The sequence below is a fragment of the Ruditapes philippinarum genome, unplaced genomic scaffold, assembly GCF_026571515.1.
Source record: "Ruditapes philippinarum isolate M1 unplaced genomic scaffold, ASM2657151v2 ctg2756_1_1_1_1, whole genome shotgun sequence".
Taxonomy (NCBI): domain Eukaryota; kingdom Metazoa; phylum Mollusca; class Bivalvia; order Venerida; family Veneridae; genus Ruditapes; species Ruditapes philippinarum.
In genome coordinates, this window is record NW_026867008.1 from 18,842 (window position 1) to 90,930 (window position 72,089).

Consider the following 72,089-nt stretch of genomic DNA (forward strand, 5'->3'; position numbering starts at 1 on the left):
AGTTCCTATGTCTTTAAAAAAAACACAAAGGTACTACCATATACATATATTTGGAAAAAAAATTTGGTCACACAAAAGTTCTTTCGGTCAGACAAGAATTGAAAGTTTGTCTGACCGAATGTCAGGCAAATGTTTCAGCAGTTTCGCGAAGCCTGGAAGAAAGAGATAAAATCATGTCGGGCCAGAAACAATAATATCTATTGTCTAGGATTATTTTTTGTGCGTACACTTGGACGCAAGTGGATAACTTATATGCGTACATGTCAAAATTTATGCGTATAGGGACGCAAAATTCTGCGTCCCGTAAAACCCTGATAAATAATTGAGAGTCTTTCTTCTTTTTACAACTGGCTGGAAAAACAATTACCACTGTTACCTAATCCTGAACACTAAGTGACGACTTAGTGACAGCGTGGCCAAGAGGTTAACGCATCAGACTATGAACTAAGGATTGCTGACTGCATTAGTAATTGGTTCCAACCCTGTCAAGGGCAAGCCGTTGTTTCCTTCAGCAAGAAACTTTACGTTCATTGCTTAGTACTGGTTGGTTCCAGGAATAGATTCAAGAGTGTTTCAATAAGCTTATAGCTTCCAACACAAACGTACTTAAATAAATTTGTATGAACTAAGTGACTTACCTGTGAATTTACTATTAACAAGAACAATATGTGCCATCCCAGTTGTCCATTCTTCTAATAAGTCTATTGGAGCTCTGTAAATTCTTTTTAAAATTGTATCTCTCTTGGCAAGTAGCATATCAGGAAAATGACAATAAAACAGAATTTTTCCTTTTGAACACTTCAATATTGGCACACATGCAGATATTTGGTCACAGAAAACTATGTCAAAGCAAATGTCGCTGAAAAACACCAAATAGATTGCTGCATATATCATGCGTATGTATGCACATACAGCATAAAAACGTCCAAAAAAATTTCTTGGTAGCCAGTCACCTGCAACAGTAACTTTGAAACTGCCATCTCTAGTTTCCTGAAAACAATGATTAGGGTCGTGATGAGCTGTCAAAAATTCAACTTCATGACCCCGAGATTTTAAAGCCAATGCTGCATCTACTACGGCCTTTTCTGCTCCGCCAATACCCAAATCTGGGTGAAGAAATACAATTTTTGGCATTTAAGAGACTATTATTTTGCTTTCAACATAAATCAAGACAAAAATCAGAAAATATTGCAAGAAAAAATGTACATTTCGTGTACAGGAAGTCGACACCGTTTCTCGCCTTCAATTAAAAACCTATATTTTTGAACCACAAGTGAAATATGTAACCTAAAGAATTGAAAATATAATCAAGGGTATACATATATAATTTTCAAACACCTCGCGGGTATTCATATTCTTTTTTATAATAAAAAATGGATTTTTAATGCAATTTCATTATTAGTAAATCAAATATTGTTGTTTTTTTTACAGAGTTGCCAAATTAAGCACGAAGAAATTTACATATCTCCAAAATGTGGATGCTTTAAGAGCATTTCCAGTGGTACCAATGCAACAAAAAAAATGTTACACACGGTTACCTCTACCCCTTGAAGAAGTTACCTTCAGCACGGATTTATATTACATAATGTAATATAAATCCGTGCCTTCAGGTTGTACTCCCGTATATTTTAATTAGAGAGGAATTCCTTAAAGAGCCATTATATACTTATGTTCACTTTAAGTGCAAAGGGAATAATTAAGGCAATGGAGATAAGGTAATCATAACTAGATAGATCGATATTTATTCAGGTTAAAACACACATATACCTAATACAAACACTTATGCATTTTTATATATCAGTTATAACACAGTTGTAATAAGATAATTCGGAAGTTTGCCAAACATTAATATCACAGGAGGCTCATTAAATAATAAATATTATTATATGATCTAAATATAGCTGCAATCTCATTGGTCCAAACAGTAGTCAACAGAACTTTTTATAAAATCATATTTACTGGGTGTAGTATCATATTCAATGGCTGAATTGGATTTTCCCAGCCTAAAAATAGATTGAGACTCATATTCAATGACCATACACCGTAGACTGTTAATTACGCGTGTTAATTAAAAAATAATTGTTGCTTTTTTTCTTTATGGCATATTTCTCAATTAAAATATTAATACTTTACTATTATACTTAAGGGTTACAACGCAATAATGAGTATAAACTTGAATTATTTTTGTATGCGCAGCGTTTGCGTAGTCGTTGCACGCCTAACACGTGCGTCTTTCTTCCCGCGCTTCAACGAGGCAAAATTTGTACATGTATAATTATAAGGTTGCACTTTTGTGATTTTTTTAATTTCTTAGCCTATTCATATAATAAAACAATTATTGACTAGTGAACCATTGAATATGATGTGATATTCACCGGCAGAAAGTCATATTGACCTCGGCTATCACCTCGGTCAATATGTCATCTGCCGGTGAATATCACATCATATTCAATGGCTCACTAGTCAATAATTGTATAATAATATTAAAGAACAAACTATAAAAAAAAATATATTTCAGACAAGACCAAATTTATCATTCTTTCCCTTGACTAGTTTCAGTAAAGTATGAGTAATTTATGTTTTATTACAGAATATAATATAAAGTTCTTTGTTTAGACTAGTGTATTAAGTTTAAAGAAAACCATTCAATTACATTTGGAGTTATGCTCTGATTTTTTTAAAGTAACTGATATTAAAGGGGAATAACATTAAAAGTAGACAAGGTAGAGTTATTTTCTTGCATACTGCACTTCTCATCAATGTAAGTGTTTTAAGTTTGAAGAAATATCTCAAGTAGTTTCGAGTTATGCTATGGACGACTTTTTCCAAAAGAAATCTGAAACATGAGAATAATTCTAAAAATAGGCAGGATAGATTACTTCCTCCCAATGGGCTCTTTCAGAGTATGCAGTTTAAAGAAAATCGCTCGAGTACTATTTTGGTGTTATGGGGTTATTCTCTGGACAAATTCACTTCACTTCCTACCAATATGCCATGTCAGCTATTAACCCATTAATGCATGGGCATTTTTTGAAAAATGGCTGTTTTCATTGAAATAATTGATTATATTAAAGTTATTCCCCCTTGACATATTTAAATGAAATGGAAAAATGCAAATGAACAAATGAGATATTAAGAATGGTCTCTGTCCATCCATCCGTCCTAATTTGTCCAGAGTATAACTCTAAAAAGTACTTCAAACTGCATATTGAAAATTTATAAGTTTGAATTGAATCCTTTAAGTTCTTTTGGAATTGTACTCTAGACAAGACCTTTAAACCTTTAAAGCAAATCCTTTTTTAAAATCGAAACTGTTTAAGGGGAATAACTCTAAAATAGACAAGGTAGAGTTTTTGTTCTTGCACATTGAACTTTCCACCAACGTGCTTATACAATTTATTAAGTTTGAAAAAAATCCAAAGTAATTTGGAGTTATTGAGTTTTTCAAGTATACCTGATAAAGGCGAATATAACTCTAAAAGAAGGCAAGGTAGAGTTAATGTACTTGCACACTGAACTTTTCTCCCAATATACTCTGTCAGTGTATGAAGTTTGAAGAAAACAGCTTTTGTATTTTTGGAGTTATTCAAAATTGGGACGGGGGACGCAAGTACTCACAAACCGATGAATATCATTTCTTATAACCTCTTGCATTGATGGATGGATAAAAGTACCATTAAACGGACCATACTATTTGTGTCTGCATTATAATAAACATTTGTACCAAACGTGAAGCAATGGTACAAATGACACCCCAGCCGACTGGTCTTTATCATGAATTGTGTTCTTAGTTTGGTCCAGTTTTTAATGTAATTTGTATTGCTATTATTAAATATCATCCAAAAATGGATTTGTTTATTTGCAAAGCTGTACTTGTTTACATTTTGTAGATGGGCAATATTATTTCAGCTTAATATGACCAATTAAGTTTCATACAACAATGAATATCATATCGGGATCGCCTGTAGTCTGTCTGCAAATTAATCTACCAATGGCAACTTATGTCCGTAAACATTGGAACCATTAGAATTGTACACCTGTCACGTGTATCTGGTCTATTTTGTCCATAAAAACTCACATGGACAAGCATTATACACGATCTTTAGTTTAGATCTGACTGAAGGGTTTTGTCTAAAAAATTATTAACATTCATGTATTCTATCTAATCTATGCACAAAATTTATGCCATATTTTTTACATATATGTACATGTACATCATATTTTATCAATTTATTTGTCAGGAATCGTAGTTTTCATAAGTAATAAGTTATATAAAAAGACATCAGTTTATTGACTGAAAAATAACTTAAATGTGACTATTATAATGGTTATCTAAAAACATCTGTTTCTATGAGCCAAAATGAACTCCATAATCACCTCGGATTTAATACGGATTGAAAGTATTTCTACCGAGTGCACGTTTTAGATGCAAACAAGAACAGACCGAGAGTGTAAATAACGAATGTATGTACACGTATTTGACATCCAAAGGAAAATAAAGTCTGTTTCGGTACAATTATGACTGAAAATACATGTATGTCTGACACATATAGTGAAATTAAAGGAACTCACAAAGGGTCAAAAGCCTAAACACATTAAATATGAATTTCTGAAGTAGAACATCTTAGGCTCTTAACGATCCTGTATGTTGTAATTGGGGTTGTATACCGCACTTAAGTGAAATTATATGTATGTATATAATTATGCTTATAAAACAATTTTCAAACATCGAATAATATGTAAAATATTTACTGCAAATATTTGTACATATAATATGTAATCATCAAAATATATGCATTCATTTCCTATTGAAAAATTTGACTAAGACTTTTATAAAATAGAATTTTTTTACCTCCCTTTATTTACATGAAATGTTAATTCGGTAATATCTATATTATAACGCTTTTTGGAACTTACAGAATTGATCAATCTTAATTTGAGCATCATATTTATGATATAAAACCATAAAAAATGTGTTACAGGATCTTTAAAACAGAAAGATATACAATGGATGATTAAGAAATAAACCCAGAAATAAAATGAAAAACGTTTTCATTCTCCGAGTCTAAAAAATTACTATAAAAACCATATATTACTCGAACAATATTTTCTATATACACATTATTTTCAATTTATCAGTTAATTGATGTTATCGGCTATTTTGCATATTTACTTAAATATAAATATAATTTAAAAAAAACATGTTCTTATTATAATTCAATAGTATGGAAAAGCGGTTAAATTATTACGAACTATCACTGCAGCAATGACCGAAAGAACAATCACGAAGCTGTTACAGACAAAAACTCTCCCGGGAGCGATTACAGAGAAGATATTTATGCAGCACAAGAATTACACATGAACAATTACATAAAAACTATTACTGGAACTGTTTCAGAGAAGAACTATGACAGGAGCAATTGCAATCAAAATCTATCACAATGTTTATAACAGACGATAACTATCACAGAAAGTATTACAGACAATAACTCACAGAGTTATAAAAGACGAGCAATTATAGATTAGAACTATGACATATGACAGTAGAAATAACAGGAAAAGCTACCAGGGATTATAATAGCCAAAACTACCACAGGAGAAATTATACACAAGAACTAACAAAGGGATAATTGTAGTCAAGAACTATCACAGGAGCTGTTACAGACAAGAAATATAGGAGTTATTAGAGACAGAACTATCAGTGGAGTTGTTACAGACAGAACTATCACTGGAGTTGTTACAGACAGAACTATCACATGAGTTATTACAGACAGAACTTCACAGCAGCTATTACAGACAAAACTATCACAATCGTTATTACAGACAGAACTGCCACATGTGTTATTACAGACAGAACTATCAAAGAAGTTATTACAAACAAGAACTATCACAGAAGCTATTACAGACAGAACTATCACAGGAGTTATTACAGACATAACTATCACTGGAGTTGTTACAGACATAACTATCACATGAGTTATTACAGACAGAACTATCACTGGAGTTATTACAGACAGAACTATCACTGGAGTTGTTACAGACAGAACTATCACTGAAGTTGTTACAGACATAACTATCACTGGAGTTATTACAGACAGAACTATCACATGAGTTATTACAGACAGAACTTCACAGCAGCTTTTACAGACAAAACTATCACAATCGTTATTGCAGACAGAACTGCCACATGTGTTATTACAGACAGAACTATCAAAGAAGTGATTACAAACAAGAACTATCACAGAAGCTATTACAGACAGAACTATCACAATCGTTATTACAGACAGAACTGCCACATGTGTTATTACAGACAGAACTATCAAAGAAGTTATTACAAACAAGAACTATCACAGAAGCTATTACAGACAGAACTATCACAATCGTTTTTACAGACAGAACTGCCACATGTGTTATTACAGACAGAAGTATCAAAGAAGTTTTTACAAACAAGAACTATCACAGAAGCTTTTACAGACAGAACTATCACAATCGTTTTTACAGACAGAACTGCCATACGTGTTATTACATACAGAACTATTACATGAGTTATTACAGACATAATTATCATTGGAGTTGTTACAGACAGAACTATCACAGAAGCTATTACAGACAGAACTATCACAATCGTTTTTACAGACAGAACTGCCACATGTGTTATTACAGACAGAACTATCAAAGAAGTTATTACAAACAAGAACTATCACAGAAGCTTTTACAGACAGAACTATCACAATCGTTTTTACAGACAGAACTGCCATACGTGTTATTACAGACAGAACTATTACATGAGTTATTACAGACATAATTATCATTGGAGTTGTTACAGACAGAACTATCACAGGAGTTATTACAGACATAACTATCACTGTAGTTGTTACAGACATAACTATCACTGTAGTTGTTACAGACATAACTATCACATGAGTTATTACAGACAGAACTATCATAAAAGCTATTACAAACATCAACAAAGAAGCTATCAAAGGAGCTATAACAGACAAGAACTATGACTAAGACAATTTCTTTCATAGTTTTTGTTAAAGACAACAAGAATAACAAATCAGCTGTTAATTCAGACCACAACTTTTACAGGAACTATCACATGAGTTATTACAGACAAGAACTATTATAGGAGTTTTTACAGATAGTAACTACAGGAGCTATTACAGTTAAAGTTAAGAAGTATCAACTGAGCAGCTGCAGACAAAAATTATCTAAGGAGCTATTACAGAAAATAATTTAACAGGATGAGCTTTAGGCAAGAACAATTATATAACCAATTACAGGAAAGAAATATAACAGAAATTATTACAAACAAGAACTATCATAGGAATTATTACCTACAAGAATTATCATAGGAATTATGACATACAAGAACTATCATAGGAACTGTAAAAGAACTATCATAGGAATTATTACATACAAAACTATCGCAGGAATTATTACATACAAGAACAATCATAGGAATCATGACATACAACAACTATCATTGGAATTATTGCATACAAGAAATATCATAGGAATTATTAAATACAACAACTATCAAAGGAATTATTACATACAACAACTATCATAGCAATTATTGCATACAAGAACTATCATAGGAATTATTACATACAAGAACAATCATAGGAATTATGACATATAAGAACTATCATGGGAATTATTGCATACAACAACTTTCATAGGAATTATTAAATACAACAACTATCAAAGGAATTATTACATACAACAACTATCATAGCAATTATTGCATACAAGAACTATCATAGGAATTATTACATACAAGAACTATCATGGGAATTATTGCATACAACAACTATCAAAGAAATTATTACATACAAGAACTTTCATAGGAATTATTACATACAAGAACTATCACGGGAATTATTACATACAAACAACTATCATAGGAATTATTGCATACAAGAACTATCATAGGAATTATTACAAAACAAGAACTATCAAAGGAACTATTACATACAAGAACTATCATGGGAATCATTACATACAAGAACTATCATGGGAATTATTACATACAAGAACTATCATGGGAATTATTACATACAAGAACTACCATAGGAATTATTTCATACAAGAACTATCATAGGAATTATTACATACAATAACTATCATAGCAAGAACTATCATGGGAATTATGACATACAAGAACTATCATAGGAATTATTACATACAAGAACTATCATAGAAATTATTACATACAATAATTATCATAGGAACTATTACATACAAAAACTATCATAGGAACTATTACATACAAGAACTATCATAGGAATTATTGCATACAAGAACTATCATAGGAATTATTGCATACAAGAACTATCATAGGAATTATTACATACAAGAACTATCATAGGAATTATTACATACAACAACTATCAAAGGAATTATTGCATACAAGAACTATCATAGGAATTATTACATACAAGAACTATCATGGGAATTATTGCATACAAGAACTATCATAGGAATTATTGCATATAACAACTATCATAGGAATTATTACATACAAGAACTATCATAGGAACTATTACATACAAGAACTATCATAGGAACTATTACATACAAGAACTATCATAGGAACTATTACATACAAGAACTATCATAGGAATTATTGCATACAAGAACTATCATAGGAATTATTGCATACAAGAACTATCATAGGAACTATTACATACAAGAACTATCATAGGAACTATTACATACAAGAACTATCATAGGAATTATTGCATACAAGAACTATCATGGGAATTATTGCATACAAGAACTATCATAGGAACTATTACATACAAGAACTATCATATGAACTATTACATACAAGAACTATCATAGGAACTATTACATACAAAAACTATCATAGGAATTATTGCATACAAGAACTATCATAGGAATTATTGCATACAAGAACTATCATAGGAACTATTACATACAAAAACTATCATAGGAACTATTACATACAAGAACTGTCATAGGAATTATTGCATACAAGAACTATCATAGGAACTATTACATACAAGAACTATCATAGGAACTATAACATACAAGAACTGTCATGGGAATCATTGCATACAAGAACTATCATAGGAATTATTACATACAAGAACTATCATAGGAATTATTACATACAAGAACTATCATAGGAACTATTACATACAAGAACTATCATAGGAACTATAACATACAAGAACTGTCATGGGAATCATTGCATACAAGAACTATCATAGGAACTATTACATACAAGAACTATCATAGGAACTATTACATACAAGAACTGTCATAGGAATTATTACATACAAGAACTATCATAGGAATTATTACATACAAGAACTATCATAGGAACTATTACATACAAGAACTATCATAGGAACTATTACATACAAGAACTATCATAGGAACTATTACATACAAGAACTATCATAGGAACTATTACATACAAGAACTGTCATAGGAATTATTGCATACAAGAACTATCATAGGAATTATTACATACAAGAACTATCATAGGAACTATTACATACAAGAACTGTCATGGGAACTATTGCATACAAGAACTATCATAGGAACTATTACATACAAGAACTATCATAGGAACTATTACATACAAGAACTATCATGGGAACTATTACATACAAGAACTATCATAGGAACTTTTACATACAAGAACTATCATAGGAATTATTGCATACACGAACTATCATAGGAATTATTGCATACAAGAACTATCATAGGAATTATTGCATACACGAAGTATCATAGGAACTATTACATACAAGAACTATCATGGGAACTATTACATACAAGAACTTTCATGGGAATCATTGCATACAAGAACTATCATAGGAACTATTACATACAAGAACTATCATGGGAACTATTACATACAAGAACTATCATAGGAATTATTACAAACAAGAACTATCATAGGAACTATTACATACAAGAACTTTCATGGGAATCATTGCATACAAGAACTATCATAGGAACTATTACATACAAGAACTATCATTAGAAATATTACATACAAGAACTATCATAGGAATTATTACAAACAAGAACTATCATAGGAACTATTACATACAAGAACTATCATAGGAACTATTACATACAAGAACTGTCATAGGAACTATTACATACAAGAACTATCATAGGAACTATTACAAACAAGAACTATCATAGGAACTATTACATACAAGAACTATCATAAGAACTATTACATACAAAATCTATCATAGGAACTATTACATACAAAATCTATCATAGGAATTATTACATACAAGAATTATCATAGGAACTATTACATACAAGAACTATCATAGGAACTATTACATACAAGATATCATAGGAACTATTACATACAAGAACTTTCATGGGAATTATTACATACAAGAACTATCATAGGAACTATTACATACAGAACTATCATAGGATTTATTACATACAAGAACTATCATAGGAACTATTACATACAAAAACTATCATAGGAATTATTACATACAAGAACTTTCATAGAAATTATTACATACAAAAACTATCATAGGAACTATTACAAACAAGAACTATCATAGGAACTATTACATACAAGAACTATCATAGGAACTATTACATACAAGAACTATCATGGGAATTATTACAAACAACAACTATCATAGGAATTATTACATACAAGAACTATCATAGGAATTATTACATACAATAACTATCATAGGAATTATTACATACAATAACTATCATGGGAATAATTACATACAAGAATTACCATAGAAATTATTACATGCAAGAACTATCATAGGAACTATTACATACAAAAACTATCATAGGAATTATTACATACAAGAACTATCATAGGAACTATTACATACAAAAACTATCATAGGAATTATTACATACAAGAACTTTCATAGAAATTATTACATACAAAAACTATCATAGGAACTATTACAAACAAGAACTATCATAGGAACTATTACATACAAGAACTATCATAGGAACTATTACATACAAGAACTATCATAGGAACTATTACATACAAGAACTATCATAGGAACTATTACATACAAGAACTATCATGGGAATTATTGCATACAAAAACTATCATAGGAACTATTACATACAAGAACTGTCATAGTAACTATTTCATACAAGAACTTTCATAGGAATTATAACAGACAATAATCATCACAGGAATTATTGCAGACAAAAACTTTAGCAGGAGTAACTACGGGCAAAAACGATCACAGGGGTGTTATATTGGATATTAGGCCAGAGAAAAGAATTAGATATTGTTTTTAGCACACTGTTATCAAATGTTATACCGATAATGTAAAAATAATTGCTAGTTATATAATATCGGTCAGTCAAAACTGCATGCCTTTTAAGTTTTCATTATTTCGTTAAACATGTAAAATTTCGGAAGTTTATGTATTAAGTACTTACAATATCTCTAGTTGTGTCTATTGACCCTTCACTTCAAATATACTTGTAAAGAAACAGTTGGACGAGCATCCTTACTTCCGGATTTTAATAATGTTTATTATGAACTACGTAAACAAGAACAGTTTCCGGATGTTGACCCTTATGGTATCCACTAAGTATCTATCCGGTTTGCTGAAGAAGCCGGCCAATGTAAAAACTCATCTTCGGAGCAAATAATTTGAAGAAAATAACATTCGAAATTTTAAAGACAGCAAAATGTTCAAATCCATTTTATTTATTTATTTATTTTTTATTTATTTATTTATTTATTTATTTATTTATTTATTTATTTATTTATTTATTGAGTAATATGCATTATATGCAAGTTATGTGTTTGTTTGTTGGTGTAATTGCAAAGATCATTTACTAAATGATTACACACAATCAGTAATATGTGCTTACAACTTAAACAAAGTTTCTTTCTGAAATTAAACTGTTAATACACACTATTTGTAGCATTAAAACATGAGATTCGTTGCTATAAGACTACCTATTTTATTTACTTTTTTCTCGACAGACAAAAAGAACGCCTTCATTCTATACGCGCGTGCGATTGGTTATGAGCGGTAGTCACGTGATTAGATACTGCTGCGGAGTCTGAGCTATCAAAGTTGGTGATTTGTTGTGGAATATACTAAAGATACGGACACATACTTTCTTAATGGTACCTCATCGATAAAAGTAAGTTTTCCTTTCTTAATTTTGCATCTTTAATAAAAGTGTACATTTCAATAACGCCTCGATTTGCAATCCTTTATTTCGGGGACATTTTGAAATATTTAATGAAAGAAAATTATTTAATCAGTCCATTAACTGTTTACATTTTTTTATTATTAAACTAGTAATACCGATTATCAAAAAAAAGTCTTATATATAGTTCTAGATGATAATTTATTAACAATACTAGATATAACTACCTTTGTATAAAACTAGTGATTCTTGTACAAATTCATAAATCAAAGTCATCAGTAAATTGACAATACATGTATATATTTTTTATTTATTTTTATATAAAATAAGAATTTTCTACAAAAAGATTTAACGCATCAAATATTGCATGTGTAAGGTGTAAAATTTGATTGTATGTTGGTTGAAAAGTATGCTTTATACATGTATATTATTATAACCTTAAATATCATTTTTGTGCCTTGTTTAGATAGATTTATTTCAGTATTCAGTAAATAACATGGTAAAAACATATCCAATACATGATAAAACAATAAAAAACAAATATCAATGTAAAGAAATGCACCATATCAAAAACATCATACCAAGGATAACACAAAAAGAGAACTAAATCTCTTATTTCCATTGTGGTCCTTAGATACTGATGGTTTTGACAAAGAGAGGCATGAAAATGACTTATCACAGTTTTAAATTAAAGAAAGACAAAAGTATACATAAAATTTTGTTTAAATTCTATGATTGCAAATTAGTATATTTATAAATTATTCCTGCCATTAATAATATAGAAACTTATTAATTATTAACATATATTTTAGTTTTTCATTTTATTTAATTGTTTTCCACAAATCTACCTGCCTTGAAAAAAGAAGAGGCTTAAATTAAAACAAATGTATAAAACTATGTCCCTTGGAGTAACGTAAATGTTAAGTTTATTAAGTTTAAATATATTATCTTTTAAAACAAAAATTGATATTTTCATAACGCTGTAGTTTGTTTGTTGGCTTTTTTTACATAATAGTTTGCAGTTATTCATTATACAAAGTCGCTTAGAAAAAATGAACAATATCAACTTTTCTTCCAAAAGATAAAGAAAAAAGGCAATATCTATTTAAAGAGGCAGCGTGCATGATTTATAAATAATAGCGGCTTTATTGAAGGAAGTGAAGTGGCAATGTATAGGGTTACATCTGTAAATTATACAGACATTTTGTGATCGCAATCAGATATGGATTAAGGCGTACTTAAATCTCCAACAGTTTCAAGTTGTCGCACTTCATGTTGTCTTTGTTTAGCTGAAATAATTTGGCCAGAATCTTGTACAAAGTAGAATTATGTTTTGTTTTCTTCTCGCATGCTCTTTATCACAGTATCAATTAGTTTTTTACCAATCGAAATGTGTAATAACCCTCCTTGTTTATCTTATAAGTTTGAGTTCAGTTTTTGTTCTAATGATGAAAAATAATCATGCCTTTTAGAGGAAACATAAACAAATGTAAGTGGACAATATTTCTACAAAGTAGAGAATCTATGAAAAGCTTGTAACTCTTGATTCCTTGTAGAATACACACGGACAGTTTTATTTTAATCGCGAACATACCGAATAAAATCTGTTGTTTGAATAAATGTACCAGTACATACGGAATATTTTTTTTTATTTCATCTTCACTTAATGACACCCATACATAATCTTGTTGAACTTGCATTTTGTCATATGATATCCTTCCCTTTTCCCCCAATTCTTTTGTACATTTGATCTATTTATTCTAAAACAACTTGTCATTAAAATTAGCGTAATATTCTGCAAAGTTTCAATTTCATAGGATTGACAATAACATCATATAAATAGCATCATATCAATAACATCATATCAATAACATCATATTAATAATATCATATCAATAATATCATATAAATAGCATCATATCAATAACATCATGTCAATAATATCATATCGATAACATCATATAAATAGCATCATATCAATAACATCATATCAATAATATCATATCAATAATATCATATAAATAGCATCATATCAATAACATCATATCAATAATATCATATCAATAATATCATATCGATAACATCATATAAATAGCATCATATCAATAACATCACATCAATAGCATCATACCAATAATATCATATCAATAATATCATATCAATAATATCTTATCAATAACATCATATCAATAATATCATATAAATAATCTTGTTTTCTTTTGTTTTAACCGTACTTTCAACATGGATTTATAGTTTTAAATCATAATCTTGTTTCACTATCTTTTACCCCGCCCGTCATTTTATATAGTTATATAAGAAAATTTGTCTAGATAAATTTAATCAAAGATGACATAACCTGTTACATAACAATGACATCACAGACGTATCATAATTTTAATTGAAGTTATTTCAACTTAAGACGTAAGTTAGATTACTGCATTTCATGTTTAAGAAACCATTTCAATTTCCAGGGAATAAAGATTCCGTGCATGATAAGTAATTTTCACAAAGGTACGATTGTGAATCAGATCTGATGTATTTTACACGATCTGATTTTTCCTAAACTCACGCGCATTTTAACAACGTCAGTATCTAAGTATACAACTCAATTTTTATTACAAAAATGCGCATGACACATTCAGAAATATGTTTTTAATTCTCAATTATATCCTGGTAGGAACGGATTCATTTATAAACAATAGAACACTGAAGATATTGTTATTATTATTATTTTTATGTGAGAAACAAACATTTACGAATTCTTCTTGTCTTGACCGGATGAGGGTCAAAATGAAGCTATTGAACCAGTATAATTCAAGATATCAACTTTAGAACGGTCATTCGCTAAAAAATTATCTTTGTACACGATTAATTTACACTGTATATAAATAATTGTAACGCGCATTATTGTAGAAAAATGTCTTTCTTAAATAAAAGTGGTAATTCATATTAAAGGGACTCCGCTGAGGTTTTTGACATTATGGGACTGAAAGTATTTTTCCAGATTAATGCACTATATGATGAAGGTTTAGACCTCTAATCATTGTGCAAAATTTCAGACCATTCGCGCACTTCGTTTTTTCCAGAATAATTATTCAAATTGTAAAAAATGACCCAAAATGAAAAGCGTTTAAACGCTTTTAACTCAAATCCGGCTTAGAAAAGCATACAAATACGATTTTCTATTTATTTCAAAGTATATTTCTTAACTATACGAGTATTTGTATATATTTATGTTTAAAGTGCCGCAGCTCATTTATGTAAGAAATTCAAATGTTATGTTTTTAGGCTTTTAAACCTCGGTTTCATAAGTTGGTGTATTTCCTTTAAATCTGACATTATGAACAGTGCTATGAATAATACGACCATTGGTCATTAAACTTTAAATCGTTTGATACTTGCAAACAATTTTAGAAAAAGTATTTTCTATTGGCAATGTGATCATATTATTGTGAGTAATATAAGATCATTTCGTTCATAGAATATTGCGAACTTTAATGCTTAAAACATTTTAATTTCAAACATAACAATGAGTTTACTTTAAAGTTAAAATAATTGATACAGTAAACAATTCGATTAATACGTATTATAAGCTTTGTTGTCATTTTGCTAGTATAAACAATTTGATCACTTTATTATTACTATCGTGATCATTTGAACAATACACAACGTGATTATTTCAATTGTAAGCAACGTGAACATTTGAACAGTAAATAATATGATCATTTGAACAATACACAACGTGATTATTTCAATTGTAAGCAACGTGAACATTTGAACAGTAAATAATATGATCATTTGAACAATACACAACGTGATTATTTCAATTGTAAGCAACGTGAACATTTGAACAGTAAATAATATGATCATTTGAACAATATATAACGTGATTATTTCAATTGTAAGCAACGTGAACATTTGAACAGTAAATAATATGATCATTTGAACAATACACAACGTGATTATTTCAATTGTAAGCAACGTGAACATTTGAACAGTAAATAATATGATCATTTGAACAATACACAACGTGATTATTTCAATTGTAAGCAACGTGAACTTGAACAGTAAATAATATGATCATTTGAACAATATATAACGTGATTATTTCAATTGTAAGCAACTTGAACATTTGAACTGTAAACAGTGTGATCATTTGAAGTTTAAACAATGTGATCATTTAAAATGTAAACAATGTGATTATTTAAAATGTAAACAATGTTATAATTTAAACTGTATTTAAACGGTGAACAATTTGATCATTCAAGCTCATTCTACGGACACGTAATAAAATACTTGTAATATATACCACTGAACCAACAATTGACTGTTTAAGTTGCGGTCACTGCATCAATATTAATATTATTACGTAAATCCACTTGCAAAACAGTTAACTTGTGTTTAAATATAAGGAGATGATACTTGATATGTTCTTGATTTTTATCTTCCATTTATATATTAACAATGAACCTTTTAAGTGTTCTCTGAAAAACATTTTCTCTAAGAATCGTGTTGAATTGATTTTTCTTATATTGATTATGTCGTTAAATTGATTATTACAATAATTTATTGTATGTTCTACGTTGTCAACTGCTGTACAATAGTTTAATAATCATACATTGTTACATTGTATACGTATATCGTTTAAAAATTAACTTAATATAAATATCATTTATGTATGTTTTGCTTGCAGAAATATTTGTACATTTTAACTTATGGCAGTCGTTATTATAAAAAAATCACAAACAGATCTAACAATTTTATATTAGAGTGTTAATGTACATTTTTGGACGTAACATGTTCCTACATTTTATATTGATTTATATTCGGGCCATATACCTTCCTCAGTCTGACCAACCAGTCCGTAAATTTGCATAATGCACTCATAGTCATGTTTTATTTTTTAAATAATGTTAAAACAACAATAAATCATTTCAACATAACAAATACTCTATAGCAAATAAATTCATTTTTAATTAATTATTACAACAAGTATTGGGAATTTAGCCATGGAATAAATGATTATCATGCACAGTTTGCTTTCTCTTCAATTTTTTAATGTAATCACATTGTAAACGAGCATTTTAGAAGACCTACATCTTATCACGTGATATGACAGATACAGTCTGTTACAGGTGCGCTGTTAATTGTCTCCCCATCACGAGAGAAATAAACACTTACACAAATGGTGTTGAAATATGACTGATATCACGTCTAATTGGGCAGCTTCTATTTCATAAAACATGGATTCAGTTCACAGACAAGCATGCCGTTACTAAGGTTTCGTCATCCCTGAAATAATTCAATACATATACATTTAAACACTTTATTCACATATAAATATATACAAAACCTTATATCGTATAAATAACTGTTAAAATTTAAAAAGAAAACTTAAAACTGCATTATAAAACTCATAGAAATAGCTGAATTCCGTTGATAAAATGGGTTTCATTTTGAGTCCTGTTCTTATTTTGTTGTCCAGACGACCAAAATTACTTTTATAATTATTATTTCTGCACAATATTTGATAAGATTTACAACAATACTATTGCCAAGGTTAATGAAACAGTAGAATGTTTGGTTTTTAGGACTACGGTGAAATATTTTTACATATTTATAAAATGCAGATTTAAAGTAAATGAAAGGAAATGTTCAATGCATGCTTGCAACACATCAATCATAAGGACCCTGTGTTAATCAACACACATTGATGTCCTCTATTGTACACTACAATACACATATAACTTTATTTTCAATTGTCACACATTACAAAATACACTTTTAACAACAAATGAACAAAAAGCGACAAAGATATAGTTTACGAGTACCAACATGGTTATAAATAGTTTGATTAATTATATTTTGTATTTTTCTTTAGTTACTTTTTTCGATGGGGAGAGTGTATAAATGTGTATATATCTAATAAGTTCCAACTCAATAGTTTTGTAGCCCAAACCACATCACATAACATTTATGAAATATTTTCAAAAAATCTGTAAACACTAAAATTAATTTGTTTCGGTCGATTCTTGTAACGGTTGTAACATAGAATGTCTCACATAAAATATCATAAACAGAATAAAATATTCCGGGACAAAATATTTTGCGGTTTTAACCATTTATTGATGATTCCGTGCATGCGCAATAAACAAGCACACTGATATTATACAGGCATTTTGGAAATATTCTATTCCAAAATCCAAACAATATTTGTGTTCAGAAGATACATGTATATAGCTTTATACGTTTTAAAAAGTCTTATATACTTTAAATAGTGTGTAAGAACTTAAATGATAATACTTGAATTTATAGAACCATGAACGTGTCGCCATCTGTATGAATGTCTGAAATTGCTGGCAGGGAAACAAGTTCAAGAACTGCTTTTCTTCTTTCATCATGTATGTATGAAATTTATAGCAGAGAAAAAAGTGTTATCTTATATTAAATCACTTGGATATTTCATCTTGTTTTTTTATTCGGAAGTCAGTATGTATTCAATCATTTTAGATGTTTTAAATATTTCATCTTGTTGAGGTAATGGTTGTCCCGTATTGTTCAGTATATCATCAATATTATATTAATTCTGCCATGTAATTAACACCTATAGTGAAATCAGTGGCAGAATTGTTTATAGAATGCTCAAATGTTGAATAGAAAATTATGTTCATATTTATATATTATTTGGTAGATAAAAATTATTGTTCATTGTATACTTTACTTTTATTCTGCTCTTAACAGTTTAAAGGTTGATATTTTTTATCTCTTTTCACATATATGATATTACACTCGGGTTTCGTCAAAAGTTTAATGCGGAAAATAGGCCCAACATATGTTATTTTCAAACACTAAAAACTATCTTGAGAACTTATTAACTTCGGGACACCTGGTTTTCTCCATGTCTGATGCACTTTGACAAGCAAGATCTACCTATCGAACTTGGAACATTTCATGAATGTCATTTATCATTTCTAAAATAGGTGACTCCGGTGCATTTTCACAGTCATATGTCACTGGGTACATATAAAAATAGTTGAAAATCACTCAAAATAACTTAAATCAAGAAAAAGATAGAGTTAATATTGAACGGACTAAGTTTTGCATAATCTTGATTAATAAACCTGGTTAAAAAAATATCTAAACTGATAGGATAAATACGTTGTCATCCTGCCAACCACAAACCTCTTCACTCCGTTTTCATCAGAAGTGTCTTTACTATCTCGTCTTCACTGGCTATTTCTCACCATTCCGTCTTCACAGGTCATACCTCACCACATAGTCTTCCTCAACCTTACCCCACCAACCTTTCTTCCCCAACCGAGACCTATTATTTCGTCTTAACAAGACAGACACCACCAGCATGCTTTCACCAGCCATGCCCGCACTAACCCAACTTCACCAACCATACCTATTATTTCGTCCTCACCAGACATGTCCTAATTAACGAACCCATTTTATATAAAAGACAGTGATAGATCTGATCATACGACTAAAGTTCGAGTTAGATTTTCTTCTAAATTAAGTGTGAAATACTTCTTGAGCTGAAATTGTTATCTTTCCTAAAAAAAATCATATAAATTCATATAAAAAAAATTACAGACTAAACTACATAAACTATTTGATAGACTTGATGCGGATTTTTTTGGAAAATATCTAATTCCATTGGAGTCAAAGATAATTGTAAAACTTGTCATTATGATAAGATACATACATCTAAATTTTCTTGCAAACATTCCTGTCAAAATAGAAATATTTAAGCGCAAGTTAAACGTTTGAAATGATATGTTTAAAACACGCCTGCGCGTTTGTTACTTCGTAGAACGGGGGCAATTAAAATCACAGACTTCTTAACGGTTACAACTGTCATATTTCAAACAGTAAATAAATTGAAATTATAAACAAATATGCTGCAGTGTGTATAAACATAGCTTCATAAAACAGGAAAAAATGAGATCTTGTAGAATCATATATACGTCATCAGTATATTAAACTTTTGATTAAAAGACTTCATTTAGATATCTAATAAACATGGTTCTTGGAATGCAGTCAAAATGCATGAGTTTCGTGGGAAATGCAATCGAATACAACGGACGAGTGTTTGAGCAGTTTGAGATTAAAATAAAATCACACGATCCGGGACTGATAAAATGTTTAATATTTTAAAATCCTTTTTTAATTTGTACTTGTATTTTCTAAAACATTATATTCGTAGATTTTTATTGTGTCGTGTAAAGTTGTAATATCTGAATGGAATGAGAAAAAGATATGTTTACGTATATATGAAAAGAAAGCAATGATACAATACAGTTACACAATACTGTATTCAACGTAGTTTTAAAAGCTACATGTTCAAGTCAAATTATTGGATAAATTTCTGTTAATTTATGTCATTTCAGAGATGTCGTCTGCTATTCGTCGGCGTCGGACTTCCAGTCTTGTCTCACCGACTGACCTATCAGCACCAGACGGCATACCCGAATCTTGTTTGTTGATAGAAAGGCAAATATCATCAGAGGGAGCAAAGCGTGAAAAATATCGATATCAAAGCGATATATCGGTCGATTCTTTTAGTTTGACAGACGATGATATCGAAAATTGTGAAAATAGAGATGAGCATGACGACAATGTGTTTCTTGACTCTGAATATAGTCAATCTAATTATATTTGTTTAGATAGAATACCCAATCAAGTGTTTCCATCAACACGTGCTACGGTGACGTCAGTATCGTCTGATGTACAGAATGATCTGCCTCTGGATCTGCGAAATAAGCTTTGCAGACGAATTTCTGACATGACCCAGGAAACTGGTACACATCGTAGAGTCTGCAACAGAAGAAATTACACAAATACTAGAGAAAGATGGCGTCAACAGAACGTCAATACCGCGTTCACTGATCTCAGACGTCTGCTACCAACACATCCACCTGATAAAAAACTAAGTAAAAGTGAAATTTTACGTTTTGCCATTAGGTACATCAGACTTCTTTCAAATGTCGTAGAGTTTCAAGAAAATGACAAGAAAAATTGTGAGTCAGATAAAAATCAAAATGAAGAAGGTCCGTGTTTTAGAAATCGAGGACATGACATAATGAGAATGGAAAACGTGCGGATAAGGTCTAATATGTCGTCTGATTTAAGCTCCTCCCCTGAAGGTTACGGGGAAAGCATTGGAGAAGACGACTAAATAAACTTGCCCTTTGCTTTCATCAAATCATATATCTACATATTTACGCTTCCGTTGAAACATGTACACAATTAAAAAAAAAACGTTCAGCGGCGGAGTATTAGTATGTATATTATACACTGCTATACATGCAAACTTTAAGCTTTTTTACAAAATATTATCCAGTCTTTATCATATTATTTTATGAATTGTGCACATTGTTGATACTTTGATGAAACAATACAATAATCCAATGTTTTTTGTCAACTTCTTACGTACTTGTTTTCATTGTATGATGGAGAAATCACGGTCCTTTTACATACAAGCAATATGAAATAGATAATGATGTTGTTGGAATTATTTATATTTGTTCATGGACTTTTACAGAAGCGTGTATCAGTAGAATCAGCTTCAGAATATATCAGTAATTCAACAAAATAAACATTTCTACAACAGTAACTGAAAAATATTGAGAAATATATCAACTTTGAAAAAAATATGTTTGCGCCGTGCAACCTGGGGTTTATCATACTACGTATATGTCACAGCTGCAAACTTGTACATGTATATAAAACAATTCAATGTTTTTATAAAAGTAGCTGAACTAGATTAACAATTTATCAATAAATATCTGAAATAGTTTCTTTTAAGAAATATATATTGTATTTACATGTATTTTAAGATACCTTGCCTTGACATATAGATGTTGTATTGTTGCCTAACTTTATACATATAACAGAAATAAATCTCCATCTGATCCTTATTTATTACTGGTTTCTAATTCCACGTACGGTTGGTTGTGTTTATTTCCCGTTAAAATGCGGGGCTGCCTATAAAATCATTATAAATAGTAGAGAATTTCTGCACGAGGTAACTTTATACTTCTGGTGAGAGGCTGGTATCGTTCTGTTCTGTTCTGTTCCTGTATATACTGTATTTTATTTAAAATAAAGATATCTTTAAAATCGCAAACATTTAATTTCAAAATAAAAGAGAAATCTACAAATCGTATGAGATTTATTATCTTTTTCTATTACCTTACAAATGAAATATTGAGAAAAAATGATGAAATAAAATGCGTTATTTTCACTTTAAAATTTATTTTTCACTGCTGTCTTGTCGGACTACTTCTTTTAAAGTCACCCAGCACACATTATTTAAGGAAAATTATTTCAAAATTATAATGTCAAAAAGAGACAAATGTATATACTTTAAAGAAAATTCAAGTTTTTTTTTCTATAAATACAGCATTTACATTCATCTTGTGGAATGAAAATTTTCATATTTCACTACCGCCACTCGATGAAAGTAAATTCTGTATTTATAGAAAAACTTAAATATCCTCTATTTCATTCTTTTTCTTTTGAAGATTCAAAAAGCTTCATCGCCCGTTTTCTTTATTTGAATTACGTTGGGAATTGCGATGTTTAAGCAAGATGCATAAACAGTGTTATTCTATAAACTTAAAGATAACATTAACTAAAAAAAATAATAGTCTTAAAGCAAAGTTTAGTGCATGATGATACAGTTATATAAAATTAAGATTTAGTGATGTATGGTGTTGATGTTGTGGTAGTTTAATATGCCACACTTCTATTTATTGACACAGTCTCCCGGTTCACTTTGTTACATCTAATCCTGTTTAATATTCATTACAGTCTCCTATAAACAGTTTTCGTTTGACACTAGGCGGCGCTATCACGAAACATTTCAACAAAACAATATGTCGATTGACACGTGCCTATTGTTTAAATATTCGTTTCTAATAAGAAATGTTATTTTTTATCAATTATTCTCTGATTGATAACATCCCAATCAAATCAGTTGACAATACGTTCGGGATTATACAGATGTTAGAGGTATGATAAGGGTTCTCGCGTCAAAGAAGAATGTCTAATGTTGGTTAAGTTTTGATTAATTTGTGCATTAAACTACCACAGAAAGAAATCCGACTTAAGTCTCCCGGATCCACTTTTGTTAAATCAATCAATGACTGCCTTACACTTAAATATGCCTTAAAAGTTATTTTCATTATATGATTAAACCCGTGCACGATGAATATACCGCAAAGTAGATATCAAAAAATACTTAATTCAAATTGGAAATTAACATAAATCAGGAGGAACTATTATAATAAAGCAATTCTGTCGTAAACAACGTTGGGTTATAAATTTTGGAATGTGGTTGCGAAAAAATGAAACATAAAAATTTCTATCATAAATAGAAAAATGGTATTGCACCGGCCGTGTATACATTTTGACGTGACGTCATTTTCGTTAAGGAGCAATAAATGTTAGCGTTATACATTGAAAATGGTCCTTTTCATTCTTTTACCAGTTTCAAATTTTTGGTCTTTTATTTTTGGGCAAAGCTGATATAGGAGACTAGATTTTCAGAATTATGTTTTAAGTTTTTTAAAAATCAAAACATTTATTGAACTTTACAAATTATTTCCATAATATCCCACTCATTTATCAATCATCTAAAGTGCAGTTTGCACTTACAATCCCGGCAGAGCTAGCGGGGGCCCGGCGATCCATAATCGGACCCGGGGCATGTGCGTTAACTAGTTGCGGGTAAAGTCAATGAAAAATTATTCTCACTTAAACTGTCTCGGTTTGGTTCCTTTTCAGTCTACAAACGAAAATCGAAAAATACCCCAAATAAGCCAGAGCTCGCTAGATGTCAAAATGGTTCCTTTTCAAGTCCTCATTCTTTTAAGGAGTGACTCATTTTGTTTCCTAACAGATTTTTTGGGTTCTGCTACAGTTTCTTGAACGAAACTCAATGACCACGTAGCTAGACCATCTTTAGCTTCTTTTCCACTGGTAACGTTATAGTAATTTTGTATTTTTGTATGGAAGATCAAATATTTTATTTATGTTTTGATACTGGTATGACAAATTATTTCACATTTAATATTCCTACCTTCATTTGATAATCATCTAAAGCTGCAGTTTCACTTACATCCCGGCAGAGCCCCGGTAGACGTCCGGGGTGATCCGGGAACGACCAGGGTACGACCGGGAACAACCGGAGTACATCCGTAACTCTGCCGGCAACGTCCGAGATGATCCGTGAACATTCGGCATTCGACCCCGGATGGAATAAAATATTTAATATCACCGGGGTGGTCCGGGTGATCCGAGAAGTATCGCTTTGCCGGCTTAATCCTTAGCTCTGTCGGGAACGACCGGGGTTACACAGGGGAATTAAGCACCGTAGCTCTGCCGGCACAAACCGGAGATGACCCGGGGTATGATACAGCCGGTAGAGCTATGGTAGCAAACTCCTCACAGTGATTACCTCCCTTGACAGAATTGTAATCACTGCCTTCAAAGAGGTCACATGATGATGAAAGTCACATGACGTAACGTCGAAATTCAAATGTAAATATCGACCGTTACAAAGAAAATCTAACGTTATTTTTCTCTTTCTGTTTTATTTTTAACTTTTGGTGCCTACGTTCGATATAGTTTATCAAAAAATTATCGAAAGTATACAAAATAACGAAAAATAAATTCAAAAGCTAAAAAATATAAAATATCAAAATATCGTCTCGGTAGAAAATAATCTCATAATTTTTAAAATTATTTCTAAATATTCATATTATTTATTTATTTATTCATAAACATTGTTAAATAAATGAGAGAAAACTTATCTGATATATAAAAGCAGTAGATAAAACAATTTTTGAAAAAATATAGTATATCAGAAATTCTGATATATTGGGACCTTGGTGGCAGAGATCTACGCCGAAGAATTAAGGGGAGATCACTGTGTGGAGATTGCTATGGTAGAGCCCCGGTAAATGCCGGCAGAGCCCCGATAAATGCCGACAGAGACCCGGAGGATGCCGGCAGAGCCTCGGGGGATGACGATGGAGCTACGGTTGATCGGCAAAGCCCGGTTCATTTCAAGTCCAGTCTTGCATAAGGATTATTCAGAAAACCATCATGAATTACTTACTGATGTTATATTTAATCAACGTAATCATTTTCGCGCGTTTTCAATCCACCGGGGTTCTATCGGGGCTCTGCCGGGATCGTAAACAAAGAAGTTTGGCTTCCAGACAAAAAACTAATTCATATTAAAGACTGTACAAATGTACTTATTGCCAAAAAACCAGCAGATGAAAAAGATGGTTCAGGCTGGGACAGAAAGATAAATTTTAGTCCCAGGTACAGGTAATTGACTAATGAGTAACTTTTTGCATACTATAAAAGTACACCAAAAGTAAATTTAAAAACTTTTTTATAAATAAAAATAAAAACATTTGTTGAGGCATAATGTGCTTTTAAACAAAATGCAAAGAAATTCTGAAAGATATCTCAATATGAGCTTCAAAACAATTACTAGTACTAGTATAGTACTGAATCCGCCAATCCAAAGCACACTTAGCATTTACAAAATAGAAGATCAACGTACACTTTACATGACACATATACAACTAATGACATAGATTAGTGTTCAATGTTGTTTTTCTTTTATCTCTGGAATAAACATAAATTTGATAACTACGGAAGAGCATTTGTGCCAGGTGTATTTTTATTAACTCGAAATTTTGATTTATTAGCTCGAAATTTCGACTTACAAACTCGAAATTTCGACTTACTAACTCGAAATTTCGACTTACTTAACTCAAAATTTCGACTTATTTACTCGAAATTTCGACTTACTAACTCGAAATGTCTAGTTATAAAGTATAAGCCCATAAACTCTTTGTTATTTAGCTCGAAATTTCGACCTATTAACTTGAAATTTCGATAGATATAGAACTCGAAATTTCGACTTGCGTAACTGGTAATTTAGACTTATTAACTCGAATTTTCGACTTATCATCTCGAAATTTCGACTAACTTGAAATTTCGAGTTATAAACTATTAGCCATAAGCTCTTTTTTTCATGGAATGAATATATTGTTATCTTTTGTTCTTTTTACTGTTATATAGCCCCTTTATCAAAAATGTTTGCTCGGACGAACGGACAAGGTGGCGACTATAGTCGAGCATAAAAAAGACAGAAAGACACAATTACTGTCGTATAATAAGCCTCGACGTGCAATGAAAAGAAGTGTGGTTGCAAAATTTAATTTCTCCATTTATTAGGATTCTCTTCCAGAGTCACAATAAAGTTTTACATAATAAATTAAACTTCACCAAACAAAACATAACTATGAAACCATTCGTGAGTAATTGATTGGTCATTATGTTTAGTAGCTATTCACTCTATATTAAGAACGGTGATGTCGTCGCTATAACATTCCTATTATATATGACGATCATTGGACAAACTGTTCTCAAGTTATGTAGCAGGTGCGGCTGGAAGGTGGTTACTACACATACAGTGACTTTTGACTAGAATCTCATGAAAAATTTTCATTTGGAGAAAGTGCGAAATCGTGACAAACTAAAGCAATAACTACCTTTATATGTGTCTCCAGGAAATTGGGGTGGGGGCTTAAATCGTAGAAAAAATAGCACCATGATATACACAATGACTAGATCTAAAAGAAATACAAAAATGAAACAACAAAAATATAGAGGATAGTTGTCATTGAAAACAAGAACAGACAACTCATGATCATATAATTTTACTTAAAGCACCTAACCAATTAACACAAATGTGTCTCACAAGAAGCAATATGTTGTGCATAAATATATGTATCTTTTTACTTTGAAATAATATGTCTTTAGTAAGTTAACTCGAAATTTCAAGTTAGTAAGTTGAAATTTTCGAGTTAATAAGTCAAAATTTCGAGTTACGACGTAAGTCTAAATTTTGAGTTAGTGAGTCGAAATTTCGAGTTAGTAAGTCAACATTTCGAGTTAATAAGTCGACATTTTGAGTTACGGAAGTCGAAATTTCGAGATAAGTAACTCGAAATTTCGAGATAAGTAACTCGAAATTTCGAGTTGCTGACTCGAAATTTCGAGTTGATAAAAACTGGCACTAACGCTCTTCCATAGATATCCGTCCATCGCCGATTTGATATTTGGAGAGAGAATGACTTGTACGCGCTTCTGCAAAAAAGGTACCATACATTTCATGAATAAAATATGTGTGGTACAGGGAATTATGAAATATTTCGGCTGTTTCTTAATTTTATGCTTTAGTTTGATTTTTTTAGACGAGTCTTGTGATATTATACTATTTCTAATCACAGGTTTTATTGAAAATTCATGAAATGGTGTAGATATATTTAGTTGTATTTAACCTTGTTAAAATTTAGCATCCCACAACAATGAAAATGACTCAGTAGCATCGTGCGGTAGCCTCCCTTGCAAAAAGTCACCCGATAAGGAAGTGACGTTCGTATACTGAAATCATTTCAATAAATGGAAACAAGTCGCAATTAAACAATTAGTTTATTGCCCTGTTTGAAGATTTTCGAGTGTTTAGATAATCAGACAAAATGATTTTATATTGTATGTGATATAAACCTGTGTATATCGCGCAAGTTCAGCAGAAACAGAAAGTTGATTGAGCGTCCGCCATTTTGGCATATTTACCGTTTAGTTAGTTAGATTAGAATGGCTAAAAAGACATATGATTTATTGTTTAAATTGTTGCTTATTGGTGATTCTGGCGTTGGTAAAACCTGTTTGTTGTTCAGATTCTCTGATGATGCATTCAACACAACATTTATATCCACCATAGGTAAGATGCATATCCCCACCCACTTTCATTTCTGAAATTTTGTCTAAGAGAAAAATGCCCGACTTAATCTGTATGTGTGTTGACTTATTCAGTTCAGTTCAACCCATTTGTAGCAAGTAAACTCTAAATGTGACAAGAGATGAACCATATGTCACAGTGCGAGAAAAACGTGTACCTGGCTGGGACTTGAACCTGGGACCCTTGGAATACTGTATCGCGGCTCTGCCGACTAAGGTATCTGGCCGCTTACACATCTCCCCTAAATAGTTCTAAACCATGACATACTCCACTGCTATATTGAAATTATTCCTCGAATTTCACAGAGTTACAGAGCAATGTAAATTAAACTCTGAGCTATAAACAGTCACGGTCCCCCGTTGGGCGGCAAATGTCACAGTGAGAAAAATGTGCAGCATGACCACGACTCGAACTGGAGACCCTCTGAATACCTTACAGCAGCTCTTAGTCTTACCCGGCCACCTACACATCTTCTCCCCTAAATAGTGAACTATTTTGAACCATGACATAAATGTTATTTCTAGAAATCCAGCCCCCTGTTTTTAACATTTTAAGTTCTCTTTTAAAACAACTCTTTTTTAACTCTTTTGCGATTTTGACGCGCATACATGTCTACGTCCCTGTGAGGGGTTCAGTGGAAGATAGATAGATTAAAAATCCAATTTAAAAAAAATTCTGTTTCTTGTATTATATGGGGTTTTCTTATTATTGGGAATGCTTTAAACTAATGAAATGGCCAGTTTGGGATCCAAAACATATATTCATTGTGGCACTGCTTTACACATGTCAATAAACTAGTAGAGCTGTGATTGATTTAGTGCAAAGTATATCAACGATATATCAGTTTCAGATGACAAATATTGTCATATATATATATCGTAATAATGTATGATTACTTGTCAATAACTCGCTTTAATAACTGTTTAACCCATTACTTCATGAGCATTTTGTGAAAAATGGCTGTTTTCTTTGAAAAGTCTCCCGTTACAAGTTCAAATTGCTATAATACTATAAAAACTGCTTCAACACTAATCAAACTTGGCACAAATGTTGACTGGACCATTGCCCTTGCAAAAACATGCTCAGGCTTAAATTTTTTGTTACCATGGCAACGAGGGGACATCTCAAAATTGCCAAAAATCACTATTTTGCGTTGATTTTTTACATCAAAATTGATTTCAAAAGTGCTGCAACTTCTCAATAGATTGAGATAGAGTCAAATGCTTTTCAGCGTTGGTTACACGTTACCTTATGATCAATCTGGGGTCATTTACAGCCTCTCACAAGTCCAAAATTTTCTTGGCGATGAGGGGGACTCCGCCCCCCTTCAAACCCCCCAAACAGAAGGGGGCACATCCCCCTTCTGGCAACCCCCTGATGTATCTTTTGGTTGGGGTGCCGCGCCGAAAAAGAGGTCACTTTTTTAACAACATTTCTCAAACAAAAGCAAGTGTTTGGGGCCTAAATAAGGCATTTTTTCATCATTTGAGACAACAAAAAAGGGGGGGGGTGAAAAAGGCGTTAAAAGGCGTGTATATGAAGTAATGGGTTAAATGATTTCAGTATAATTATTCTATTCATAAAAGTGTCTTGTTTATAGACGCCAAAATTTTTGCATGTTTGATTGTTTTTCTCATCATTGCTATGAAAATAGGTCCATTTGGTAACAACAGCACCATTTTAGATATGGCCACCTGCTTCTGTATATGTTTTGGGTGATTATTCATAAATTCTAGACATTTAATTAGTCAAAGTTATCTATTTTTTCAAATTTATGTGTATCCTTTATTGATCAACATATAAATTTAATTAAAATATTGACAATACATTGATATTGTTTCTGTCGATGACAGCTCTAGCAGATAAAAAATTGGTGTTTTTAAATATCGGTCAAACCTGATAAATGAGCTAAAATTTTTATTTTAATCATTACAGATGTATGTTTAACTGTGTTATTGAATTATGAAACACAATTTTTTTTTGTGAAAGTTTGATAAGGCATCTTGAAAGTGGCACTGATGATTTGAAGTCTTGTGTTGTACTGTCGATAGAAACAATATCGATGTATCATTGATTTTTTTCTGACTGTCAATCAGTAATCAGTACACATTTTAAAAAACAATTGATAATTTTGACTTATTAATTAAATGTCTAGAAATTAGGAAAATTCACCCAAATATATACTGAAGCAGGTGTCCATGTCTAGCGTTATCTGTTGTTACATATTGGCAATATGTTACAGCAATGATGACAAAAAATGGTCTGGATAAAAATCATGCAATGGGCTTTTATAAACAAGACACAGCCAATTTATGTTATGGACACATCTTGTCCTGTATTATCTTTTGAGTTTGAGTTGTTTACATACTACAGTGCTTATCAAAAGTGTTAATTAATATGTATAGACATGTTTACTTTTGATTTAGATCAGGAATGAAATGTTCATTGCTGTTTATTTGTTAATATCATTTAAGTTAGAAGCTGCTTGGATACATGTACTTTGTGATATCATTGAATAAGGTAGTACAGTACTTGATACACAACAGAGTAGTCTACTTGTTGGAAGTTTTTGTAGTGATAATAGCCACTATGATTGCTGATATAATTTATAATAGGGAAGACAATATGATTTGTTATACCAAAATATAAATAATCCATAATGAGATAAAAAATACTTCAAATTTTATATAATATTTAAGATAGAGAAGAATTTAACATTCATTGTATATTGTATAAACTTTTATAACAATTTTACAAGTTATCTTAATTGACTAAACAGAAATTCAAAATACATGTACATTACATAATATACAGAATTTGTTTGTTTATTGCAGGAATTGACTTCAAGATAAAAACTGTGGAACTTGGTGGGAAGAAGATCAAGTTGCAGATATGGTTTGTATTTTATTATTCTTAAATAACATCTTATTAATCCTGTTTTCTAAATATTACCATATTATATCATATGTAAAATGTCAAAGTGTGGGGCTGAAATAATAGAGAGAGTGTCCAAGTATTTGTTCAGGTAATAATATAAATAACCATTGGTGTCTGAGCAACAAAAAATATCGTCCCTTGTAAAATTACTGTTACCCTCGGCTAACGCCTCTAGTAACAGTATTTTCCTCAGGGTGATATTTTTACTGTTATTCACAAACCTGGTGTTATTTATATACTGTGATCAAGGGATTTCAACTAAGCTTTTATGGAATGATAATCATTAAATGCCCTTTTGCTTACATGTGTTGTCATGATTTTTTGATATTCAATTTTGGCAGAGTTATGGGCCTTTGATTGTTGCCAGATATGTTATACTTGTATATGTATTGTCATGTTTTTCATGCTTGTTTTATTTCACAATTGTATTGTTCTAAAGTACACATAATGCGGCATTTAGTTATTTACTTTTGTGAAAATAGCACAGTATATAAGTGTGTTTGTCTTTCAAACTGCTTCTAGATCTACTTCCTTGTGGTAATTTATACCATATTCATTGTAAACAGAATATAACTACTCTAGCATTAGTAAGATATGTTATAATGTTTTAATGAGAACATTTTGAATGTTGACAAATATCACTGTCATACTGTTCCTTTACCAAACAAATGTTAACACAGCAGAATAGAGGTAAAGTAACATCACTTGTGTACAAAGTATGTTTTTTTATGTCCTTTATTAAAAGGGTTTTAGGTTTAATGTGAATATTCCATTTATCAACAGTTCTTCTCTGTATAATATTGATATTTATATTGTTGTTGTTTTTTCATAGACATTTGTTGATAAAAGTTGTAGTGAAACAATTATATTGAACTGATCTTTGTTATTTTAATTAAATCAACTGGTGACAACAGTAATGGAATTATTGGACTTTATTTGATGTGTTCACCTTGCAAGAAAACAAACTGTTACAAAACATTTTCATGAATGTTTTATTTGTACATGTTTTTTTTTCTCTATATTTTCTATGTTATTCTGTTGCCAGGGATACCGCGGGACAAGAAAGATTCCATACGATCACCACCTCCTACTACAGAGGAGCTATGGGAATTATGTTGGTGTATGATATTACAAATGCCAAAACTTTCGAAAACATTTCAAAGTGGTTGAGAAATATAGATGAGGTATATAATTTATATGTCATATGTTATAATCCTTACCCTCCTGCAACTTCAAAGTGATTAAGACTTTGATGCTAGCCTTGTAATAGAAAGAGCATCGAAACATGAGGCTATCTGGTTTGTACGAGGGGGCGTAGCCCTTGAGTATTAATCAGATTGCCGAGTGTTTTGATGTTCTTTCTCTTTTGTATTATAGTCAAACATAAAAACACGTTCCCTGTTTTCACAATATGAAACTCCATTAAAAAGTAACCAATGAACGAGCATCTGAATATGATATTTCTGTCGCTTTCCCTTTCTCTGCCGTCACAATAAGTAAACCCCAGCAAAAATGAGCCAATCAATGGGCATGCTCTGGAGTGCGGGTAACTAATACATGCATTCTAGTTAACACACTGTGCATGTATATGTATACGATTTAACTCTGATACATTTTCAACAGAAAGGTCCCCAAACTATGATACAATGATAATTATTGTATAATGATTTAACTTAACCTACATGTATCAACTATGACTGTATATCAGATAATAATTTAGATTATTTAGTTCAACAAAATGGTAATTTGATGCTATTAAGAATGCTCTAATATAAATACAATAAAAATCTCTGTGAATAAAGTTACTGGTTGTAAGGTTGTTAATGTAGGTATATTATAGTCAGCATAAATAATCCTTTCAATTTGTTTTAGTCTTAGTCACATGAGGGAAGCAGAAGGGCCAAATTTTTTACATAACAGCATATGAAAAAATCACACTCCATATGAGAAACAAACGTGTGAACATCAACATACATTATAAACAAATAAACACAACAATCAAAACCACTGAATTTATTCATGAACTTAAATGTCAGAGGTTCTATTTAAAGTAATTAAGTATGTATCATTTATGTAAGACTAGATGTAATAATGTATGATGTTAATTATACAGCATGCCAATGAAGATGTAGAGAAGATGATACTAGGGAACAAATGTGATATGGAAGACAAGAGACAGGTGTCCAAGGATAGGGGAGATGCAGTATGTATACTATACCTAACAAACAATTTAATATCTTAACCAGAAAGTAAAAAATTCCCCTTTTAAGGATTTTAACACACACACTCTGTGTTGTGCAAAGTCAAATAGATCACAGTGCCAAAGAAGCAAGACTTTCACACAGTTGTCGCTTAGTCAGAAGTTGTATTTATTATAATTGAGCTAAGTGTATCTGGGATTCAAATTGGGTTGGTCCTTTTGCCCAGGGCAGATAAAAGTGACAGATTTCCTGAAAATTTAAACTCAGTATGTCTATAGGACTGTTTCTCGGACAATATGACCAACAAAATTTCATAGTAAAAAGTCAATATTTTGTTGAATAATTTAATCTCCATTGATTAAAGCCACATTGCTTGTAACTTGTCATCACCAGAAATGTTAAATCCCAAGCAATGTTTGCTTGACTTTTGAATAAGTTATTTGATACCCATCCCTTTCTAACTCCATTTTTATGCCCCCGCCATGTAATGGCCGGGGCATATAGTGTTACCCTGTTCCGTCATTCCGTCCTTCCATCCTTCCGTCCTTCCATCCTTCCGTCCTTCCGTCATTCTGTCATTCCGTCATCATCAGTTTCCGTTCATTATCTTAAGAACGGTTAGACATATTCAACTCAAATTTGACATATGGATATGTCATGAGAAAATACAGGTCAAGTTCGAATTTGGTCATGGTTCGATGATTTTTGGTAGAGTTATGCCCCTTTTACTTTGAAAATAATATGAAATTTCAGTTTCCGTTCATTATCTTAAGAACGGTTGGACACATTCAATTCAAACTTGACATATGGATATGTCATGAGAAAATACAGGTCAAGTTCGAATTTGGTCATGGTTCGATGATTTTTGGCAGAGTTATGCCCCTTTTACTTTGAAAATAATATGAAATTTCAGTTTCCGTTCATTATCTTAAGAACGGTTGGACACATTCAATTCAAACTTGACATATGGATATGTCATGAGAAAATACAGGTCAAGTTCGAATTTGGTTATGGTTCGATAATTTTTGGCAGAGTTATGCCCCTTTTACTTTGAAAATAATATGAAATTTTCAGTTTCCGTTCATTATCTCCCCAACGGTACAACACAATCAACTCAAACTTGACATATTGATATGTCATGAAAAAATACAGGTCAAGTTCGAATTTGGTCATGGTTCGATGATTTTTGGGAGAGTTATGCCCCTTTTACTTTGAAAATAATATGAAATTTTCAGTTTCCGATCATTATCTCCCTCAAGGTACAACACATTCAACTCAAACGTGACATATGGATGCGTCAAAAGAATGCGCAGGTCAAGTTCAAATTTGGTCATGGTTCAATGATTTTTGGCAGAGTTATGCCCCTTTCACTTTGAAAGTAATATGAAATTTTCAGTTTCCGTTTATTATCTCCCCAATGGTACAACACATTCAACTCAAATTTGACATATGGATATGTTTTTGGAATGCCCAGGTCAAGTTCAAATTTGGTCATGGTTCAATGATTTTTGGTAGAGTAATGCCCCTTTTACTTTGAAAATAATATGAAATTGACAGTTTCTGTTCATTATCTACCCAACAGTGTCACATATTCAACTTTAATTTGACATATGGATATGTCAAAGGAATGGGCAGGTCAAGTTCGAATTTGGTCATGGTTTGATGATTTTTTGGCAGAGTTATGTCTCTTTCACTTTGAAAATAATATAGATACATCTTAGGAATAAGCAGTTTAAGTTGGAATTTGGTCATGGTTCAATGATTTTAGACAAACTTATCTTTCCTGAATGTTGGAAAAATTTTGAACTTTCAGTTTCACCACTCATTCTTTTAGCCATTATTTTGGCTACAAATATGCAATATGCTATTTCTAAAAGGTTAAGACTGAATAATTTCAGTGCTTTGAACATTGTATGGAAATAGTTTGTGTTAACATTGAAAAGTTTTAAGGGCTTTGAACTTAAAATGAAAAAAATAATTAAAGCACCATCTGAAATTTTGGCTGCATGCGGGGGCATCCGTGGCATGATGACACATTTCTAGTTTTCTCTCTTTTTGCTGTAACTGGCTTTGAAGACAACCTTTCTTACAAGACTTTTTAAAAGAAACTATTCTTGACCTTGAGCTTTAAATGACCTTGACTTTTAAGGTCAAATTGTAGAATTTTGGTTACATTGTCATAATTTTGCAGATGTACAGATTTGATTCATACAGGGACAAAACAAGACTTGATACCAAACAAGCATATGGAATAATTTAGATGTTACTGTGACCATTAATTGACCTTGACTGTCAAGGTCAAATTATAGAAATTCTCCTTTTTTGTCTTTAACTGGCTATAACTCTGTTATTTATAAATGGATTAACTTCATATTTTGACATAAAGTATTATAGGGTAGGACCTTCATGTATATCAAACTCAAATGACCTTGACTTATGTATGACATTGACCCTCAACGTCAAATTTATTAAATTTTCACTGATTATTGATATAATTGCGTGCACACATTATTTAAATGTGTGTTAATTTTGTTTATCTTTTATTGTCTGAACCACAGCCTACCTGAAAAAAAAATTATTGATAAAAAAAATTGTCCCAAGTTTTTTGTGTGCTTAAGGACAAATGTTCTGAATTTTTGGGGACAATTAAGGACAACTGTTTTAAGGGAAAAGGTCCAATATGAATCATTCTGTACATTAATACAATAATAATTGTTGTTAATTAAGCAGCAGCATCGTTTAGTATACAACTTCCATAGTTTGCTATATTGGAAATATTTCTATATTGTGATCTACTGTATAGTTAAGTTGTTTATCACAGGAAAAAATGCTTTTGTTGTCTTGCTCTTGAATTTAAATTTTAACTATTCTAAATCCTGCTCATTTATAATAACTACATGTACCTATTACTTATAATGAGGCATACAGGATTTTCTTACTGACAAGTTAATTGTTTTACCGTATTCAAATTTGTTTCCTTTTTAAACAAGTAGGAAGTTAAATATAAGTGTCATATTAATTTCAATGATTATTTTAAGAAAGAATATTAGTACATCATTTGTATGAATATTGCATTTATTAAACACAAAAAAAGAAATGAAATTAAAGTCATTGTGTAATTACAGTTATCAAGTAGTTTACTAATGGATAATTTTTACATTTTATTTACTTAAATGAATGAAAGTATGTAATATAACATCTAGTAGTTTTTGTTGCACACTAAGACAGTTTAAAGATGGGTGTACTTGTAGTATGTAAGGTTATTGGTGTATCATGAGTGGAATGTTGCAACTATTTCACTAATTATACCCCCACCACAAAAAGTGGGGGGGTGGGGCAATAATGGATTCGCTTTGTCGTGTCCGTCGGTCGGTCCCTCTGTCTCCATTTTCGTGTCCGCTCTATAAATCCTATACCAATTGAAGGATTTTCTTCAATCTTGGCTCATATGTTCACCTCAACAAGGGGATGTGCAGAACCCATGTTACCCATGTGTCAGCTCAAGGTCAAGGTCACAATTGAAGGTCAAATATCAAACAAATATTAGACAGTATGTCGTGTCCGCTCTGTAAGTCATACACTAATTAAAAGATTTACTTCAAACTTGGCTCAAATGTTCACCTTGACAAGGGGATGTGCAGAACCCATGTTGCCCATGTGTCAGGTCAAGGTCAAGATCATAATTGAAGGTCAAATATCAAACAATCAAATTTTAGACAGTATGTCGTGTCCACTCTGTAAGTCCTACACTAATTGAAAAATTTTCTTCAATCTTGGCTCAAATGTTCACCTCAACAAGGTAATGTGCAGAACCCATGTCACCCTTTTGCTGGCTAAAGGTCAAGGTCACACTTGAAGGTCAAAAATTGACTTAAAAAATATTCTTAAATTTTAACATGTATTTGAATATTTCTGAAACTAGCACAGGTGTTTTTCTTTGAAACTTAAAAGATTTATGAGGTGTCACAAATAAGATATGCAGGTCAAGTTTCATAACTCTGTATTGCATTTTGACAAAGTTATGCCCCTTTTTAAGTCTTTAAATTTACATACAATCAATACTAGACAATATGTTGTGTCCTCTATAAATTCTATACTAATGGAAGGATTTTCTTCAAACTTTACTCAAATGTTCACCCCAACTGGGCAATGTGCAGAACCCATCATACCCTTGTGCCAGCTTAAGGTCAAGGCCACACGTGAAGGTCAAAAATTGACTTAGAAAATGTTTAGTATATTGGGAAAATGAAAGGTTATTTGTAACTGTTTCGAACATGATTTCACAATATATATTTACACTATTACCTGTACAATTAGTCAATTAATTTTTTTCACCAGAGATAATTTCTTTTTATGTACATGTATTTGTGCCACTAAAGTTATTCCCTTAACCACCTTTCCAAGTCGTCTTCTGTCAAGGACATTGGTGGGGTATGAATCGCATTCAGCGATAGTTCTAGTTATGATATTTTGACCTTAAATTGTATGTGCAAAGCCTTAACCTGCTCAAACAGATAACCTGCATTAACCTTAGCCAACAGTAAACAATCTGTCTGCTCAGATAATGTTGGCGCCACCAGTAAACCATCTGTCTGCTCAGATAATGTTGGCGCCACCAGTAAACCATCTGCTTGCTCAGATAATGTTGGTGCATCAGTAAACCAATAATGTTGGCACCACCAGTAAACCAATAATGTTGGCGCCACCAGTAAACCAATAATGTTGGCGCCACCAGTAAACCAATAATGTTGGTGCCACCAGTAAACCATCTATCTGTCTGCTCAGATAATGTTGGGCCACCAGTAAACCATCTGTCTGCTCAGATAATGTTGGCGCCACCAGTAAACCATCTGTCTGCTCAGATAATGTTGGCGCCACCAGTAAACCAATAATGTTGGCGCCACCAGTAAACCAATAATGTTGGCGCCACCAGTAAACCAATAATGTTGGTGCCACCAGTAAACCATCTATCTGTCTGCTCAGATAATGTTGGTGCCACCAGTAAACCATCTGTCTGCTCAGATAATGTTGGCGCCACCAGTAAACCATCTGTCTGCTCAGATAATGTTGGCACCACCAGTAAACCATCTGTCTGCTCAGATAATGTTGGCGCCACCAGTAAACCATCTGTCTGCTCAGGTAATGTTGGCGCCACCAGTAAACCATCTGTCTACTCAGATAATGTTGACAGCTCAATTTGTGATATCTTGTTTAACAGATATTTTAAAATTCAATGGAACATTTCAAAGCAAGGCAAAGAAAGTACAGACATTCAGCATGTTAAGGGTTAAATTATTTTACCATATATTTTATTCATATTTGTCATATATTATTTCAGATTGCAAAGGAACATGGAATTCCATTTTTAGAAACCAGTGCAAAAGCAAATATAAATGTAGAAAAAGCTTTTATGGATTTAGCACAAGCCATATTGAATAAGGTATAATATTGCTAATAATTCTATGCCTATTATAAACAGTAACCAGTCTGATATATTTCAAACAGTTATCAGTCTGGTATGTTTCAAACAGTTATCAGTCTGGTATGATTCAAACAGTAATCAGTCTGGTATGATTCAAACAGTAATCAGTCTGGTATTATTCAAACAGTAATCAGTCTGGTATGATTCAAACAGTAATCAGTCTGGTATTATTCAAACAGTAATCAGTCTGGTATTAGTCAAACAGTAATCAGTCTGGTATTATTCAAACAGTAATCAGTCTGGTATTATTCAAACAGTAATCAGTCTGGTATTATTCAAACAGTAACCAGTCTGGTATTATTCAAACAGTAATCAGTCTGGTATTATTCAAACAGTAATCAGTCTGGTAAATATCAAACAGTTATCAGTCTGGTATTATTCAAACAGTAATCAATCTGGTATTATTCAAACAGTAATCAGTCTGATAAATATCAAACAGTTATCAGTGTGGTATGATTCTAACAGTAATCAGTCTTGCATATATCAAACAGTAATCAGTCTGGTATGATTCTAACAGTTATCAGTCTGGTATGTTTCTAACAGTTATCAGTCCGGTGTTATTCAAACAGTAATCAGTCTGATGTTATTCAAACAATAATTAGTCTGATGTTTTAAACAGTAACAGTAATCAATTTGGTATTGTTAAACAGTTATCAGTCTGGTATGTAGGAACTAATTACTGACTTCACCAAGTTATTACTGTTTAAGTTTTATAATATAATGTTATAAAAATATAATGTTTATCATTTTTTCATTGTAGACTCCAGGTAGAGATGCACAACAAAACAGTGGTATAGATGTTCACAGAAATCAAGATCCTTGCAACAAGGAAATGCTGCCTAATTAAATTTATTTATATGTAAATGTCACTTCTAGTTTTTTTAAAACAAACTTTCCTAGGGCCTAGGTTCACATAGGATAACAACTTTACTGGCAGAACAGGATTTCACTTCTACTGTTTCAATTGCCGAAACAGAATTGTGGTCAAACTTAGTTCCAATTCAGCAGTATACTTTTAAAGTTTAAATGTTAAATATTATGTTGCTTACTTATTCTTATGAAAATGACTGTTAACATATTTTAAAAACAAGTATAAAATAAGTAATTCTAATAATGGGAATTCAAGTTTATAAAGAAATAGTTTTGTTATCGATAATTGTGAACATATTTCAGTGTTTATAAGGGATATATATATCTATATATAAGTTACTTAGGTGAATAGACTATAATACCTTTTCTGTTATTTTGAAAATATTCACTGTTTTTATTAAAACAACAAAAACAAAAAACTAACAAGCTGGAAAATTTTGATCATCCCTTGATAAGCTTGCTGCAAGTTTTGCTAATTGATTAATTTCTTACCATTGTGTATCATACAATACAAGTTTGAAAGTTTTCACTGGTTTATGAGGATATATTTATACATAAAAGTTGCTGTATCAATTGTTTCCCAGGTGACCACAACTAGGACTTCATTTGATATGTTTTCAGTTTTACAACATGCACATTTTATGAACTTTTAGAGAAAGTAGGATGTTAATTAGAATAGTTCAGAAAAATGTTAAAACATCTTATTGAACATGACTTTATGACAAGTTGAAATAAACCAGGGATTATTGGCAAACATAAGACTTTAGATAATGATATTTGAAGGTGCATGCCACCAACACCTGCTTGATGGAGAAAGGAAGATATTTTCCTTGACACATGTTTACATAGCATATAAAGTGTATACCTACTAACTGACTGAATGTTAATATCATTGAATGTTGAAGTCTGTACTGTCTGTTCATACACTGACAAATATGTTTGTTAATATAATGAAAGATAAAAATACAGCCAGCACAAAGATACTAGATAGTACATAACATCAGTATGTAGATTATATAATGTAGGAGTATTTGAAGTACTGTTCAAACTTAATATAACATGTTCAAGTCTTTATAAAATATACAAGTCTAGGAATATAATTTTATTTTCTATAATTTAAACATGTATATATAGATACAACATTTTATCAATATATTTATTGTCATAGTTGACACATACAATAAAGCTGTCACACTCTTTTCTTACCTTATTAAAGCTAAATTCTGATGCCAGCATGCTGGGAGACAAGAGTTAACATTGCATGTATTAATGTGTTAAAATGTTCATTAAATGTTCATGTTGTGAATACTGAATGTTCATATTGCTTATGTAACTTCCCCCCATGTTATATCTAGATGTTGATTCTGTCAGCCTGGCTTTAAACATTACCTGTACAAAATTACTTCATTTTTTTCTTCATACTTAAGCTATGAAGGCCAAGAAAATATTTACTTAAAAATTACAAAATTCAGTATTTTTCTTAGTATTCTACCTATTTTAATTTTAGCGTAACAAAAAGAAATGTTTTCTATATTTTTGTTTAGAAAACAGCATTTAAAGTGATTATCAAAATCAATTAAAACTTGATCTAGATATTTTCACTATTTTTCTTCAATAATTTTTAACCTTGCTTGTGAAAAATTGATGCGTTTTTCATTTACAAGTGCTACATCATTTATAATATACATGTATATATTGTATATACATGCAGATAACATGCCTGTTAGTATAAGGCCATTATTGAGCTCTTTAATTTTCTGCAGCCAATTTATGAACAATTCTTTTTCGAATAGTCAGTAGTAATTTTAGATAGTTACTGTTAAGTTACCCAGGAAAGCTGGTTAGGTGTAAAAACTTCCATGATATAAAAATTTTTTTTTAAATTAGCTTGAAACAAAATTCAAACAACAATAAATCTAAATATAGTTATTTTGTTGTTATTTTTTCAGAAGAAAATGTTTAATAATGGTAAGAAGGTTATAATAACTTTGTGAAAGAACAGCATTGTTCTTATGTTATTTATTTCATTTTTTTAATTTGATAATAATACATGTATAACCTAATATTTTATTATTATATTGAAGTAATGATTTTGGAAAAGGGAGTTAATTATTGTGCTATATATCAAGTATATTGTATACAGACGTATAGTGATTTTTTTCTGTTAATAATACATGTTTTGGGTTAATACCATTTTTTGTGCCCTCACTATAGACTGTCTAATCATAATACCAAGACAGAAACTTATATATTCTAAGACTGTATGAATATTGTTATTTTTTCCCCCTTTTTGTTTACAATTTCTATGCTGTTTGTATGGATAAGAAAGATACTTGAATTCTTATTATTTCAAATTTTCATGAAAATTGAATCCGAGTTAAGTTATATAAGTACTGCTGAGTTGATGGTATCAGTCAGGATTTGTGATTATGGTGTATTTATTTCTTATATTTCAAATACTTCAAACTTCAAGCATAATGAAATGATATTTGGATCTTCATGTTTACAGTATTGTACACTAATGATTTGTGTGATCTTTGTTCCATATGCCTACTTGTATCCTAGGCTATAGTTTCACAATAAACATAAAAAAAACAAAATTGTATACACTATTTCGTTTCAGAAAAAAGTATACATGTTTTGCTACAAGTAAGATAGTAGTAGTCAGGTGATTGTTGGAATAAAGATTGTGCACTTTAAATTCATGTTTTATTACAAAAACAGTATCAGATTTTATGAGAACTGTTAAAGATACTTTATGCTTGTGTGCTTGTAAATTTTTGAACTGCTTGATTTTGTCCTGACATTGTGAATGAGATGGTGGGTGGGGGAAGAAAGGGTTCACATGTATCTCTCTTCCTTTGTGCTTGGTGCTTTGAACTAAATAAATGATCAATAGTGATGTTCTTCATGTAGAATAATAAACTATATAAACATTCACCTCAATATCATAGTAACTAATGAGTGATACATACCTATAGTCACCAATATCATCATAAACTCTGTTGGTTCTTGTGAGGAAGCTTTCTAGCAAGCTTTTAACAGAATGATGATGGTTCTACTAGAATTGTGTCTGAAAGATGTAGAAAAGGGCATATATGAAGTCTTTCTCCACAAGTTGAGAAGTCGCCATATGACCTGAAATAATGTCAGCATGACTTTAAACCAAGCCAACCACAGACTTCTACTTAAAATATTTTTTATGTAAACTTTTAATAGACAGTAAAACTATGTGTTGTGATTTACATAAACTAGTTTTTTCTCCACCAATGCCTGACTTTAATTTTGTCACATGATCAGATTTGGTGATTATTTGAGGAGAGCTAAATTTCTTGAGTAGATTTATTAATTTACATGAAGTACATCAATGCAAGTGTCATGAATAAATATTCACTTCATTTAACAATGTTGTCAAAATATTTTAAAGAAAAATTCTGTATAGTTTTTTGTACAAGTTGTTTAAGCACATGTCATGTTATTATTAATTTAATTACAGAACAAATACTCATTTATTGATTTCTTTTTGGTTTACATTAAGTTGTTGAGGATACAGTCATATTTTACTTTGATTAAATTATGATTTAAACAAATTTAACAGAATTAATTACAATAAAGAGAACAAGTGTTGATTATATTTAAAGATAAAGTCAAGATACATTACCCATTCATTAACTATAAATGGTAACCTTTAACTTGCTGAATCTGTGTAATAGATTAGTCTAGCTTCTCTGGTCTAAGCAAAGAGAGATTGCATCATTTCACTGGTCTATAGCAACGAGACATTAAAACATTACACTGAGCTGTCACTAGTATACAGTCTGGTTCACTGATCTCCAGTATGACCCCTGCCTATATATTGACTGACAAAAGTTATCATGTATGATTTTAGTAAGGTACAGATTAGTTTATTCTTTTATACATGTACATTCAAATTTGTCACATGTTAAAGTTAATTTAATGATTTATTCTGTAAAAGTCTATAAAATGATAACTATATTTTAGTTTTAATGGTATGTGTAAATGTTAAATGTACTAAAAATTGTACATGTATATCTTGTTATATACTATTCATCCAATATATACAAACATAGACTTAGGTAAAAAAAACAAGGTGCATACAGAATTATTCCTGCATTTTATTTTTGATAGTATAGAATTAGTACAGCTTTTTGTTTTTAGGTGATTTCTGGTGTTTTGATCTATTGATAATATACAATGTTATTTCAGTGCTAAGATTGATGCATAATAAACATTTATCTATCTACTAAATGATAAAATAATTTAGGGTTGTAATTTTATGACAGAGGAGTAAGCAGTTAAAATTTAGATATTGTACTTTCATGTAACATGGTCATTAGTTAGTTCTGCCATACGATCAGCATGAAAACATTTTGTTTCTACCCCAGTGCTCCAAGCCAGTTAGGGTAAGGAAGGTAGATAGATAAAAATGTTGTGTATGATGTGTTTTAATTTAAGATATTATTTTTATTTAACATATTTATGACATTGAATTACAAAAAGAATTAATACGTGCATGCTTAATCATGTTTTAAAGTTTAAGTTCAAAGATGTTATTCTTATTAGTTGTTTCTACTTGCCATGATTTTTATACAACAAAAAAAAACGCAAAAATGTAATTTTTTTTGGCAATAAAACTTTGGGTTGCGGGATTTTTTTTTTGCAGGTTGGTAGCTGGAAGATAAAACATGTATTTTATTATATAGCTAAATGTTTCGATGTAACAATAGGTACTCTATATAAAAGCTTGTAAAGCTATAACAAGATTTACGAGATTTACAATAAGTACAATCAGGTCATTCTCATATTTTCATAATTGATGTTTTTGTAAACAGATTTAACAGAAAGTGTTTGTCTATAAATCTTCCCTATACTATACACTTTCTGTCACATTGATATATACCGTGGTTTCTTACAATGGGTCTGCCAATTACAGACACACTAATACAATGTACATGTATATCCATTTATGGTATTACAATTATATATAACAAAATTGCTATTTAAACTGTGTTAAAACAATTACTATATGAATTGACCATTAAAATGTCATAGACTTTCTGTATAAGACTGGACCGTTCTTGTCAGAGTTAAAATTGAGGAATAAGCTTTCAAATCAGATTAAAGAATTGGTTGTTAATAAATGAGAACAAATTATGAAAATGTTAAATATTTTAACTTCAGTTTTGGTATATTATAAGGTTACATCATATTTTATGTTGATCTGTGTCTATTATGTTGTATGATTGTCTAAAATGTAAATCATTTAATTTAGTCAAAATAAAACTATACAGAATAATTGTTGTTGTCATTTCTTCATAATTGTCAGTATACAAGTTCCAGATATAGTCAATAATAAGAGCTTATCAGTTCTCTTCTTCTTAATTTGTTAAGTTGTTGGAAACAATATAAATATGTTCGTAAATGTCAAAATCTGTTCCAGTTAATGCATTCCTGTGTCCTGAAAATGGTTGTGATGTTCCAAAAATGACAAAGTGACATATAGATGTTCACAGAAATCAAGATCCTGCAACAAGGAAATGCTGCTAATTAATATTTTATATATAAATGTCACTTCTAGTTTTTAAAACAAACTTTCCTAGGCCTAGGTGTGTCACATAGGATAACAACTGTGTACTGGCAGATACAGGATTTCACTTCTACTGTTTCAATTGGAAACAGAATTGTGGTCAAACTTAGTTCCAATTCAGCAGTATACTTTTAAAGTTTAAATGTTAAATATTATGTTGCTTACTTATTCTTATGAAAATGACTGTTAACATATTTTAAAAACAAGTATAAAATAAGTAATTCTAATAATGGGAATTCAAGTTTATAAAGAAATAGTTTTGTTATCGATATTTGTGAACATATTTCAGTGTTTATAAGGGATATATATTACTTAGGTGAATAGACTATAATACCTTTTCTGTTATTTTGAAAATATTCACTGTTTTTATTAAAACAACAAAAACAAAAAACTAACAAGCTGGAAAATTTTGATCGTCCCTTGATAAGCTTGCAGCAAGTTTTGCTAATTGATTAATTTGTTACCATTGTGTATCATACAATACAAGTTTGAAAGTTTTCACTGGTTTATGACGATATATTTACACATAAAAGTTGCTGTATCAATTGTTTCCCAGGTGACCACAACTAGGACTTCATTTGATATGTTTTCAGTTTTACAACATGCACATTTTATGAACTTTTAGAGAAAGAAGAAAAACAGTATGTTAATTATATAGTTAGAAAAATGTTAAAACATCTTAATGAACATGACTTTATGACAAGTTGAAATAAACCAGGGATTATTGGCAAACATTAGACTTTAGATAATGATTTTTGATTTATATTTGAAGGTGCATGCCACCAACACCTGCTTGATGGAGAAAGGAAGATATTTTCCTTGACACATGTTTACATAACATATGAATTAAGCCCTGCATATAAAGTGTATACCTACTAACTGACTGAATGTTAATATCATTGAATGCTACAATTTTTGTTGAAGTCTTTACTGTCTGTTCATACACTGACAAATATGTTTGTTAATATAATGAAAGATAGAAATACAGCCAGCACAAAGATACTAGATAGTACATAACATCAGTATGTAGATTATATAATGTAGGAGTATTTGAATTACTGTTCAAACTTAATATAGCATGTTCAAGTCTTTATAAAGTATACGAGTCTAGGAATATAATTTTATTTTCTATAATTTAAACATGTATATATAGATACAACATTTTAACAATATATTTATTGTCATAGATGACACATACAATAAAGCTGCCACACTCTTTTCTTACCTAATTAAAGCTAAATTCTGATGCCAGCATGCTGGGAGACAAGAGTTAACATTGTTTGTAATAATGTGTTAAAATGTTCATTAAATGTTCATGTTGTGAATACTGAATGTTCACTATTGCTTTATGTAACTTCCCCCCATGTTATATCTAGATGTTGATTATGTCAGCCTGGCTTTAACACATTACCTGTACAAATTACTTCATTTTTTTCTTCATACTTAAGCTATGAAGGCCAAGAAAATATTACTTAAAAATTACAAAATTCAGTATTTTTCTTAGTATTCTACCTATTATAAGTTTAGCATAACAAAAAGAAATGTTTTCTATATTTTTGTTAGAAAACAGCATTTAAAGTGATTATCAATCAATTAAAACTTGATCTAGATATTTCATTATTTTTCTTCAATAATTTTTAACCTTGCTTGTGAAAAATTGATGTGTTTTTCATTTACAAGTGCTACATCATTTATAATATACATGTATATATTGTATATACATGCAGATAACATGCCTGTTAGTATAAGGCCATTATTGAGCTCTTTAATTTTCTGCAGCCAATTTATGAACAATTCTTTTTCGAATAGTCAGTAGTAATTTTTTTTAAATAGATACTGGTAAGTTACCCAGGAAAGCTGGTTAGGTGAAAAAACTTCCATGATATAACCAAAAATGTTTTAAAATTGGCTTAAAACATACAACAATAAATCTAAATACTGTTATTTTGTTGTTATTTTTCAGAAAAAAATGTTTAATAATGGTAAGAAGGTTATAATAACTTTGTGAAAGAACAGCATTGTTCTTATGTTATTTATTTCATTTTTTTAATTTGATAATAATACTTGTATAACCTAATATTTTATTATTATATTGAAGTAATGATTTTGGAAAAGGGAGTTAATTATTGTGCTATATATCAAGTATATTGTATACAGACGTATAGTGATTTTTTTCTGTTAATAATACATGTTTTGGGTTAATACCATTTTTTTGTGCCCTCACTATAGACTGTCTAATCATAATACCAAGACAGAAACTTGTATATTCTAAGACTGTATGAATATTGTTATTTTTTCCCCCTTTTTGTTTACAATTTCTATGCTGTTTGTTGGATAAAAAAAATCTTAATTTTTTTATTTTTTCAAATTTTATTAAAAAAATGAATCCCAGTTTTAAATTTAAAAAGTTTTTGCTGAGTTGATGATATCAGTCAGGTTTTGTGATTATGGTGTATTTTTTTTATATTTCAAATCTTAAATTCAAACATAATGAAATGAAATTTTGGATCTTCATGTTTAACATTTGTCACTAATATTTTTGTGATCTTTTTCCATTGCCTACTTATCCTGGCAAGTTTACAATAAACATAAAAAAAAAAAATTGTATAACTATTTTTGTTTCAGAAAAAAATCTACATTTTTGCTACAAGTAAAATATAGAGTCAGGTATTGTTTGGGGAAAAAAGATTGTGCATTTTAAAATTTATGTTTTTTACAAAAAAAGTTCAATTTTATAGAACTGTTAAAATACTTTATGCTTTTTGGGTGCTTGAAATTTTTGAACTGCTTGATTTTGTCCTGACATTGTGAATGAGATGGGGGTGGGGGAAGAAAGGGTTCACATGTATCTCTCTTCCTTTGTGCTTGGTGCTTTGAACTAAATAAATGATCAATAGTGATGTTCTTCATGCTGTAGAATAAAAACTATATAAACATTCACCTGCCATATCATAGTAAACTAACCAGGATACATCCTATAGTCACCAATATTCATCATAAACTCTGGGTTGGTTTTGTGAGGAAGCTTTCTAGCAAGCTTTTTTAACAGAATGATGATGGTTCTTCTAGAATTGTGGTCTGAAAGAGGTAGAAAAGGGCAATAATGAAGTCTTTCTCCACAAGTTGAGAAAGTCGCCATTTGACCTGAAATAATGTCAGCATGACTTTAAACCCAAGCCAAACCACAGAACTTCTACTTAAAATATTTTTATGTAAACTTTTAATAGACAGTAAAAACTATGTGTTGTGATTTATATAAACTAGTTTTTTCTCCACCAATGACTGACTTTAATTTTGTCACATGATCAGATTTGGTGATTATTTGAAGAGAGCTAAATTTCTTGAGTAGATTTATTAATTTACATGAAGTACATCAATGCAAGTGTCATGAATAAATATTCACTTCATTTAACAATGTTGTCAAGATATTTTAAAGAAAAATTCTGTATAGTTTTTTTGTACAAGGTGTATAAGCACATGTCATGTTATTGTTAATTTAATTACAGAACAAATACTCATTTATTGATTTCTTTTTAGTTTACATTAAGGTGTTGAGGATACAGTCATATTTTACGTTGATTAATTTTTGATTTAAACAAATTTAACAGAATTAATTACAATAAAGAGAACAAGTGTTGATTATATTTAAAGATAAAGTCAAGATACATTACCCATTCATTAACCATAAATGGTGACCTTTAACTTGCTGAATCTGTGTAATACATTTGTTTAGCTTTCACTGGTCTATATCAACGAGACATTAAAACATTACACTGAGCTGTCACTAGTATACAGTCTGGTTCACTGATCTCCAGTATGACCCCTGCCTATATATTGACTGACAAAAGTTATCATGTATGATTTTAGTAAGGTACAGATTAGTTTATACTTTTATACATTCAAATTTGTCATGTGTTAAAGTTAATTTAATAATTTATTCTGTAAAAGTCTATAAAATGATAACTATATTTTAGTTTAAATGGTATGTGTAAATGTTAAATGTACTAAAAATTGTACATGTATATCTTGTTATATACTATTCATCCAATATATACAAACATAGACTTAGGTAAAAAAAACAAGGTGCATACAGAATTATTCCTGCATTTTATTTTTGATAGTATAGAATTAGTACAGCTTTTTGTTTTTAGGTGATTTCTGGTGTTTTGATCTATTGATAATATACAATTTTATTTCAGTGCTAAGATTGATGCATAATAAACTTTTATCTATCTACTAAATGATAAAATAATTTAGGGTTGTTATTTTATGATAGAGGAGTAAGCAGTTAAAATTTAGATATTCTACTTTCATGTAACATGGTCATTAGTTAGTTCTGCCATACGATCAGCATGAAAACATTTTGTTTCTACCCCAGTGCTCCAAGCCAGTTAGGGTAAGGAAGGTAGATAGATACAAATGTTGTGTATGATGTGTTTTAATTTAAGATATTATTTTTATTTAACATATTTATGACATTGAATTACAAAAAGAATTAATACATGCATGCTTAATCATGTTTTAAAGTTTAAGTTCAAAGATGTTATTCTTATTAGTTGTTTCTACTTGCCATGATTTTTATACAACAAAAAAACAACGCAAAAAGTAAATTTTTTTGGCAATAAAACTTTGGGTTGCGGGATTTTTTTTTTTGCAGGTTGGTAGCTGGATGATAAAACATGTATTTTATTATATAGCTAAATGTTTCGATGTAACAATAGGTACCCTGTATTAAAGCTTGTAAAGCTATAACAAGATTTACGAGATTTACAATAAGTACAATCAGGTCATTCTCATATTTTCATAATTGATGTTTTCTGTTAACAGATTTAACAGAAAGTGTTTGTCTATAATCAAGCCTATACTATACACTTTCTGTCACATTGATATATATACCGTGGTTTCTTACAGACAATGGGTCTGCCAATTACAGACACACTAATATAACTAAATGATTATATCCATTTATGGTATTACAAATATTTTTAAAAAAAAATTGCTATTTAAACTGTGTTAAAACATTACTATATGAATTGACCATTAAAATGTCATAGACTTGCTGTCTAAGACTGGACCGTTCTTGTCAGAGTTAAAATTGAGGAATAAGCTTCCAAATCAGATTAAAGAATTGGCTGCTCATAAATGAGAGCAACTTGTCAAATATTTTTTTCTTCAGTTTTGGTATATTATAAGGTTACATCATATTTTATGTTGATCTGTGTCTATTATGTTGTATGATTGTCTAAAATGTAAATCATTTAATTTAGTCAAAATAAAACTATACAGAATAATTGTTGTTGTCATTTCTTCATAATTGTCAGTATACAAGTTCCAGATATAGTCAATAATAAGAGTTTATCAGTTCTCTTCTTCTTAATTTGTTAAATTGTTTGAAACAATATAAATATGTTCGTAAATGTCAAAATCTGTTCCAGTTAATGCATTCCTGTGTCATGAATATGGTTGTGATGTTCCATATATCAAATTGGTAAAAATTAAATGCTACCAGTGTTTGAAAGGTAAATACAACACCATGGCCTGGTACTTTTGTGATTTTCCATTATCTTATACATGTATATTAACAGTAAATGCAACACTGGTTATGATTCGTTTTAGCTCAGCTGTGACATTGTGAGCTTTTGTTATTGACTGTCCGTCCGTAAACTCTTAAACCGCTGAGCCAATTTCATCCAAACTTCACAGGAATGTTCATTTGGTAGTCAATCTTAAAAATTGTTCAAAGAATTTAATTCCAAGCAAAACCTAACCCTAACTCATGGCAACCGAAAGAAAAAAATTAAAATATCTTCTATAAGAAAACCGAAAGAGCTAAAGCTTAAATATTTGGCATGAAACATCATCTAGTCAGTGTCTACCAAGTGTGTTCAAATAAATGCCATTGTGTCAAAATTGGCTCCGCCCGGGGGGGGGGGGGTCATTGACTTTTCCTTATTTGTATAAAGTCAGAACTTAAAAAATCTTCTTTAAAAAAAACCCAAATAACTGAGCCAAGATATTAAGCATGAAATATCTTCCAGTGGGTGTCTACCAAGTTTGTTCAAATAAAAGCCCTGGGGGTCAAAATTGGCCCCACCCAAGGGGGTCATTGTTTTTCCCTTTATGTATATAGTATAAACTTTAAAAATCTCTTTTTAAAAAAAAACGTAAGAGCTAGAGCTAAGATATTTAGTATGAAACTTCTTCTGATGGGTGTCTATCATTTTTGTTAAAAAAAGGGCTCTGGGGTTAATATTGGCCCCGCCATGGGGATCATTGATTTTTTTTATATTTATATAGTAAAAACCTTTAAAAATCTTCTTTTAAAAAAACCGAAAGAGCTAGAGTTTATATATTAAGCATGAACTATCTTCTAGTGAGTGTCTACCAAGTTTGTTCAAATAAAAGCCCTGAGGACAAAATCGGCCGCGCCAAAGGGGGGGTCATTGTTTTCCCTATATGTGTATAGTAAATACTTAAAAAATCTTAGAGCTTAGATATTTATCATGAAACATCTCCAAATGGGTGTCTACCAAGTTTGTTCAAATAAAAGCCCCTGGGTTAAAAATGGCCCCGCCCCGGGGCCTATGTACAGATGAGCTATTTCAGGGCCATTATGGCCTTCTTGTTTTATCTAGTGTACATCGCAATTACCTGTACTGCGTGTGATTATAGATTTATCTTGTCGGAAAAAGGTTAATGTAACACCATGACTTGTTCTTGTTTTTAGGTAATCTAATCCGACAAAGGGAATTTTTGAAAGGCTACAAAAATGTCCGAAGATGTTCACTAAAAAGTGATTCTCCATTAAGGTAAATGCAAAGTCATATTCTGGGAAAATTAATGATTATTCATAGAATAAATAACTTGTATAATCATGCCTAGAACAGGTACATATATTATAGTAGTTGTATAATCATGCCTAGAACAGGTACATATATACTAGTAGTTGTATAATCATGCCTAGAACAGGTACATATGTGTAGCTGTATAATCATGCCTAGAACAGGTACATATATACTAGTAGTTGTATAATCATGCCTAGAACAGGTACATATAGTAGTTGTATAATCATGCCTAGAACAGGTACATATATAGTTGTTCAATCATGCCTAGAGCAGGTACATATATATAGTGTATAATCATGCTAGAACAGGTACATATATATATAGTTGTATAATCATGCCTAGAACAGAACATACATATATATATGTAAAATCATGCCTAGAACAGGTACATATATAGTTGTATAATCATGCCTAGAGCAGGTACATATATATAGTTGTATAATCATGCCTAGAACAGGTACATATATAGTTGTATAATCATGCCTAGAACAGGTACATATATAGTTGTATAATCATGCCTAGAACAGGTACATATATAGTTGTATAATCATGCCTAGAACAGGTACATATATAGTTGTATAATCATGCCTAGAACAGGTACATATATAGTTGTATAATCATGCCTAGAACAGGTACATATATAGTTGTATAATCATGCCTAGAACAGGTACATATATAATCATGCCTAGAACAGGTACATATATATAGTTGTATAATCATGCCTAGAACATGTACATATATAGTTGTATAATCATGCCTAGAACAGGTACATATATATAGTTGTATAATCATGCCTAGAACATGTACATATATAGTTGTATAATAATGCCTAGAACCGGTACATATATAGTTATATAATCATACCTAGAACCGGTACATGCATATAAATCATGTGTCACCTGTTTCAATGCCTGTCCACATTCTTCGAAAGTTAAGAGAAAGATTTTGTTAAACGAAAAATACATGTCACATTAAACTTAAAAGTGTGGAGAGTTGATACCGGAACTCTGTATAGGTGTTAGGATCTTCTTAAACTAAAGTATGGATTTGGGGACTGTGGATATGTGTCAAGTTTTACTTAAACTAAAGTGTGGATATGGGTAGTGTGTTTATAAGTTAAATTAGAGAGAGGATATGAGAACTTAGTATATGAGTCACTAGAGAGTGGGTTTGGACTGTGTTTATGTGTCACATGGAAATGATACATGTCATGTTGTATTTATACAAGAGAGAGGTATAATGACTGCGGTTACCAGTCACTTTCTACATAAATTCAAGAGTGGATATGGATATGGGGATCATATATATAGTCACGTCCTACCTAAACAAGAGAAATGATAAACAGACTATATTATGTCTGATATAACAAACAGGCTACATTATGTCTGATATAATACAGAGGCTACATTATGTCTGATATTACAAACAGCCTTCATTATGTCTGATACAACAAACAGATACATTATGTCTGATAAACAGGCTACATTACAAAATGTGTGATATAATCAAGTACATCTTAACTGATATAACAATTCGTGGTGCAGTCCTGACCATGGCATTTGCATTCTGTTGGTACTGGTACATTATTTGCAAAAAGGACTAAAAAAGGACTAACTATTGTACCTATCATGCATAACCAGTATTCAATAATCAAGCGCTACGGTAAAATTGTGTTGTTCTACAAAAGCAATGCTGTGACAATGTCATGGCTGCCATTAACGAGTTTGGTTATTGAATGAAATTCAGTCTTATTCACCTGATCTTGCTTCATCACACTTTCATTTATGTCTAAGAATCATAAAGGCCATTTCGGTACATTTACTGTCAGCGGATATCATGCATGTAATGCATTACTCTCTGAATGGTCAAGGAAAGGTTTTTTAAGTGACATCGAGGCCCCTTAACATTGCTAGAAACGATTAAAAATGATGCAATATGTCTAACTCTTTAATACCAGTAATGACGCTCAAAACTTATCAATTAACCCATGTATGTTTATAAAATATAGTGCACCTTCCTTCAAGCTGTAGAAATGAAGGGATGGAGATTTCTGCCGATATCAAGTGTTAAAGTCCATTATTAAACAGTCATCAAGATATAAGCATGAATTAAACTAAAATTTCACGTTAATTATCAGTTTACATTCGTATAGGTGCAGCCATATTATCATCACCTTTTATCATTTTTTGTTTATTTTTAACCATGGTGTCAGGCCGGGTCGGAGATGGCGCTGCAATACAAACAGAAAAATGATAAAACTTATCTAAACGTGTTCAAAGTGATGTATATGATATGTTTACAATATGTTACTTTATTAACATGAATGTTTTACATTCAGTCAGTCATCTTTAAAAATATAATTCTTATTCGGTAAAGATTAACAAAAATTGAAGAATGGTAAGTTATAATTTACAGTATACTCGAAAATAAATCTATACAGTATGTTTTATAAAAGATTATATATTCTTGCAAAATATAACATAATTATTAAATGCAAGTAACAGATAGCATTATTTTTGTAACTGCTTGTAAAAGATAACATTTTAATTTTACCTCCTTGTTACGGATGATGTTTATATTATCTTATTGTAATTGTAGATGTTTGTTTTGAACCTGCTGGTCACAAATCATATCAAAGTTGTTAATGTGATTTATAATCTCATTATTGTAAATCAATATATATAACAACCAGCACTATAATAATCATCGTCGTCGTCGTCTTCATCATCATCATCATCATCATCATCACCACAATAACGTCACGTCATCATTGTCACCACCACCATTATTATCATCACCAACACCATTATCATCATCATCATCACCAGCACCATTATCACCAACACCATTATCATCATCATCATCACCAGCACCATTATCACCAACACCATTATCATCATCATCATCACCAGCACCATTATCACCAACACCATTATCATCACCACCAACATTATCATCATCATCACCACCATTATCATCATCACCACCACCACCACCATTATCATCACCAACACCATTATAATCATCACCAATAACATATCAATCAGCACCGGCACCAGCACCAGCCCCAAACACCACAACTACCATGATCATTATTACCACCACCATCGTCAGCCATCATATTCACCAACACCACGGAATCATCGCCACCGGTGGCATCATCATCCACATCTCCACCACCACCACGACCATCATCTTCATTACCACCAGTACCACCACAATTATCAATGCCATCATCATCATCATCACCTTCACTACTACCATCATTGTCATTACCATTATCATCATCGTCACATTTATATATTCTTTACATTATCAGGTATATATAAGGTTGTCTTTTGTCATGCTCACTGTAACAGTGTCTCAACAAGTTTTTGCGGACTGGACATTCCCTGGATATTGTGCACAAAAGAATTCATACATACGTGATCCAAATCGTAAGTTATGATAAAAAAGTTTGTATGTCAGACACTACTTTAGTAGCTAGAGATGGTAGTTCATACTTTAACTTTGATTAAAGTACATTGATTTTAACAAACACCACTACTTTTTTATGTGTCCGAGATATTCAGGTTTCATGTTTTATCATTTTTCTGTTTACCAACCTACAAAAGACAATTCCGCTTTTCAGATACATCGAATGAAATTATCTTAATGTAGTATTACATTAAAAATCTAAAATATTCTGATTTCCAAGCAGAAATATCTGATAGTATTTACTATTGTTAACATATAAATACCAAATTTCCTACATAATTATTATAATCAAAAATATTCAAAGAGTTGATGTTTTTCTTTTATTTTCTATTTAAGGTATTTGAAATTATTAAGTTTTGTAAAATTTATATAAACACGTTAAAATCTATTGCCATGATTTATTCATACACGCATTGTTCTTCAAGCATCTGGTTGTAAATTACTGTAGTCCTGCTATGTAATGTTTACTAATATAAAATTATGTTTAACAATTTATGAACATTGAGTAGCGTATATAATTTGTAGAAACCCATAGACACTAAATCACTCGGATAAATATATATACATGAACATGCACGCACGTACCTTGGCACACTGCCGTTACTTCAAAAGTGAACGGTAACGGAATATTCAACCGTTGGAGTAATAACAGTAGTGGGACATTCAACCGATGTTGAATAATATCTTTATAACATAGCTTTTAAGGAATACAATACCATTTGTGGTTCTGAAAAATACTTGTCTACAGATACATAAAACAACATGTATATAAAACCATCACAAGTTAGTAAATCAATTGTATTCACAACTAAAACAGATGACAGTTTGGAGGTTCACCAGTTCAATACGATACACTGCCATGGAAACTGTTATTAACAGCAAATATATGGTGTCATATTGGCCACTTTATGTTGTTAAGTTATATAACAGCACATCATGTGTCAAATTTGCCACTTTATGTTGTTAAGTTATTAACAGCATATCAGGTGTCATATTTGCCACTTTATGTTGTTAAGTTATTAACAGCATATCAGGTGTCAAATTGGCCACTTTATGTTATTAAGTTATTAACAGCGTATCAGGTGTCATATTGGCCACTTTATGTTGTTAAGTTATTAACAGCATATCAGGTGTCAAATTTGCCACTTTATGTTGTTAAGTTATTAACAGCATATCAGGTGTCATATTGGCTACTTTATGTTGTTAAGTTATTAACAGCATATCAGGTGTCAAATTTGCCACTTTATGTTGTTAAGTTTTTAACAGCATATCAGGTGTCATATTGGCCACTTTATGTTGTTAAGTTATATAACAGCATACCAGGTGTCATATTGGCCACTTTATGTTGTTAAGTTATATAACAGCATATCAGGTGTCATATTGGCCACTTTATGTTGTTAAGTTATATAACAGCATACCAGGTGTCATATTGGCCACTTTATGTTGTAAAGTTATATAACAGCATACCAGGTGTCATATTGGCCACTTTATGTTGTTAAGTTATATAACAGCATACCAGGTGTCATATTGGCCACTTTATGTTGTTAAGTTATATAACAGCATACCAGGTGTCATATTGGCCACTTTATGTTGTTAAGTTATATAAACAGCATACCAGGTGTCATATTGGCCACTTTATGTTGTTAAGTTATATAACAGCATACCAGGTGTCATATTGGCCACTTTATGTTGTTAAGTTATATAACAGCATATCAGGAGTCAAATTTGCCACTTTATGTTGTTAAGTTATATAACAGCATACCAGGTGTCATATTGGCCACTTTATTTTGTTAAGTTATATAACAGCATATCAGGTGTCATATTGGCCACTTTATTTTGTTAAGTTATATAACAGCATACCAGGTGTCATATTGGCCACTTTATTTTATGTATACTGTAACATGTAAATGAAAAAAATAGACGAATTCATCTTCAAGCATTGCAGCAAATATGCTTAAATTTTATCTCCATTTGAATTATAGTTCCTGTAAGCACAAGGTTACCCCCACTGCCTGTTCTCCCGAAAACCTTTCAAGTACAAGTCGAGGCGCAACTTTTAGACAGGAAAGTAACGAAAACTGGGAAAATATTTTACGATGAAAGAAGAAAACGAGCGACTGTTAAAATGTTTGCCAACAATCAACTCAGTACTTCTATTTTTGATTTTGATATAAATCAAACAATTTTCGTCAACAGTAAGTTTACTTCATGCAATAAATACAAAAAAATGTTTTTAACTTAATGAAGATTTAAATATTAAGTTGAGGAATACAGCACTCAATGGTATAAAATCTAATATTTTATTGTCAGCTAGTTAATGATTTGAGATATTTCTTTTATTTGAAGTGTTCTTATACCGGATGTGAGTATGTAATGTAATTACTGGATGTGATTATTTAATACAAAATATCAATTAAATACTGTTTTCCTGAAGTGTTACTAGAATGTTCTTTTATTGCATGTATTTCAACTATTTGGTTTTATATTTATATATGTCTTCATTACTCTATATATCCCCCTTTCCTCACAACAAGAGCTTATAAAGATGTTTGGACCTTATCTCGGTATTGTAGGTCACTGTACGGCGGCTAATGAGAACCTTAATATACAGTGACCCGAGCCAATTTAGAAAAGGAGGTAGCCCTGAAAACGGCAATTGGTGCCGAATAAAGGACCTGCCTTTCAAGCCGTTGTACTGTGCTAAGGGCTCACGCACCCAAGCACACCATCCTCGTCCCCTTTAGCCACACTCCTAGGTATTAGTAGGACACCGGCAGCTGGTATGCAGGTACAAATCTCCCGCCAATGCAGAATGGAAGTGAGAAGTGATTCCAATCATTTAATTGATGCTTAAGCCGGTGAGGGGGAGGGGGAGGGGGGTAAAATACAAATACGTTGCACTCTCCGTTATCTCTCTTACGAATTTAGTATGTGAATTTCAAGTAAACAATAATATGTGTATATAACTGAATTAAATTCCAGATGGTTCTTGCTATGTTCGTGATTATTTAACGACGGACCAGTCAATTCTTATTGGTGCTAAACAAACTGGTAATTCCACTTCCGGAACTCTCAACTTCGATAAAGCAAATGGTCTGGTAAGTTAAGGTGTTGTATATCTTTAATTTGAAACTGTTCATAATTGTGGCCAGCCATGTATACGAGATCATATTATCAAAATACAAGAATGTCGTAAATTATAATGATAATAGATGTATCAATGTAAGGATAACAATCCCTTCAAGTTTAATGAACTTGGCTATTATGATACTCTTCTGTTCTTATCTTCTTACAATCTACATGTACTAGTATGTAGCAGCGTTAAATGAGCCACGACAAAACCGACATAATGCGTTTGCGACCAGCATGGATCCAGATCAGCCTGCACATCCGCGCAGTCTGATCAGGATCCATTCTGTTCGCTTACAAACCCTATTACAAGTAGAGAAACTGATAGCGAACAGCATGGATCCAAATCAGACTGCGCGGATGCGCAGGCTGGTCTTGATCCATGCTAGTCACACGCATTACGTTGGTTTTGTCGTGACGCGGCTAAAATGTTGATCAGAGAATAAGTGTTGTCAGGGATAATGGTTTTGTTACGACATCTCGTGGCATAAACACATCTTTGAAAGTTTCATCATTTAGTTTACAGCATTTAACGAAAGACGATTGTTCTACATTAAGCGCGGTGGGGGGTCATATAACGGTGCTGATATTTATAGCAGTGTCACCGTTTATTATTTGTTTGGGTCGTCAGACCAAACAAATAATGGTAGCGAAATTTCAGACCCTGATGTTCTTATTTGCAAATGCCGAATGTAGTCCAAACTCCTCAAAGCGGTTACTCCCTTCATATGTACATTTACGCCGAAAAATTAAAGGGAGATCACTGCGTAAAGATTTAAAATGACAGGCGCATTAATTTTCGTAACGAAAAAATAGTTTCGATTGGTCGAAGATTCCTAATATTGTGTTATTCTTATAAATATACATGTTTATATTCAGCTCCATGATTATGTACTTCAGTGTTAAACAACAGGTTTTCCTTGAACAAAATATATTGAAATTAATAAGGGTTACAAACTCTAATTGGGAATAATATGGTATTCTTCAGGCTGTTATTTTATAACTCCCCGTGGTCGAGGGGTTTACAAGCGAGAAGTCCGGAGTTCAAATCACAGTTCAGGCAACTTGTGTTTTTTTGTTTGTTTTTTTAATTGATTAAGCCAAATAAACATTGAATTGAATATCAGTATTGCAATTAGTCTTATAGCCAATTAACTATAGTTATAACACTGGAAACAGAATTTGGTGACACTTTACAAACAAATTGGTTTATAATCTCACAACCTTCACCTTTCTGACATTCTGAGACCCAAACAAATTCAGCGCCTTCTCTGCTTTGATTAGATATGTCAAAGCATTTAATTAAGTTTTAAATCGGTTCGAGTATTTTAATTTCTTTTACCAATAATATAATAATATTATAAACTTTTTAGTCATTTTAGCGTACAAATTCAGTATAATATACAAAGATATATACCAAAATAAAACTCTTTAATCTCGTAATTCAAAACACTGTGACATTTTCTACTGTAATAATATTATAAATTGCTGTCTGAGAGTTTTGAATTTGAGTTTTGCTTTGGTAATTCTGTATTGATATTTAAGATTTTAAGAAAAGAATGGAAAACTTTTTGTATATTGTTATAGTTGGTGATATGAGTTAAAGCATAGAACAATGGCATATTATTGAACTAAGAAAAACACTTTCGATTCAAAGTTTTTCTCTCTCTTCATTTTAGCTATACAAAGGAAGGAAAACTGTTCGTGATATAAACTGTGATTGGTGGCAGTCATGTATAATCTGGCCGCAAGCTAACTTCACCTTAGATTATTATTTTTCGGGTAAGTCCCCTCATGGTGATATATAGTTCTGACCAGGTGGGCTCCAGCCCTAATATAATAACGAAGGCCGCACTGGCCCTAGCCATCAGTTTCTCGGTACCAGGGTTCAATACATCAAACTAGCCTGATTCCAGCGAATACTGTATATGTACTATACAAGCCCTTCATTAAACAAATATAACATATTACTGTATAACAAATATAACATATTACTGTATAACAAATATAACATATTACTGTATAACAAATATAACATATTACTGTATAACAAATATAACATATTACTGTATAACAAATATAACATATTACTGTATAACAAATATAACATATTACTGTATAACAAATATAACATATTACTGTATAACAAATATAAAATATTACTGTATAACAAATATAACATATTACTGTATAACAAATATAACATATTACTGTATAACAAATATAACATATTACTGTATAACAAATATAACATATTACTGTATAACAAATATAACATATTACTGTATAACAAATATAACATATTACTGTATAACAAATATAACATATTACTGTATAACAAATATAACATATTACTGTATAACAAATATAACATATTACTGTATAACAAATATAACATAGTACTGTATAACAAATATAACATATTATTGTATAACAAATATAACATATTACTGTATAACAATTATAACATATTACTGTATAACAATTATAACATATTACTGTATAATAAATATAACATTTTACTGTATAACAAATATAACATATTACTGTATAACAAATATAACATATTACTGTATAACAAATATAACATAATATAACATATTACTGTATAACAAATATAACATATTACTGTATAACAAATATAACATATTACTGTATAACAAATATAACATATTACTGTATAACAAATATAACATATTACTGTATAACAAATGTAACATATTACTGTATAACAAATATAACATATTACTGTATAACAAATGTAACATATTACTGTATAACAAATGTAACATATTACTGTATAACAAATATAACATATTACTGTATAACAAATATAACATATTACTGTATAACAAATATAACATATTACTGTATAACAAATTTAACATATTACTGTATAACAAAGATTAAGCACATGTGTACACATACATGTATAACCGTTACCATGGTTACCTTTTAATTAAAATTGCAGTCAAGCTAGCTTACAAATATTGGTACCTTATCCAACTTGAAATAAAGAATAAACATATTACCAACCATTAATTAACTCACATAAATTATACAGACATAATCATATATTTACATACAATGTGGATCAAGTCCTGTTATATATAAATAATTCACATCTGCTCTTTCCTTTACTTTCACAGTCCTCTATAACTGTCAATGGCAGTTGATAATAAAGAGCACCAATTCCCATTTTTATAATTATAAGCAGCCATTTTGATTACATGTCAATTAATTAATTATACACGTTTACCCAAATTCTGAATAAATTTCAAATTTGTAACTAAAAAAGATTAATCAATAGTAAAAACAAAAACAACCAATCTCAACCTTCAATTTCCAAGATTCATATAATATACGAGCTGGTTATTTCTTTTCCATAGTAACCCGAATTCCAAAGATACTTGTTAACTAATAAAGCATTAATTTTCAAGAATGAATTGCCATACCAATGGAATACAATAACTTACACGGAAAGCATATTAAATCATCTCAAGATTGTACTCCTATAGTATATTTATATTATGCAATCTTTTATTTCCCAGCATACAACTGGAGTTCTCCATCTTCACCGAGACAAGTGCCCGTGCTTGCAGAGATTTTAGGTTCCAAATATATGATACCACAAGATGTTCCAATACACCATATATATGAATATTTTGACTTCAGAAATAAAATCTGGGAAGACAATTCTGTTTTTGAGGTATTCTTAATGTTTGGATTAAACGCATTTAAATTCAGCAATTTTGCACAGATTAGACTAGAAATTAAAGCATAAAATGCTTAGCGCGGAGGAAGGTAGTCTAGTACTGGTGTAACTCTCCAGGAACGATGGTTAGGAAACTGCCCGCCTATATGACTGAAATACTGTTGGAAAAAGGCGTAAAATGAAACAAACAAACACAAATTTAGAGCGTTTTATCAATTTATTATTAAATATTGTTTTAAAACAGAAGTGTGTTTCAAATATTTCGTAAATAGAAAACATTTCATTGAGACAATTCGTGTTATGACAATAGAGGATATTGATTGAGTGTAAGTTCAATACTGAATTTATTGCAAGAGTTGAATAAAATTATATTATGCGAGCCTCTGGCGAGCATAATATTATTTTATTCAACTCGTGCAATAAATTCTGTAATGAACTTACACGAATTTAATATTCTATTTATCACATTCCCAAAATAAAGACCGTTTAAAGTAAAATAAGTCATTTTTCATTGACGCGCCTATAGTATAACGCTAACATTTAGCGCTTTTTGACACTATGTTTGTATAACACTAATGACGTCACGTCAAAATATATGCACGGCCGTGCAATACCATTTTTACGGAGTCGCAAAATCGGCACGGGTGTGTGATAAATTTAGATATTGCACAAGTCAGCATAACTACCGGGATATACTATGATGAGATGGTATATGGGATGAGAGAAGATGGTTAGTTAGATCGGAGTGGTGTTTATATTTAGGAACAGATTATTATGTCGTTACAGGTGTTGAAAGTTGAAATAAAGTATAATGTCATTTATCCTCAAGAAATAATCGGTTTCTTGTCACACAGGTACCAAGTGGCTTAATTTGTCCGGGACTTCCTATCACAAAAACAGTACCAAACCTGCCACAAACGTTCTCATTCAATGAAGAAATTATAAGTACAGATGGTGTTCAAAGTGGATCTGTGAGTATGCAAGATTACCGTTTACACTTTTTTTATTATTTCATGCGCCGATTAATCTGGATATATTAGTGTTCAATAAAGCTACAAACAACTATATTGATAATTGTAATAATTTAATTGATACTGGAATGTTGTTCTCTCCTTCATTACCTGGACTGCCGGCAGGAAAGAGTGCATTAACTGGGCTACTGAGACGTTCATTAACTTACCTTCCCACTGGGTCCTGACGCCAGTAACGATAGAAAAGTCTGTGACGTTCATTAACTTACCTACCCACTGGGTCCTGACGCCAGTAACGATAGAAAGTCTGTGAAGGTTGCGCTTGTTCTTGTTCTCGGTTAGATGCGCGTGTCCTGATTTCTTAGATGTGCTGCTTATGTTTTCAAGGTTAAGAGCAACTTTTGCGTTAAAAGTGCTATAATGGTAAATATATATAATTATTGTAATGTTTGTTTTATTAATTGAACATTTAACAGTCATATTATACAGAATAAACACGTATCGTGTTTTTTTATACTTAAATTTTAGAATGAGTAACTTATTCCACGATGAAATTAATTGCTAATGTTCCTTGATGATGGACACATGTAAACCATGTTTTCTTCAATTTCTTTTCGTCCATAAAATGAGTAAGTTTATCACAGAGTACGTGTATATTGCTCAACGAAAACAGTTTTCATGAGGACGTAAATCAACGAAAACATTCATATTTCAGGAGCCTGGCGATGCAATCTTCCGTCATTGCAGCCTCATTCAAAAGCGTGATTTCAAATGGAGCTTATGGACGCCCAGAGGACGACCTTTTCTACCCGATTTAGCCAGAGGACGACCTTCCCTACCTGGTTTAGCCAGAGGACGACCTTTCCTACCTGATTTAGCCAGAGGACGACCATCCCTACCTGATTTAGCCAGAGGACGACCTTTCCTACCTGATTTAGCCAGAGGACGACCTTCCCTACCTGATTTAGCCAGAGGACGACCATCCCAACCTGATTTAGCCAGAGGACGACCTTCCCTACCTGATTTAGCCAGAGGACGACCATCCCTACCTGATTAAGCCAGAGGACGACCTTCTCTACCTGATTTAGCCAGAGGACGACCTTCTCTACCTGATTTAGCCAGAGGACGACCTTCTCTACCTGATTTAGCCAGAGGACGACCTTTCCTACCTGATTTAGTCAGAGGACGACCTTCTCTACCTGATTTAGCCAGAGGACGACCTTTCCTACCTGATTTAGTCAGAGGACGACCTTTCCTACCTGATTTAGCCAGAGGACGACCTTCCCTACCTGATTTAGCCAGAGGACGACCATCCCTACCTGATTTAGCCAGATGACGACCTTTCCTGCCTGATTTAGCCAGAGGACGACCTTGCCTACCTGATTTAGCCAGAGGACGACCTTTCCTACCTGATTTAGCCAGAGGACGACCTTCCCTACCTGATTTAGCCAGAGGACGACCATCCCAACCTGATTTAGCCAGAGGACGACCTTCCCTACCTGATTTAGCCAGAGGACGACCATCCCAAACCTGATTTAGCCAGAGGACGACCTTCCCTACCTGATTTAGCCAGAGGACGACCTTCCCTACCTGATTAAGCCAGAGACGACCTTCCCTACCTGATTTAGCCAGAGGACGACCTTCTCTACCTGATTTAGCCAGAGGACGACCTCTCTACCTGATTTAGCCAGAGGACGACCTTTTCTACCTGATTTAGCCAGAGGACGACCTTCTCTACCTGATTTAGCCAGAGGACGACCTTTCCTACCTGATTTAGCCAGAGGTCGACCTTCTCTACCTGATTTAGCTAGAGGACGACATTTCCTACCTGATTTAGCCAGAGGACGACCTTCCCTACCTGATTTAGCCAGAGGACGACCTTCCCAACCTGATTTAGCCAGAGGACGACCTTCCCTACCTGATTTAGCCAGAGGACGACCTTCCCAACCTGATTTATCAAGAAGGGCTTATAAAGTGCCGTATGAGCAAACAGTGTAAGAACATTTAAAGTATTTGCCCGAGATGTTACTACGAAGGCAGACGAATTGACGTTTGATGAAATCAGTGGTAAATTATTAATTTCTCTGTCTCATACATTTGACATTTCTAAACCTGAGACAAGGAAGCCCAAAAGAAAATAGGTCAACATCAGAATACAGAATGCCATCACGAGACACCCAGACAGTAAGACAGTTTCACAAAACAGATTCTTCCTCACATACGACATGGCCTTAATTATGAACAGTGGTTAGAAACATAATTTGTTCACACGTAAATGTTGTACAGTGTATTAGTTCAACAAATCTTATGTACGGGAATATATTGAATGGATGAAAGTAATATAGGCCAAGGCGCTAGTCGAAAATTATATTTGTCAGTCCGGCCATTTTTTCCCGATTATCCAGTAACTGATTTTAAAAATAATAGAAGAATGTCATGAGTGTAATAAAACGTTCCTTCAATTTAAGAATGGAACTGAAGCCTGATAGGCGCTTATCATTTGAACAGAGAAGTGCTTAAAGTGTAATGATATGTCATAAATATAGCAAAATGTAAACAAAGTGACATAATTTGACTTCCATTCAAAATGCTAAATCACTATCTCTATAATAAATACTTATATGACAAAGAAGCAAAGGGCAACTGTTATTTGGCCAATACGCCCTATTTAGGAAACTAAAACAAAACATCAAGAGTGAAATTCTTTTTATAAATATGAATTTTTAGCACTTATATGGCTCAAAGGGCCTTTAATTAATTATTTATTAATTAATTAATTAATAAATAAATTAATTAATGGTATTTGAGTTGAGAAATATGCCTAAGGAAATAAAAAGCAATAAGATGATTGGTATGCATATTCACAAGTCTATAGAGCTAAGTGGCGCGATAGCTCAGTTGGTTAGACCACTGGCTGTCACTCCTGAGGTTCCGGGTTCGATCCTGGGTAATACTCTTGGGATTTATCAGAAACACTTTCTCACCTAACTACTGGTAAGAAATCCAGGTAATCCTCGCATGTATCAGTGCTATACACTGGGCATGTAAAAGAACCAAGGTATCTATTCAATATAATAAGAGCTAGGGACTGCTTGTATCTCATAGCTGTCTCTATAGAGTTTGCTGAGGTAAGGACCCTACTGGAAATAAGTGCTTGCACCCGGTCCAAAGAAAATTAAATCAAATACGAAGCAAGGAAAGAAAAACATGTAATTTGTGCGATTTTCTTTCTCACTGTATACACGGTACGTAGTGTTGTATATTACAATGAGAAAACATCAACAATGTTCAAAGATAGATAGGCTAATAGTGTTATATACTCTATGAATGTTGTCATGACTTTCCCTAGTAAAGCTTAAGTTTTCAAAATCTTCAACACATAAACATGATTAAAACATGTCCAAGAAACATTAGCTTGAAAAACACTGTTAAAAGTGTCCAATCCTTTATAAAGATATTAATTTAAGCCGTCCTGAAATGTAAGGAAAATAGCTAAGTTTTATTATGTGCTAAACATGCTCGCCCTCTGTGAGCAACACTCTCGTATATTTCGTTTTCGTTTAGGAACATGCATAAAAATACTCAAATCGAACCGTTACTTTAATAAAAAAAAATGCAGCTAATCTATAAAATACAAAATATACCAGTACGATTTTCTAGAATTAATACTAAAAGCAAAATCTAATGTGTAATTTAAGAAATAAAAAAAAAACACTGCGGTATACCATACCCCGGATATTCCTCGATATTATGAGGACTTTCATCCCATTTCGCGACTTTGAACGGGGAACGAAGGTAAGTTCAGCGACGATATTTTCCAAACTAATGGCTATTTCATTTATCTCAACGGGTTTTATATATCTAGAGTTATTTTTGTAGCTCTAAAAGACGTAAAAGTATTACAGGTATTTGTAAACTTGATTAAACTACCCCTAAACGACCCGCTGCTCACTAGAAAATAGTGACCTCGATACTGTAGAATCGTTAAAAATCGTCACAAAAAGTGTGAAAGTACAAAAAGATACAGGCCATAAAAGAAACAAGAAAGTGTACCGAGTATTGAGTTTAAGTGTACAGAGTATTGCAAAATAGCCCAACTTTAGTGTACAGTGTATTGCAAAACAAAATGAGTACATTAGTATGGAAAATCAATATTTTTGTCTAATTTTCACGTCTGTTTATCATTTGCTGATGATGTACTGTTTATATGATATTTATTCAAATATTTCATATTTAACAATGCATTTTCAGTGTTATTACTGTTCTTTTCCTATGGCAAATACAGAGATTTAGTTTCCCATTTGATTGAAAGTCACACTATGGATGAATTAAAGTGTGTGCAGGGTCGGAAGCAGGGTAGAACCATCAAAAGTGACGATAATAATCTTTAAATACAAGTCTCAAGAAACTATGATCAAGAAGACCCATCTCTGAAAAGAAGAAGAATAAAAAACATATTTAGATGACATTAATAATAGGGTTTAACAGGGCAAGTTTGCCTTACACACTTAGTAAAATATTGGCCTGAGGGCTTATGCCGTCCAAGCATGCCAGTATCGTCTTAACCTTTTTCTGCATGAGCATATTGCGAAATATGTCGGTTTTCATTTTATTAAGCCTCTTGTTACAAGTTCAAACTGCTATGAAACTATAAAAAAATGCTTCAATACTAATCAAACTGGGACAAATGTTGGCTGGACCATAGCCTGTGGAATAGCATGCTCAATTCTAAATTTTTAGTTACCATGTGGCAACGGGGGGACCTCTCAAAATTGCCAAAAATATCTATTTTGCGTTGTTTTTTTTTCAAATCAAAACTAATTTCAAGGTGCAGCAACTTCTCAATTGATTGAGATAAAGTCTAAGGTTTTCGGCGTTGATTACACGGTACCTTTAAATCGACCTGAGGCCATTTTAGCCCCCCCCCCCCAGTCCAAAATCTTCTCGGCGATTAGAGGGGCTACTGCCCAACTTCAAATTCCCAAACAGAAATGGGGGCACCCACGCCCTTCTTCTGTGGCACCCCCATGATAAATCTTTTTAATGGGGTGGTGCCGAAAAAGTGATCACTCTTTTGAACAACATTTCTAAAACGAAAAAAAACAGTGTTTTGGGTCTAAACAGCGCATGTTTTTACACTATTTGAGGCCTCAAAAGATGTGGGATGTAAAGCCTTCAAAACACGCCTTAATGGGGTAAAAGGTTATAAGAAACATTACCTTTTTTATGCATCTGCTGCCTTTTATCATAATCTTATCAAAATGCATTATTCGGTTTTTTAGCTGTGCCCGCTCGGCAGTCATATGGTAACTCGTTGCTAATGACGTAACAAATTTCACGTGCAGACAGTCTGCCATTGCAAGAGTGCAGGTACAAAATTACCGAAAGTTACCTTTATATGGATTTTGGGCATAGTAGGAAGTGGTTAGATATTGGACACTTGCTCAATACTGTCTACAATCTTGAGGCAGCATTAAATCACTTCGGATGCATTTTTTTACTATTTAATGTAAGATATGCAATAATTACTAACAAATTCTGGAAAGGTTGATCCTTCGATAGCAACGAGAACTTTTTAAACACAGAAAATTGCTGAGTTCGTTCGACTGAGATTTTTCATGAACAGGAATGAAAATCTGGATCATTCGCAGATGTTTCCAGTAAAGTACCTCCGAACTCTGCATATTCTGCACATATAGTGTAAATAAGTATACACAATAAGAAATATATAAGAATACTACATGTTTACTACTTGCATTTACTCTATATTGATAACCAATACTCGTTACACTAAAAGCAATACTCGTGACACCGGCGGGCAACTCCAACGCAATACTCGGTACACTGACATGTGTATTTATTCTCAAAATGCACTGTCATCTGAAGGTCTATTGTTGATTGAACATTTACAACATAAACATTATCATCATTATCACATTTCACTCGATTCAAGTTTTTGTTAAGGAAGTATATGCACAAAAACACCAAATTTGGCTGATCCGAGCTCATTTATCACGTGAGCAGAGAGACAAATTTTACCTCCTAATTACATTTTAAAGCTATTTCTCAGCATTTTTGGGGTTTCAGTAACTAGACAAATTATCGAAGTATTTGTTTTTCTATAAAATTTATATCAAACCAATTCAAAATTACTAAATATCGTCACTGACTTACCTTCTTTCCTCGTTCAAAGTCGCGAAATGGGATGAAAGTCCTCATAATATCGAGCAATATCCTGGTACGGTATACCGCAGTTTTTTTTTATTTCTTAAATTACACATTAGATTTTGCTTTTAGTATTAATTCTAGAAAATCGTACTGGTATATTTTGAAAAAACAATTTAAACACAGTTCTCTTTCCTATATTAGTGAAAAAGGCATTTTACATATACACTCATTAAAAACCGTCTTTTGCAAATATAAAAACAGCAAAATATCTTTCAGTAAAATTACAGCCTTGATTGCGCTTAAAGTGTGTATTTAGCTACAATTTCCTGTCAGATAATGTGTATCTTTGAATGCTTAAGGTTGTGGCATGAAAATATTATTGCTCCGCGCCCAAAAGCGCGGAGCTATTTGAGTTTACTAATTGTTTTTATTTGTTTGGGTCGTCAGACCAAACAAATAATGGTAGCGAAATTTCAGATTCTAAATGTTGTTAATTGCAAAATGCCGAAAAGTAGTCCACTTTTTTGAAGCCGGTTACTTCCCTTTCGTATGTACACTAAAGTCCCGAAAAAAATTCAGGGGAGATCACTGCGTAAAGATGGTCAAAGACAGGCGCCATCAAATTTTCAAAGCCAAAGTTAATTCCCGAAATGATCGAAGATTTCTAATATTGTTTTATTGGTTTTTTCTGATCGAAAATAAACTAAATACAAAGCGGACATTCAATCTCTGACACAGAAGTTTACGACACAACCTTCACAACAAGTAGTTCTCAAAACAGCTTAAAACTAGCGATTTAAAAGAAAGAAATATTTTTATTATTGTTACAAGTATCCAACAAATTACCAACGCATTTAAAGGTTTTAAACAATAGCGTTGGCTTATAGAAATTTGTCAATATTTAAATGCACCAATCACAAAATTACGCGGATGAATATGATTTTATCAATGAAAATACTATTTTTAGCCATGTAGATTACCCGAATACTACACAAACCGAGTAGTGGAATATATAGATTTCTACATGTCGGACTGTTTGGGTGAGAGGATTTTCGCTAAAATTATTTACTTCAATTTTAAACCAACAGGTTTACCCTGAAAAACAAAATACCTCGAAATTAATAAGGATTACAAACCTGAATGCAATGGAATGATTAAATTTTAGAATGACTTGATATTATTCAGACATTTTGTGTAATTAACTTCTCCGTGGTTACAGTTGGTAACGCGCTCGCTTTGTGAGTGAAAGGCTTCTCGAGTTCGAAACCCATTCGAGAAACTTTTTTATTTTTGTTAAATTCTTTTTTTAAGTGTTTTTAAGGAAGTAGCCATGATTTACCAAGGATTAAGTGTGGCTGTCGTAAAAAAAAGTACATAAATGATTTTTTGATGCAACTCTAGTTATGCAGAATTCCGTATTGTGCCTTCACAAAATGAATTATAATACATTAAAAATAAACTTATATAGGAAAATGCATACAGAATGCTACAGTACGATTTAGATTGCAAAGATCAGAAAATACCACAGAACTTGCAAGCCCTTTGATTCTTATAAATATATACATGCTTATAGTAAGCTTCAGGATTATTTACGTCTGTGTTAAACAACAGTTAAAAGTCGTTACAAGCCCTAATTTAGAATAATATGGTTTTCTTCAGGCCGTTCCACATATAAATTTAACCGTGGCTGAAGGTTTCGGGCTCGCTTAGGAAGCGAGAGCGTTCTGGAGTTCAAATCCCAGAAAAGGTAACTCATTTTTTTTAAATTGTTTAAAGTCAAATAAACATTGGATTGAATATCAGTGTTGCAATGAGTCTTATAGCCAATTTTACTACAATTAAAAAACAAACTGCTGGGAAAAAGCATTGGTGGCACTAAACATATAATCTCACAACCTGCACCTTTCTTACATTCTGAGACCCAAACAAATTCAGCGCCTTCTGTGCTTTGATTTTTGTCCATGGATCCGATTTTCGGAAAAAGAATTCCTTCCGATTTCAAATATGCAAAGTCATATATTGGTTTCCACTTCGGTGACTCGCAGCATGTCATATTAATGAATGAGAACGGAAACAAATTTCACTATAGAAGAAGTTTTAGTTTTAACGCGTCTGGAACTAAACGATACGGTCATTTGTGTCGCGCCATGGTATTAAATAACGAGCCGGAGAATTTTGCAGGAAATGAAATGCAACAATTCAACAATAAATCTTTAAAAATATCGAAAAATTCAAGAAGGCCATTTTTACGAATTGTTATCTTTTCCGTAGGTATTTTTCGATAAATTAATAGACCCCCCCCCCCCCCCCCCCCCCCCCCCCCCTCTGAATTTGGTCTTTTTGAAATTCATCCCAAATTATTCTTTCCGGTGTTTGTTCTTCTTTCTGTATTTATCTGGGACTTGAAATATAACTACTGTATATTTAGTCCCATTTATAAATAGAAACCATTTTTTAAATTTGACATTAAAACATGCATGTAATATTACTATATAAGTCCCTTTTGTTACTTTTTTTTATAACCTGTTTGTATAATTGTTACAAGTATAATAAAAATGTAAAACAGATAGAGGATATTCAAGTTTTTTCTATAAATACATGATTTATTTTCATCGAGTGGTATGAAAATAAATATTTCATGAGTGGCGGTAGCTACAAGTGA

The 72,089-nt window shown here is 31.6% G+C and overlaps 4 protein-coding genes across 6 annotated transcripts in view; 3 read left to right on the forward strand and 1 right to left on the reverse strand.

The window, feature by feature from the left end:
* Positions 1–1,263, reverse strand: part of LOC132734480 (alpha-1,3/1,6-mannosyltransferase ALG2-like) — a 6,067-nt gene extending 4,804 nt beyond the window's left edge. Inside the window, exons 1-2 of one of the 2 annotated variants that reach the window (XM_060721225.1) lie at positions 1,207–1,263; positions 639–990 (exon numbers count right to left, since the gene is read on the reverse strand). In XM_060721225.1, the coding sequence (XP_060577208.1) occupies positions 639–894 (256 nt within the window). In that variant the 5' untranslated portion in view covers positions 895–990; positions 1,207–1,263. Of the gene's footprint in view, positions 1–638 lie in introns of both variants that reach the window. The other variant, XM_060721224.1, reaches the window with a different exon arrangement.
* Positions 1,264–11,965: 10,702 nt separating this feature from the next.
* LOC132734479 (neurogenin-1-like) lies at positions 11,966–22,109 on the forward strand. Of its 2 annotated transcripts, XM_060721223.1 has the most exons (3): positions 11,966–12,174; positions 18,499–18,584; positions 20,580–22,109. In XM_060721223.1, exon 3 carries the CDS (start codon positions 20,582–20,584, stop codon positions 21,365–21,367), a length of 786 nt encoding a protein of 261 aa, XP_060577206.1. In that variant the 5' UTR covers positions 11,966–12,174; positions 18,499–18,584; positions 20,580–20,581; the 3' UTR covers positions 21,368–22,109. The 2 variants fall into 2 exon arrangements, with proteins under 2 accessions (XP_060577206.1, XP_060577205.1); XM_060721222.1 differs by lacking the exon at positions 18,499–18,584 and having other exon boundaries at positions 11,984–12,174.
* A 5,501-nt stretch (positions 22,110–27,610) lies between these two features.
* Positions 27,611–47,063, forward strand: LOC132734485 (ras-related protein Rab-10-like). The gene is made up of 7 exons (XM_060721230.1): positions 27,611–28,006; positions 30,859–30,919; positions 32,007–32,145; positions 33,075–33,164; positions 38,501–38,602; positions 39,405–39,436; positions 45,034–47,063. The coding sequence occupies exons 1-7, from the start codon at positions 27,880–27,882 to the stop codon at positions 45,080–45,082; spliced, it is 600 nt and encodes a 199-aa protein (XP_060577213.1). The 5' UTR covers positions 27,611–27,879; the 3' UTR covers positions 45,083–47,063.
* Positions 47,064–54,196: 7,133 nt separating this feature from the next.
* The window catches only part of LOC132734483 (uncharacterized), a 21,101-nt gene continuing 3,208 nt past the window's right edge, over positions 54,197–72,089 (forward strand). Inside the window, exons 1-7 of the mRNA XM_060721227.1 lie at positions 54,197–54,364; positions 55,287–55,404; positions 57,427–57,639; positions 58,427–58,542; positions 60,253–60,355; positions 62,125–62,282; positions 63,143–63,259. Of these exons, the coding sequence (XP_060577210.1) occupies positions 54,362–54,364; positions 55,287–55,404; positions 57,427–57,639; positions 58,427–58,542; positions 60,253–60,355; positions 62,125–62,282; positions 63,143–63,259 (828 nt within the window). The 5' untranslated portion in view covers positions 54,197–54,361. The remainder of the gene's footprint in view (positions 54,365–55,286; positions 55,405–57,426; positions 57,640–58,426; positions 58,543–60,252; positions 60,356–62,124; positions 62,283–63,142; positions 63,260–72,089) is intronic.

Bases quoted from the DNA above. Each gene is read 5' to 3' on its own strand.
- LOC132734485 (XM_060721230.1), top strand. From the start codon at position 27,880: ATGGCTAAAAAGACATATGATTTATTGTTTAAATTGTTGCTTATTGGT. The intron at 30,920-32,006 runs GTTTGTATTTTA...TTCTGTTGCCAG, and splicing joins AAGATCAAGTTGCAGATATG to GGATACCGCGGGACAAGAAA. The intron at 39,437-45,033 runs TATAGATGTTCA...GACAAAGTGACA, and splicing joins GATGCACAACAAAACAGTGG to TATAGATGTTCACAGAAATC.
- LOC132734479 (XM_060721223.1), top strand. From the start codon at position 20,582: ATGTCGTCTGCTATTCGTCGGCGTCGGACTTCCAGTCTTGTCTCACCG.